Source organism: Lithobates pipiens, unplaced genomic scaffold, assembly GCF_037356315.1.
Source record: "Lithobates pipiens isolate NorthernLeopardFrog02 unplaced genomic scaffold, aLitPip1_a1.2 Scaffold_8, whole genome shotgun sequence".
In the NCBI taxonomy this organism is placed as follows: Eukaryota; Metazoa; Chordata; class Amphibia; order Anura; family Ranidae; genus Lithobates; species Lithobates pipiens.
In genome coordinates, this window is record NW_027507903.1 from 351819423 (window position 1) to 351891511 (window position 72089).

The following is a 72089-nucleotide window of genomic DNA, read 5'->3' on the forward strand; positions in this document are numbered from 1 at the left end:
ATGGGAGGGTGGATACCGCGCACAGGAAACCGAGAAAGACCACAGGCGAGCGGGCTGGTTAAATACCCCCCGGGCTCCTTCCACAAATTCAGGCCACCATACTGGCCTTTCTACTTATGGTCGAAGCCCTATGGCCGATACAGATATGAACAAATAGACTTACCATAAGACTTACAACATGAAATAGACCTGAAGTGTGCCCTGGTCTGATAGTCGGTATACCAAAATAAGGGGGCAAAAACATTCAGGTAGGGGTGTAGTTTTATTAGTTTTAGCTGAATTTATTGAGCAAGTTTGGTGAATGCTTGTGCCATTTCCATCCGAAGATTGGGAATGTACCGGGCGAGGTAGGCAGAGTTCCAACTGCTTAGTCTCTTAATGACATGACCTGGGACCCATGCCCAGATGCTGCCAAGGCTGCTCCAATACTAAAGAGTGACCATGGTACGGACTTGGGTCGAAGTGTAAGCTGCGTAGAAGAACCCCATGTGTTTGTAAAACTGGCAGGCACTCAAATGTTAGCACGAAAAGGCAACAGGGGACTAGAGTTTGAGCGTTCTGGTAGGAGTGACAGTAGGTGGTCGAGTATGGTTACTGGACACCAGAGCATTGTTTGTTCTATAGAAATGGATGTCTATCCTGGAGCCAGATTGCTGGGTTTTAGACACTGCAAGGTGGAGGATGAAATGGTGTTGGTAGCGAGCCAAGTGACGACTACGCAGAACTTGGCCCGCGGGATTGCTGAAGGTGAACTTGCTAGGCCATCAGAACCCGTAGTAGGCTAAGTAAATGGCTGTTTGTATGAGCAGGCTGGGGAGAAGGCCAAATGGTGAACTAGTAAAGATAGTAGACCTGTCCCAGAAGATGGCAGCCTGGAATGAACATCCAGTGGACATTAAACTGGTGCTGCCAAGATAACCACAGCAGTCTGCGCAGGAAGGACATAACTGAGAGCAATCCAGACCTGGCTTCATCAACAAGATCAACCTCGGCCCAGTTGTCGGTGGTGAAAGCCACGGCCTGTCCTGTCCTGATATGACCCCAGTGTCGAGAGGCTGTCATGACTGGGTATAGCTTGAAGAGGGAGGAAGTCCAGGTAAACGCAGGGTTTAGGAGTATCCCTGAGGCCATGGTCCTGTAAACCAATGGTGGCCAAAAATTGCAGCGAAGCCTGTAGAGGCTGCGACATCTGTCACTACCAGGGGTGACAGGGGCATCGTAGATGGTATAAGCAAACATCGCTATACCAATCCATGCAGAACAGAACCTTCCAACATTGATAGGTCTGCTATTGCCGCGGCATCTAAATTAAGGATCTGAGAGGGGTCCTGTGTCCGTTAGAGGAAGATCAGGAGGTGTGACATAAAGATCGACCCTGGGGAATGGCCCATATTGCAGAATTGAGCATTCTCAAGAGAGACTGGAGCCGCTTCTCGGTACACCCCAGTGTATGTGTGAAGTCTAGGAGTGGAGACCATAAGCTGAAGGAAATAATGGTCTTTAAAAGTCAGGTGGTGTCTGTATAGTACCTGGCTGCCAGTGCTACTAACGATAAAATGGCTAGGCCGTAGAAAACCATAAAGGGCCAGGTAGATGGCCACTTGTATGACTAGACTGGGGAATGTGCGAGGATTTTATATGTCCCTAAAGATGGCAGTTGTGATGGGCGAGCGTTTGCCGTTGGCTATGGGCTGATGCCTCTGGATGTCTCGTAGAGGGGATCTTACTGTATGGGCCATAAAGACAGGTGGCTCTCCGGGTCCTGTAAGGATAAGAAATGCTGGACGCTGGCTAGGTATAGCCTGATAGTGTTACAAGAAGAAGCCAGTTGTGTCAACACGATACCTGGTGCAGGACGGAAGCTGAACTCAACTGTCCTAAGGCAGAGATAACAGACAGGAAACGGTGAGTGGCTTGTAAGAAAAAGCCACTGGAGACAAGTGCCCAATTAAGTGCCACTGAAAATTATGTGTAGCGAGTTTGTGTGCCACTGAGAATGTGTTTGCAAAAGAACGATTGCAAGAAGTTATGCTAAGTTGCGTGCCTTGGCATGATTGCAAAAGTTGTGCTTAAACGTGTGCTTGCGACAATTGCACGGGAGTTTGTCACTGGAGATGTGTTCGTAGTGACTGTGAGAAATTCGTATTACCGCATGTGCTTGCGAAGACTGCAGGAGTTGTGCTTGAATGTGTTTTTGGATGCGTGCTTGCAATGATTGCAAGATGTTATGCCAAGATGCGTGCTTGCAATGATTGTAAGATGTTATGCTAGGATGCGTGCCTGCAACGATTGCAAGGAGTTATGCCAGGATGCGTGCTTGCAATGATTGCAAGGAGTTATGGTAGGATGCGTGCTTGCAATGATTGTAAGGAGTTATGCCAGGATGCGTGCTTGCAATGATTGCAAGAAGTTATGCCAGGATGCATGCTTGCAACGATTGCAAGGAGTTATGGTAGGATACATGGTTAGCTAGGTCGAAAAAGACAGAAGTCCATCCATTCCAACCACAAATTAAATAAATAAAGTATCGCACAACCCAACATACCCAATTCTACACCCACAGCTGATCCAGAGGAAGGCAAAAAACCCCAGCAGAGCATAATCCAATTTGCTACAGCAGGGGAAAAAATTTCTTCCTGATCCCACGAGAGGCAATTGGATTTTTCCCTGGATCAACTTTACCTATAAATATAAGTACCCCATTATATTATGTACATTTAGGAAAGTATCCAGGCCTTTTTCCTAAAGCAATCTATTGAGCTAGCCAGAACTGCCTGCTAGCAATGATTGCAATAAGTTTGTGCCTGGACATCTGCTTGCAACGATTGCAAGAAGTCTATGCTCGAATGCGTGCTTGCAACGATTGCAAGAGGTCTATGCTTGGATGCGTGCTTGCAACAATTGCAAGAAGTCTATGCTTGGATGCGTGCTTGCAATGATTGCAAGAAGTCTATGCTTGGATGCGTGCTTGCAACAATTGCAAGAAGTTTGTGCCTGGAAATGTGTTTGCAATGATTGCAGGGAGTGTATGCTTGGGTGCGTGCTAGCAGCGATTTGCAAGAAGTTGTTCTTGGGTGTGTATGGAATGAATCCGATATGAATCGGCGTAAGTATGAAACGAATCCTATACGAATCGATCGCATGAAATTAATCTGATAAGAACCGGTTGTAGAGTGTATGAAATTAATCTAATATAAATCAGACCGTGGAGAGTACGAAATGAACCCGGTACAAATCGATGGGCGACTGGAATTGAAACGGGCTGTAGCGTGTATGAAATTAAACTGAGACGAATCTTTGTAACTGTATGTAACAAATCCTGATAGGAACCGGCCCTAAAGTGTATGAAAGGAAACCAACATGCACTGGATTGTGCGACTATCAGGGGGAGTAGCAGTGAGGCGAAGGTTTTAACGAACGAATCGCGACCCTTGGCTGAAATTCGAAGCATGAAGGATTCGATCTGTAGTGACTTTCGGACTTGGAGGAATGACAGGCAACATGCGAATGATTCCTGTAATGCTGAAATGACGGGTGCGAATCAATGCATTGTTAGTATGAGTGGATTTGACTCAAGTGACAAGTGTGTGAAGTGAATGAGTGAAATGTTTGCCGTGACATAGGCTGACTGCGATAAACGATGTTTCAGACGACAAGTGACGAGTCGAACTGTGGAGCATGTAATGAAATAAGACCGAGCCAATTGGGGACAAAACAACTGGGGCACACCGGAGCGAATCGGTGCATCACGGATGCGACCGATTTGAAACGGGGCACGGTATATGACAGTCAAGTTAATTAAATATATGTCATGGCAGAGGCATAAGTCGGTCGTGCCACGACTGCAACTGATGATGAACCGGACTCTGGAGTATGCACTGAAATTAGGCTAAAGCACTGGGGCACACCATAACGAATCGGTGCATCACGGATGCAACTGGATTCGAAACGGAGCACGGTATGTGGCGGTGAAATTATTTTGATTGCCATGACAGAGGCATGAATCGATCATGCCGCTGTTGCGACTGACCGTTAATCGTGCATGCTCTGGAGCATGTACTGAAATGTGGCTGAAATACCTGGGGCGCGCCGAGACAAATTAGTGCATGATGCGACTGGATTCGTATCGGAGCGTGATACATGACAGTGAAATGATTTCCCATGACAGAGACATGAATCAGAGAACCGAAACCTGCGACCGACAATTAATCCTGACTCTGGAGCATGTACTGAAATGACGCCGTAAAAAACTGGGGCACATCGGAACGAATCGGTGCATCATGGATGCGACTGGATTTGAATCGGAGCGCGGTAAGTGACAGTGAAATGAGTGAAAAAGTTTGCCATGACAGAGGCACGAATCGGTCACGCCGTGATTGCGACTGACAACGAACGGGGCTCTGGAGCATGTACTGAAATGAGGCCGAAAAATATCTGGGGCACGCCTGAACGAATTGGTACATCGTAGATGCGACTGGATTCGTATCGGAACGTGATACGTGACAGTGAAATGATTTACCATGACAGAGGCATGAGTCGGTGATTCAACAAATGGGACTCTGGAGCATGTACTGAAATGAGGCCGAAAAAAGAGTGAAATTATTTGAAATGATCTGAAATGGTTTGAAATGGTTTGAAATGGTTGAAATGGTTCGGCCTTGACATGGCACTGACCGGTGTCCATCAAATCCATGAGAAACATCGATTAGTCTGTGGAGCATAAAACAGTGAGACACGCCTAAACGAAGCTGTGTCTTTGCTTCGGTGTGAGGTACACAAAACGCAGAAATGTTTGGTATGATAACGTTACGAGTAATAGACAGACGTCGCGGCTGTGTGTAGGGTGGGTTTTACAAATGACTCGTAAGTTTGATATCGAGGTTTAGTGACGAGACATTTAACAATGTATGAAATGACAAGTCAACCGAAAAAACCCTACCTGCGACAGCCGAATCGATGCATTGTACGTGAATTGCGAACGGAAATGAGAACCTCGAAAGACTACGAAGCGGTAACTCACGGACTCTAATGAGTTTCGAAGAGTTGGCCTAGTGACGTCGTACCGTGCACAGGAAACCGACAAAGACCACAGGTGAGCGGGCTGGTTAAATACCCCCCGGGCTCCTCCCATAAATTCAGGCCACCATACTGGCCTTCCTACATTTATATATATATATATATATATATATATATATATATATATATATATATATACATATATATATATATATATATATATATATATATATATATATATATATATATATGCAGGATATATATACACTGAGCAAAATTATAAACGTAACACTTTTGTGTTTGCCCCTATTTATCATGAACTAAACTTAAAGACCTATGACTTTTTCTATCTTCACAAAAGGCCTATTTCTCTCAAATATTGATCATAAATCTCTCTAAATCTGTGTAAGTGAGCTCTTATCTTTTGCTGAGATAATCCATCCACCTCACGGGTGTGGCATATCAAGATGCTGATTAGACAGCATGATTATTGCACAGGTGTGCCTTAGGCTGGCCACATTAAAAGGCCACTCTAAAATGTGCAGTTCTTACTGTATTGGGGGGGGGTCCAGGGGGTCAAAAAACCAGTCAGTATCTGGTGTGACCACCATTTGCCTCACGCAGTGCAGCACATCTCTTTCACATAGAGTTTATCAGGTTGTTGATTATGGCCTGTGGAATGTTGGTCCATTCCTCTTCAATGGCTGTGCGAAGTTGCTGGATATTAGGAATTATTGGAACACGGTGTCATATATGCTGATCCAGATCACCCCCTGCTCAATGGGTGACATGTCCAGTGACTATGCTGACCATGCAAGAACTGGGATGTTTTCAGCTTCCAGGAATTGTGTACAGATCCTTGCAACATGGGGCCACATTATCATGCTTCAACGTGAGGTGATGGTCATGAATGAATGGCACAACAATGGGTCTTAGGATCTCATCACGGTATCTCTGTGTATTCAAAATGCCATCAATAAAATGCACCTGTGTTCATTGCCCATACCATAACTCCACTGTCACCATGGGCCACTCTATCTACAAAGTCGACTTCAGCAAACTGCTCACCAAAACAACACACATGCTGTCTGCCATCTGCCCTGTACAGTGAAAAACCAGGATTCATCCATGAAGAGAACACCTCTCCAAAGTGCCAGACGCCATCAAATGTGAGCAACTGCCTACTTAAGTTGGTTACGACATTCAACTGCAGTCAGGATGAGACCATGATGAGGACGACGAGCATGCGGATGAGCTTCCCTGATACGGTTTCTGACAGTTTGTGCAGAAATTCTTTGATTATGCAAAACGATTGTTGCAGCAGATGTCCGGTTGGCTGGTCTCGGATGATCCTGGAGGTGAAGATGCTGGATGTGGAGGTCCTGGGCTGTTATGGTTACACGTGGTCTGCGGTTGTGAGGCAGGTTGGATGTCCCCATGTTGATGGGGACAAGGGCCTCTTTCCCACAACCCCTTGCCCGGTGGTTGTGGGGGTATGTGAGTGGGGGCTTATCGGAATCTGGAAGCCCCCTTACATATTTAGAAAATAAACAAAAGAGCTGCGCCAAATAATATAAATTAAAAAAAAACAGACAATTATAAAGAAAAGTCCATGGAAACTTTATGTTATCCAAAAAAGGAAGAAAATCACACCACAGTGATTCCACACTTCCTTATCACTATAGTGTCCCACCACCGACAAAACAGTGCGCTTACCAGATGGTAGAAGCACAAGGAGCGTTTAGAGTACCAAGCCACCGACAGCTCCTCGCCTCCACCGGACACTTTATCCTTAATCCCTCAGGAACGAACAATCCATACACTGTAGCCACTCCACATTCTCATAAGTAACCCAGTTACACGTTCGTAATATAAAAAGAAAAAAAGCCTCCCATAGTGTAAAAAACTTCAATGCTTTTTTAATTAGTAGAAATACACTTACATAAAAACGAACGTTTTCCGCATGTAAAATATTACATATTTACATGTTGCTTCGGTGTTCATTCACTATCAGTTATTGGATGCTTTATATTCAGAGTATGCCCAGATCCATTCTATTCATATACATACACTCCCTAAGAGGTCCTTGTCCCCATCAACATGGGGACAAGGTGTTTTGGGGGGAACCACAAATGTCCTCACTATGTTGAGGGCATGTGGCCCAGGATAGTTCAGGAGGGGGAGCGTTCTCTCATCCCCCCCTTTTCTTGTGGCCTACCAGATTGCATGTTCGGAAAAGGGTCTGGTATGGATTTTGGGGGGGCCCCCACCCCATTTTTTTATTTTGGTGCTGGGTTCCCCTTAATATCCACACCAGACCCAAAGAACCTAGTAATGGACTGGGGAGAAATCTATGCCGTTTTTTTCAATGATTTTTATGTATATTGCCGGGATCCGGCAATCAAACATTGGACTCTTCCCGAATCTTCACTCGGGCTTCCTTCCGGGTTTATGGGCTCTTGCTATTTGAATGACTGAGCTTCGATGATGTCACTCCCACATACATACCACGATTACAGCACAAAGTCTAACACAAGACTAAGGCCGCGTACACACGCGGGGACTGTTCGCTCAACTTTGTCCGCTGAACAGTGTTTCAGCGGACAGTCCGCTCGTGTGTGGGCTTTCAGCGGACAGTTTCAGCGAACAGTCTGCTGAACAAAGTTTTTCGGAATTTCCGAAAAACTGTCCGCTGAAACTTTGTTTCAGCGAACAGTCCCCTCGTGTGTAGGCTTGTTCGTCAAACTAAGTTCCGCGCATGCTCAGAAAGGATTTACACACCGAAGGTTGCATTGCAGTGTATAGGACGTCGTTTTCTAGTCCCGTCGTACGTGCCGTTCACGTCATCGCGCACGGTTTCAGCGGACTGTTCGTTCATCGTGTGTGGGCAAGTCCGTCCATGCTAAGTTTGAGCGGACTGTCCGCTGAAACTGTTTGACAAACAAAGTTGAGCGAACAGTCCCCGCGTGTGTACGCGGCCTAAGTGATACAATAATATAATGGTATTGAGCATAAGTGGGCTAGATATGTCATATGACTCATGGTAGTTGAAAGGAAAATAGTTCTAAAAATAGTTCTTTACTTAGGCAGTCCACCCCAAACCTGATATTTACACTTTTTTAAGCAAAAGATGGAAAGTTAAATCACATGACTATTTATTATATATCTCTCAAATGACTAACATGAGATAACTTTTCTTAAATTCTTAATTCAAACATGTTATTGTCATTATTAGGGATTCCCTCTCTCGTTTGCAAATTTTATATTGTTCAATATTATGAATAATGCAACACAATGTATGTAAAGGTAGGCAGGGTCACCCTAAATTCCCAGGTGGACAGAAAGATGGTGTGGAACTATTGCAATGGACCTCGCTGTTTGAGAATCTAAGGCCGCGTACACACGGGCGGACTATCCATCCAACTAAGTCCGTCAGACAATCCGACAGACAGTCCGTCCTACTTTTGAATGAACGGACTTGACCACACACGACGAACAGACAGTCCGCTGAAAGCTTGCGCGATGACGTGTACGGCACGTACGACTGGACTAGAAATTCGACGTCCAATACACTGCAATGCAACCTTCGGCAGTGTAAATCCTTTCTGAGCATGCACCATACTTAGTCCGTCGAACTAGCCTACTCACGAGCGGACTGTCCGCTGAAACCAAGTTTGGACGGACAATATTATGGACTTAGTCCGCCAGACTGTCCGCTGAAAAAGTCCACTGAAGCCCACACACGAGCGGATTGTCCGCTGAAACACGTTTCAGCGGACCAAGTCCGTCAGACAGTCCGCCCGTGTGTACGTGGCCTAAGACATATAACAAACCATGGGCTAACTTGGTTCATGGCTTACTATATTTTATAGCAGCCTTTTTCAACCTTTTTCAACCTGGGGGGGCCCAGGCACCCTGGGGTGCCTTGTGGTTTCTTCAGGGGTGCCTTGGCATAGTGTCTAAAAATTTCCCAAAAAATGTATATAAGCCAGCAGATGGCTCAAGCCTGCCTTTTAGTTACACAAAGCTGCAGGTTTTTTTTTTATTGTGCACAATTTCAAACTTCCTGCCACTGGTGTCCTAACAACCAGTGATGTCATCAGTGCTAAAAAGACGTGTGTGGATCGCCTGCACAGCATCCTTGTTTGACCCTGCCCTGCACTGAACAGTCAGCACTGGAGTTACATTAGCTGAGTGATGGAGAGAAACTGAGGGAGAGGAGAAACACTGGAATATTAGTCGGTACTAGTGTGCAAAAGCGTATTTGCTTTAGAAGAATAAATCACCTCTAATGTTGGGTGACCTACGTGTGTCAATGCTGCTGCATTATGTAAAACTATTCAAATATTTTTTTTACATTTTAGAATGGGGTGCCTGGAGACTGTCCAGAATTTTAAAGGTTGCCTTGAGATTGTCCATAATTTTAATGGACACTGTTTTATAGTATCAACACATATATCATACTTTTGGATGGACTGATCCTTTCATGACATTTTAAGTAGGCTTACTTATTTTACAAGCTTTAAAGTAGACAGATACCATATTTATATCCGAAGCCCCTCCTTGCTCCTTATTACCTCTAGCTGGAGGCATCTCAAAGACTTGAAATAGTTCAATGTTGTATCATGTAGTCTGGGAGGCAGAATAATTATACAATGCTTTATTAACAAGTTTAGTCTATTATAACAGAAACAGAAAAAAAGGTAACGGACTTAGGCAGAGTATGAAAAGTATTATGAATGCAACAACTGTGACATCTGCAAGCAAGAGGTATGAACAGCACAGGCATTTCTTTGCTCATCCTACTGCCTTAATCCCTCCAATCTTTTGCCCCTTTACTGGGATGCTTTAATGGATTGAAACACTTGAAAGACGATGTGCTTATTCTATTTGACTTTCCATGCAATCACTACCGAAAACAGCATCTCCCATGGCAATGTGAGCTGGAAAAAATTAATAGGCATAACAGGAGATCGGAGATTCGCTGTCCAAGGGCCTCGGCTATGGAATGCTCTACCAATCAACATCCGCCTGGAAGAAAATCACCTGGCTTTTAGGAAAAAACTCAAGACCTTCCTCTTTTAGCAGATGATCAAAGCTCGCCACAGCGCCTAGAGGCAATTCAGTTTGCATTGTGCGCTTTACAAGTATTTCATTAATTCATTCATTCATTCAGGAGAGGTAATGGATAAAATGTCTCAAAGACAGGTTTGTTTTTTTAGCAGATTAGGTACTAGTAAGAAACAATAGGACAAAAGCCCCACTCTATGAGTTTACATAATCCCATGCAAACCACCTTTTGGAGGTCTTTCAAGAGCTACTTTTTGACTTTTAGTGAAGTCTCTGTATAAAGAACAAGATATGATACCAATATAAACGTGGAACTAGACAAATGCACACAGCAAGTAGTCAATAGCAACCTATAGCCGAAAAAAAAAAAATTAAAAGAAGAAGCTACATAAGCACAAGGGACATTACTTACCTTCATTGCTAGTCATCCCTTGTGCATCTGTCTTCCAGTCCTAGTTCAGTCAGATCTTCCTCCTCCAACCCCCCCCCCCCCCCCCCCACACACACACACACACACACACACCTCTGCTGCCATAATCTTTTAGAAGGGTGGGGGTTAATGGAATTTTAACTTCAGCTTCTATGAATGAAACAGGATCTATAAATGGAGGATAGGTGGATGATTGAAAGTTCCCCTTCCCCCAAATTGTTTAATTTATAGAAGCTGTAACATGAATCTTTTGAACAGCGGAGCTGGGCAGAAAGGACAAGCATAATTGGGTACTCCTGATGATGACCTGACAGTGACACAACTCCTCAGTTTTATTAACCACTGCCACATGGGAAGATTATAGCTTCGGGGTTGGAGGGGAATTCAGAGGACAGAAGAGTTCTACTGAGCTAGAAGACAGAAGCACAAGTGACAGTTTATACAGTATATATATATATATTGTAAGGGATCTTCCCGGGGTAGGGTGAGTTTGGACACAGTTCACAGCAGACTTGGAATTTATAAAACAGACCTTGGCGTTTATTCGTGGTACAAACAGTCCAACAAACAAAAATATACGGCAACACCGTGCTTTTTAAGTACAACAGAAAAAAAATAAGAAAACAACCTAGCCCGGCTGGGCGCTTACTAACAGGTTCTTCTCACCTATCTGACACTTATAAACACAGCGTCTTTCGCCTGGATATCGCAGGGTGGGTTTTAGCTCCAGCAGTGGCTGCGCTCGCAGCTTCCTCCAACACAGAGACTGTTAATTTCCCTGGCTGAGAGCGAGCACCTGCAGGCCCCGCAGAGCCTTTACCTTCCCAGGCTAATTAGGATCAAAGCTCACCTGATCCAAATCCCAGAACTGGATCGGGGGGGGTGTGTGGAATGACAGGTCCCTCTACCAAACCTACCTGCCATTCCATATAAACCCAGGCCCGGCAGGATTAAATAACCACTCAGCAGCATATTGCTGCTGAGAACCTGATCCATCCTGGACTTACCATCTCACACTGTGTAGCAACCTAGGTGAGATGTACACCCCCTCGACCACTTCTCCAGTGACATGTCTACATATCCCCCCCCTCTTTTTCAGACCGGAGGGCTGAGCCTTTTGTCCCCACAGACAACTTACCCTCGACAATGCGTCAGCATTTGCCTGTAATTTCCCTGGCCTGTGTTCCACAGTGAAATTAAAGTTTTGTAAGGACAGAAACCATCTAGTCACTCTTGCATTTCTCTCCTTGTTTAACTTCATCCATGTTAGGGGGGCATGGTCTGTCACCAACTTGAATTTCCTGCCTAGCAAGTAATACTTTAAAGATTCTAGGGCCCACTTCACTGCCAAACATTCTCGCTCCACAATGGCATAATTTTTCTCGGCCGGGGTTAGTTTTCTACTCAAGTACGTCACCGGATGCTCCTCACCATTCACTACTTGTGAGAGTACTGCACCTAAGCCTGTGTTAGAGGCATCTGTCTGGACCAGAAATTCTCGCCTGAAATCGGGGGTAACTAACACAGGTGGTTGGCACAAGGCAGACTTAAGGCTTTGGAAAGCCTTCTCGGCCTCTGGGGTCCACGTGACCATTGCTGTCTTTCCGCCCTTTGTCAAGTCAGTTAGTGGAGCAGCAACTGAGGCAAAGTTCGGCACAAATCTACGGTAATAACCCGTAATACCCAGGAAAGCTCTAACCTGTTTCCTTGTCAGGGGTCTAGGCCAATTCTGTATTGCCTCAATTTTATTTAGCTGTGGCTTAATCAATCCTCTCCCAACAATGTAGCCCAGATATTTGGCCTCTTCTAGGGCTAGAGCACACTTCTCGGCATTTATGGTCAACCCTGCATCACTTATGGTATCCAACACGGCCTGTACCTTACAGAGGTGACTTTCCCAATCAGGGCTAAAAATGACCACATCATCGAGGTAGGCGGCTGAGTAATCCCGATGTGGTCGCAGAATCAAGTCTATCAACCTCTGGAAAGTTGCAGGCGCTCCATGTAACCCGAATGGCATCACTACATACTGGAATAACCCATCAGGGGTGGAGAATGCAGTTTTCTCTTTAGCCTCACCAGAAAGTGGAATCTGCCAGTAGCCCTTTGTGAGATCGAGGGTGGTTATGTACCTGGCGTTACCTAACTTCTCAATCAACTCATCTACCCTGGGCATAGGATAAGCATCGAACTTGGAGATCTCATTCAACTTTCTGAAATCGTTACAGAACCTCCAAGTTCCATTGGGCTTTGGGATTAGCACAATCGGGCTGGACCATTCACTCTGTGACACCTCAATTACCCCCAGATCAAGCATACGTTTTACCTCGGCAGATACGGCTTTCCTACGTGCCTCCGGTATCCTATAGGGCTTTAGGTTTACTCTGCTTCTAGGCTCAGTTTCAATGTGATGATGGATGAGGTGGGTACGCCCTGGGAGGTCAGAGAACTTGTTTTTGTTTTTCTGTAAAAATTCCTGAGCCTCCTGTTTCTGTGACACTGATAGAGTATCACCTACCTTGACTGGAGGGATTGGTGGTGACAAATTATTAACAGTATTTGTCACCACCAAGGATTCCCTGTCTTTCCAGGGCTTGATCAAGTTTATGTGATAAACTTGGAAAGGCTTCCTTCTACCTGGTTGGTGCACCTTGTAGTTCACCTCACTGATCTTTTCAACAATTTCATAAGGACCTTGCCACTTCGCCAAGAATTTACTCTCAACAGTGGGGACTAGTATAAGGACCCTATCGCCTGGGTTGAATGTCCTGATTCTTGCGGACCGGTTGTAAATTCTACTTTGGGCCTCTTGAGCTCTCTGGAGGTGTTCCCTTACCAGGGGCATTACAGTGGCTATACGGTCCTGCATTTGTGCTACATGCTCAATAACACTCTTGTATGGGGTGGACTCATTCTCCCATGTCTCTTTTGCAATGTCCAGTAGACCCCTAGGGTGACGACCATAGACCAACTCGAATGGTGAGAACCCTGTGGACGCTTGGGGCACTTCCCTAATAGCAAACATGAGGTAGGGTAATAAATGATCCCAGTCACGACCATCTTTTCCCACCACTTTCTTCAACATATGTTTCAAAGTTTTATTAAATCTCTCCACCAATCCGTCCGTCTGGGGGTGGTATACAGAGGTACGGATGTGTGAGACTTTAAATAGTTTGCATAATTCCTTCATCAGTTTTGACATAAATGGCGTACCTTGGTCAGTTAGGATTTCTTTGGGGATCCCAGTCCTAGAGAACATATAAAACAACTCACGTGCAATTGTTTTAGATGCAGTGTTTCTTAAGGGTACAGCCTCAGGATAGCGGGTCGCATAATCTATGACTACCAAAATATACTGGTGTCCTCTAGCTGACTTTACAACGGGACCCACTAAATCCATGGCAATACGCTCAAAAGGCACCTCTATAATAGGGAGCGAAACCAAAGGACTGCGAAAATGTGACACTGGGGCACTAACCTGACATGTGGGGCACGACTCGCAGTATTTTTTAATGTCATCATATATCGCCGGCCAAAAAAACCTCTGGAGAACCCTCTCTCGCGTTTTGTCAGTCCCCAAGTGTCCCCCAAGAACATGGTTATGTGCCATGTCAAGCACCTGATGCCGGTACGGCTTAGGTACCAGAAGCTGTTCCACAATCTCATCCTTAATCTTATTGACTCTATAGAAAAGATCATTAGTCACCGAAAAATGTGGAAATCTTTTTTCAGCATCTGGTTCCTGAGGTACCCCATTCATAACAGCAACCTGCTCTCTCGCATTTTTGAGAGTGGGGTCCTGTAATTGTGCAGCGCCAAAATTATCCCTAGACACCTCTAAGTCTAGTATATTTTGCTCAGTGGGAGGAGCCTCCTCCTCCCCAGCCAGGACCTGCAAAGGAGAACAATCATTTTCATCCTGCACACTTCTATCATTCACAGGGGACAAGGCAACCCCCTTAGAGGTATCCTCACTCCTTTTGGGGATTTTTCTTTTTTCCCAGAGAGCCCAGAATAATGGAAAATCGCGCCCCAATATTACATTATGCATGAGGTTTTTAACCACACCCACTTCATATTGTACGGTGCCTTGTTCAGTCCCGACTTTAGCCAGCACTATAGGGTACACTTTTGTATCACCATGTATGCACACAACACTCATATGCTTTTTAGACTCTAAGTCCCCAGCCACCAGGCTAGCATGCACCAAGGTTACGAGGCTTCCCGAGTCCATTAACGCCTTAACGGGAAGGTCATTGATTGTAATATTGCAGATTTGCGGTTCAGTCTCTAGTCCAGGAACTGCAGCACAAGATGGTTCCGCAAATAGCGACTGACGCCGGCTAGCGTCACACTCCATGGGTTCAGTGGTAAGAGGGCAATGGGCAGACACGTGTCCCGCCTCATGGCATCTCCAACATTGGATAGGGCCTGGTCTCTTTGGCAAGGAGTCCTTTTTAGAGCCCCTTAGCCACCCGGGACCATCACCAGTCTTTTGTCCCTGAGACACCACTTGAGCCCTTTTCCCTCCATCAGCACCCCTCCACACTCCCCCAATAGATGGAAGTCTCTTACCAGCTGACGGCACAGATCTGGCGCTCCGGGGAGGTGAAGATGCTGCAGGAACATCACGGAGGTAGTCCTCAGTCGCCTGGAACCTCTCCACAAGGTTGACAAGTTCGTTTGCATTCTTAGGATCACCTTGTCCCACCCAGCGTTGCAGGTCAGTAGGAAGCGCTCGGAGGTAGCGATCCATCACGACCTTCTCTAGGATTTGTGCAGGAGTAGAAGTGTCTGGCTCCAACCACTTTCTTGCCAAATGGATTAGGTCATACATCTGGGACCTCGCTGATTTGTCCAGACTGTAGCTCCAGTTGCGTACCCTCCGGGCACGGACTGCAGTAGTAACTCCTAGTCGGGCAAGTACCTCCTCTTTTAGCCGAGTATAGTCCTTAACCTCTTGCTCACTGAGGTCATAGTAGGCCTTTTGAGGTTCACCTGTTAAATAGGGCGCAATTACCTCTGCCCACTCAGCGGCTGGTAACTTCTCTCGCTCAGCCACGCGCTCAAATACTGTTAGATAGGCCTCAACATCGTCCTCAGCAGTCATCTTTTGCAGCGCTTGCTGCACAGTCCTTCTCCCAAAAAAAATCTCTGGAGCGGCTCCCTCCACTGTGGGTGGATTAGCAACCACAGGCGCCTCTCGATTTACTATCAGGTGCTCGAAAAGTTGTTGTTGGCTTTGGCGCAAAGCTTGCAACTCTTCCTTATGCATCTGCTGTTGTGCAGCCATGGACTGTTCATGTCGTCTATTGGCCTCTGTCTGAGCCTGCTGTTGTTGCAAACTCACTTGCATAAACTGCTTCAGCATCTCCTCCATGTTGCTGGACTGTTCTTGGAGTGTAGTTGCAGCTTTCACCCAGGACATAAGCAGCTGTAGCCAAGTCTGTCCACACCGTTGCCCCTAGCAACCGTGTTGCCCGCTTTCTCCACCAATTGTAAGGGATCTTCCCGGGGTAGGGTGAGTTTGGACACAGTTCACAGCAGACTTGGAATTTATAAAACAGACCTTGGCGTTTATTCGTGGTACAAACAGTCCAACAAACAAAAATATACGGCAACACCGTGCTTTTTAAGTACAACAGAAAAAAAATAAGAAAACAACCTAGCCCGGCTGGGCGCTTACTAACAGGTTCTTCTCACCTATCTGACACTTATAAACACAGCGTCTTTCGCCTGGATATCGCAGGGTGGGTTTTAGCTCCAGCAGTGGCTGCGCTCGCAGCTTCCTCCAACACACAGACTGTTCATTTCCCTGGCTGAGAGCGAGCACCTGCAGGCCCCGCAGAGCCTTTACCTTCCCAGGCTAATTAGGATCAAAGCTCACCTGATCCAAATCCCAGAACTGGATCGGGGGGGGGTGTGTGGAATGACAGGTCCCTCTACCAAACCTACCTGCCATTCCATATAAACCCAGGCCCGGCAGGATTAAATAACCACTCAGCAGCATATTGCTGCTGAGAACCTGATCCATCCTGGACTTACCATCTCACACTGTGTAGCAACCTAGGTGAGATGTACACCCCCTCGACCACTTCTCCAGTGACATGTCTACAATATATATATATATATATATATTGTATACACATACTATATATATATATATATATATATATATATATATATGACCATAATTTGTCTTAGATGTTTATTCTGTAATTTCCTTTAGGGCTATGATGGTATTCCTTCAAGACCTGGACATTGAAACTTCATAAACCTTTGCGCTCAATGTTTTAAAAGGTGGGTACCAACCCACTTGGCCAGCTGCATTTCAGATGCAGACATGGTTCTATGTGTGGGTAAGTGCAGCGTGATGCAGTGGGCAGAATGCACTCAGAGTCCAGATTTAATGTACTAAAGTAAAAATGGTTATATGCAATGCACAGAGAAATTCTTGTGTTGGACATAGCAGTTAAAGCTTATTATCCTCTATTACATGGAATCTTTATAAATTTGAGTTTCAGTTACAAATTTGCACAGCACTTATAATTCATACATGTTGATTTTTAATAAAAAAGCTGCTGGATATTCTAGCAAAATAATAGCCTGAAAGGCCTAAGAATTGCCAGTGAAATTGCTTTGTTTTGATACTAACACAGAAGAATTATTTACAGAGAATTTTCTTTATATAAATTGTCTATTCCTATTAATACACAGTTAGCAAACATTTTATTGCCTGTAAACAATGTTGAAGTTCTAGTTATAAGAAAACAACAACACAATCTTAACAAATGTTTCCTGTAAGCTGTTTATCTTCAGGTTCACAGCATGTAACTCTGTTAAAACACTTTCTTTTCATCTTTAATGTGTGTCCTCATTCTTGAGTCACAGTATGATATTGGCAGGTTATCGGCTGCATATAGCTTGAAGTGCCTCAGTTCATTGGCTTCATTTGCCTGCAGCAAATTAGTAAATTTTTAAGCTGTTAGGAATCACGTTTCTCTCCTGAGGGAACCTTGAATGTTGGATGAATGTATAACCTTCCTCAATCAATTAATTTCAGAAAGGGGTAAGTGGTGTTACATCCGTAAGCCTAGCTATAGGTGCATAAAATCAAATGTGTGGACTGAATTTCATACTGATTCTCAAAGCTTCTTATTTTATTTGTTATTCATTTATCTTTTTATTTTAATATTTTTTTACATTTAGGAATTGAGTTATGTATATATTCATAAAAACACATTATGTTAAAAGAGTGCATATATTTATGGATATTTTACTACCAGATACATACTGTATCTGCATTAGGAAAAAGCATTAAAAAGTCACAACAAAATAACAAAATTTTCATTTTTACAATCATAACTGAAGACTGCTAAGGCCTCATGCACACGAGACGCAGTTAAACGCGTGTTCAGATGCAGTTGGACACTTTTTTCAACTGCCCCTGAACTCATTCAATGTTATCCTATGTGTCCATGCACACAGTCTCGTTTTTTGTCGTTTTTATGCAGTTGCGTTTAACCTCGTTTTTCCAGAAGCAAAAAAATGGGTTCAGACGCAAAAATTTCCACGTTTCAGACGCAAAACGCAGCAAAACACAGCTAAACGCGGCACCCGCGTTTAGCCGCGTTTGAGTTTATATGCCTTTTTAAAGGAACCCAGTTTTTTGGACCTGAAAACTCAGAAATATGATCTGAGAATGACATTTTGTGACCCGACTTTGGGGGCCCATATCTTGGAATCCCATTTTTGTGTGCAGACACTGTGGATCTAGAACTACAACATATCCAAATTTGGGGTTCCTATCACCAAGTGACCCCGAGATAGGGGGCCCCAAAGTCGGGTCTGAAAATGTCATGCACTTTTCTGCATCAGAGAATGACATTTTGTGACCCGAACTTGGGGGCCCATATCTTGGGGCCAATTATTGCCAGGAACCCCAAATTTAGTATGTTGACACTGTGGATCTAGCACTATAACATATCTAAATTTGGGGTTCCTATCACTAAGTGACCCCGAGATAGGGGGCCCCAAAGTCGGGTCGCAAAATGTCATGCACTTTTCTGCATCAGAGAATGACATTTTGTGACCCGACTTTGGGGGCCCATATCTTGGGGCCAATTATTGCCAGGAACCCCAATGTCATGTCATGCACTTTTCTGCATCAGAGATATATGGCCTCAAAGTCAACTGTGACCATCTGCGGCAATGTAATTTGGTCATTAGGGTTGGGTGTTATGGTAAGTGGTTATCCGTTAGGGTTAGGGTTATTGTTTAGGATTAAGGGTTGGATTAGGGTTAGGGTTGTTTAGGGTTAGTGTAAGGGATAGGGTTAGCTGTTAGGGGTAAAATTGCCACAAGAAAATTTTAGATATTTTAAAAAATTGGATAGTTTTCTATAAATAGACATTATTTTTTTTTAAATAAAGGACAGAGAAAAAAATTCATCTGTACATCTATAGATAAATATATTTTATAAATATATACACATACCTGATCGTTACCAACAGACGTTCCTCTGGTGACACACTGTTTCTCATATTGGTGTCCACGAATGTCAGACCAGGTCGTACTTTTTCTAAGAGCAGATCAAATGTGACAATGGACATCCGGCTAAAATTAAAAAACTTGTCGGGGTAGGTACGCAGCTGCACATACATGTTTGTGAAATATTCAACGGACATTCGCTGTCCCATCAACGGATGGGTCCAATATCGATGAGCTCTGACTCTGGACCTCTCACGAAATTTGCGACGATGTTGCTGTCTCATCAAGAGCAACATCAGGAGCATTTCCTGACATATATTCAATATGGGATCCATTTCAAAATATATTCCACAGAAAGAGAGGCAAATGCAAGTGTACAACTGCTCTCTATGCTGCTGCTGCTCACTCTAAACAAAATAGCAGAAATAGTTATAAAACATGCTTTGAGAGCTTGGGGAGGGTCTACATGATGTTATCTTTATAAACGCTTATAAACGCAAACGCAGCTAAACATGGCTAAACGAGGCGAAACGCGTCTAAACGCGGCAAAACGCGCATTTCTAAACGCGCGTTTCAGCTTTTTTTGAGCAGAGTTTTCACCTGCGTCTCGTGTGCATGAGGCCTTGCTGTTTTCTTACTTTTAATGTTTGTCTTCTTTTCTTAGTTTATATTTAATTTAAAGCTGAACTCCAGGACCACCAGGCCACTTTCTAAAATGTGGTATATATATATATATATATATATATATATATATATATATATATATATATATATATATATATATATATACTCTGCATCCAGTGTAGCATATACTGTATCTACAGTGCATTCCATGGTATATATTAGTGGTATAGTGGGAAGCACTCTCGCCTATCAGTAAAAAGGGTTGCTGGTTCCAATCCCAACCACAACACTACCTGTCTGGAGTTTGCATGTTCTCCCTGTACCTGCGTGGGTTTTCTTCGGGTACTCCAGTTTCCTCCCACATGCCAAAGAAATGCTGGTAGGTTAATTGGCTTCTGTCTAAATTGGCCCAAGTATATGAATGTGACTAAGGGACCTTAGATTGTAAGCTCCTTTAGAGTAGGTACTGATGTGAATGTACAATGTATACATAAAGCACTGTGTAAATTGACAGTGCTATATAAGTACCTCAAATAAATAAAAATAATACACCACCTGAAGTGTATTTAAACATTACACCACATAATGCACTGTAGATATAGGCTACACTGGATGCATAGTGTATGTATATATATATATATATATATATATATATATATATATATATATATATGTATATATACAGTATCTCTCAAAAGCGAGTATGCACTCACATTATTGTAAATATTTTATTATACCTTTTAATGTGACAACAGAAATGACACTTTGCTACAATGTAAAGTAGTGAGTGTATAACAGTGTAAATTTGCTGTCCCCTCAAAATAACTCAACACAGCCATTAATGTCTAAACCACTGGAAATAAAAGTGAGTATAGCCCTAAGTGAAAATGTCCAAATTTTGCCAAATTATCTCTTTTCCCTCCCCAGCGTCATGTGACTCATTAGTGTTACAAGGTCTCAGCTGTGATTGGGGAGCAGGTGTGTTAAATTTAGTGTTATCCCGCTCACTCTCTCTTATTAGTCACTGGAAGTTCAACATGGCACCTCATGGCAAAGAACTCTCTGAAGATCTGAAAAAAAGAATTGTTGCTCTACATAAAGGTGGCCTAGGCTATAGGAAACTTGCCAAGATCCTGAAACTGATCTGAAGCACAGTGGCTAAAACCATACAGCCATTTAACAGCACAGATTCCACTCAGAACAGGCCTTGCCATGGTCAACCAAAGAAGTTGAGTGCACATGCTCAGCGTCATATCCAGAGGTTGTTGTCCCAGAAGGAAGCCTCTTCTAAAGATGATGCGCACAAAAGCCTGCAAACAGTTTGCTGAAGACAAGCAGGCTAAAGACATGGATTACTGGAACCATGTTCTGTGGTCTTATGAGACCAAGATACATTTATTTGATTCAGATGGTGTCTAAAGTCAAGCATGGTGGTGGGAGTATCAAGATCTGGGGCTGCATGAGTGCTGCCAGTACTGGGGAGTTACAGTTTATTTAGGGAACCGTGAATGCCAACATGTACTGGGACATACTGAAGTGGAGCATGATCCCCCTCCCTTCGGAAACTGGGCCACAGGGCAGTATTCCAACATGATAATGACCCCAAACACACCTCTAAGATGACCACTGCTTTGCTAAAGAAGTTGAGGGTAAAGGTGATGGACTGGTCAAGCATGTCTCCAGATCTAAACCCTTTAGCACATCTGCGGGGCATCCTCAAATGGAAGATGGAGGAGTGCAAGGTCTCTAACATCCACCAGGTCTGTGATGCCCTCATGGAGGAGTGGAAGAGGACTCCAGTGGCAACCTGTGAAGCTCTGGTGAACTCCATGCCCAAGAGGGGATGTACTCACTTTTGTTGCCAGCTGTTTAGACATTAATGGCTGTGTGTTTGGCTATTTTGAGGGGACAGCAAATTTACACTGTTATACAAGCTGTACACTCACTACTTTACATTGTAGAAGAGTGTCATTTCTTCAGTATCATCACATGAAAAGATATAATAAAATGTATATACTTTACTTTATATACACCAGACTGTGCATATATATATATATATATATATATATATATATATATATAATATATATATATATATACCGCCTGAAGTGTATTAGAAACAGTACACCACGGAATGACAGAATGCACTGTAGATATAGGATATAATGGATACAGAGTATATATAACCTGCCTGCTTAATCTAAATCAAGCTATCTCGCTGTCCACACCAACAACACTACACATGGTTGCTGTGTAAGCAGCCTTATATAGTGTGGGGCTTGGGCTTAGTCCCCCTGAGCCATCGTTGGCCAAAGCATCCTGCCTTTGGCCAATCATGGCTCTTTTAGCAGAGGGCACTGTGATTGACCAAAGCATGCAGGTCAGGTGCATGCTTTGGCTAATCATCATACAGCAATGCACTGCGATCTCGCAGTGCATTATGGGACATTCCGCCTCACTCAAATTTGCTGCAAATGCCCCATAATGTTTGCTCTTCAGACAAACTTATGTTTGACCCGAACGGCAAGGTCAACCCTAATGATAAGAAAAGAGCTTTTAAAAAAATATAAAAATGAAGAAACACGATCATCATTTAAATGTTACAAGGAATATAACAGAATATGTAGAAAGGAAATCAAGGCCGCAAAATTAAAAACTAACAACAGATTGTAGAAGAGTGTAAGACAAACCAAAAGAAATTATTGAAATATACAGTGATAATAGTAAACAGATCAGGTCTGAAAGTGTAGGCCCTTTACAAAATAGTGGGTGACTGGGGACAAAGAGGAGGCAAATTTATTAAATACATTCTTCAGCTCTGTGTATAAAAAGGAGCATGGGGAAGCTCATGTCTATAATGGGGATGATATTGACAAAGCCCCAAATGATCCACAGTGGCTTAAAATTAATATGGTCCAGAAATATTTAGACAGAATAAAGGCAAATAAAGCATCTGGACCAAATGGCATACACCTCGGGTCCTAAAAGAATTGAGCTCTGTCATTTTAAAGCCATTGTTTCACTATTTATTGACTGGCAGATTAACACAGGATTGGTGTAAGACTAATGTGGTGCCTGTATTTAAAAGGGGGGCAAGTTCTTTACCAAGAAACTACTGTAATGGAAATGTGTAGGTTCTGTATATAATTGTATTCTATTTTATATGTATTGCACGATGCCCTCACTGTGCACACGGCACTAACAATGTTTTCAGTACATGTTTTGCATTCTTTCAATCCTGATTAGAATTAGCCTGCCTATGTAACGCCCCTTGTTACCATAAACGTACAATTGTAATATTAATGTGATACCTACGTAATCATGTGTATAAAAACCTTCACATGCGTCATAATAAAGGAGAACGGTTATTTGGAAATATGCTGAGCGTATCTTTTGTGTCCGTTCCCTACTGCAGTAGTTATTAATTTGGAACCACTAATCAATATGAGGATAGGAGTTGCCTATCATCAAAATATCCATTTCACTACAGACCTGTTATTTTAACCACTTCAGCCCCGGAAGGATTTACCCACATCCTGACTAGGCTATTTTTCGCAATACGGCACTGCGTTTCTTTAACTGACTGATGCGCGGTCATGCGACGTTGTATTCTAATAAAATTGGTGTACTTTTTTTCCCACAAATAGAGCTTTCTTTTGGTGGTATTTGATCAGCTCTGTGGTTTTAATTTTTTGTGCGATAAACAAAAAAACAGCAACAATTTTGAAAAAGCAAACTTTTTCTTTTTCTTTCTGCTATAAAACATTTCCAAAAAAATAAATAAATCCTGTATAATAATAATAAAAATATGCAATGTTATTGAACTAATAATGACAGTGAAGGGGTTAACATCAGGGGTGATCCAGGGGTTAAATGTGTTCCCTGTTTGTGTTTTCTAACTGTATGGGGGATAGACATGGGCGCCATCAATAAATTAGTTTAGTTCTGTTCCGTTTCGATTCGTAATAAAATTAATTCGTACTTCGTATTTCGTGTCCGAAATTCCATTCTGTTTCGTACGAAATACGAATTGTCGTTAACGTGTACGAACGCTCTTTACGATGAATTTAAAGGCAAAAACATTGCTCATTATGCTTATTATGACTTGCAGAAGACTTCTGTGATAGAAGTCAATGTAAATTGCCTGAAGACATCAGTGAAGGACTTTCATCCTCTCTGGGCAGGCTGCCAAGAAAAGAACAAAATGATACAATGTTTCTTCTTCAATGGGCTGTGTAGAATTTCTTAGTTTAATCATTTAAAGACTAAATCTTTTCTGACACTTGTTGCTTACAAGTAAAAATCCAGTATTTTCTGCTAGAAAATCACTCAGAAGCCCCAAAAATTATATATATATTTTTTAACAGAGACCCTAGGGAATAAAATAGCGGTTGTTGCAATATTTTATGTGACGCGGTATTTACGCAGCGGTCTTTCAAACGCAAGTTAGCCCTTTTTTTTTCCGGTGGACCTCTAGGGAGCAGTGACATTAGCAGCGTGACATACAGCAATGACACCTGCACCGTGATAGAGAGCACTGACATCAGCAGCGTGACATACAGCAATGACACCAGCACCGTGATAAAGGGCTAACTTGCGTTTGAAAGACCTCTGCGCGAATACCGCGTCACATAAAATATTACAACAACCGCTATTTTATTCCCTAGGGTCTCTGCTAAAAAATATATATATATCATTTTTGGGGCTTCTGAGTGATTTTCTAGCAGAAAATACTGGATTTTTACTTGTAAGCAACAAGTGTCAGAAATGGTTAAACTGAAAACTTCTACACACGGAGTTCAGCCCATTGAAGAAGAAACATTGTATCATTTTGTTCTTTTCTTGGCAGCCTGCCCAGAGAGGATGAAAGTCCTTCACTGATGTCTTCAGGCAATTTACATTGACTTCTATCACAGAAGTCTTCTGCAAGTCATAATAAGCATAATGACTGAGATCCGAAATTCGTAAGCAAAAGTTCATATTCCGTACAGAATTCAGACGCACGGCAATTTGTATTTCGGATGCTCCCGAACATACGAATTTTGAGAAATTCGTACGAATTTGAGATTCATACGAAACGAATCGCACACGTCTAATGGGGGACTGTATGACTGGGGAAGCACACAGATCCATCTTCCTGTATAGCAGAAAGACAGGATCTGTGTGATCTCCCCTGTCAGAATGGAGATTTGCCTTGTTTACACAGGGAGATCCCTGTTCTGTTACTGTGGGGAATGATCGTGGGTTGTCGGCGGACATCAAATCTGCCAAACCCACTGATTGGCTCCCCCGTGCGCCCACAAATCACTGTGTATGACCCGACGTACACCTATGGTGGTTTGCAGGGTTGAGCCACATAACCGCAGTATAATGATGGCGGCTGGTCCTTAAGTGGCTGTAAAGCCGGAAGTTTTTTTATCTTAATGCATTCTATGCATTAAGATATAAAACACTCAGTGTGCAGCTCCCTCAGCCCCCTTAATACTTACCTGAGCCTGATCCAGTATTGTTGCAGGACAGTCTCGGCAGCCCGGAACTCTCCCCCCTCACTGGCTAAGATGGCAGCTCTTTATACTCTGGTCTAAGGTTATTTCTGGTGTACTCCAAGGTTCAGTGTTTGGACCCTTACTTTCTAATATATTTATAAATATATTTATAAATGATATATGGTATGGGATTAAAAGTATATTTTTCATCTTTGCGGATGACATCAAGTTTTGCAAGGAAATAACCTTACCAAATGTCTCCAACTTACAAGCCAACCTCAATGCACTGTTTAATTTAGCAACGGTGTGGGAAATGAGGTTCAATGTTGATAAATGTAAACGTATGCACTTGGGGCTAAAAATATGCACGCATCATACATAGGGGGAGTACAACTGAGAGAATCAGTGGTGGAGAAGGATCTGGTGTCTATAAGTGAAAGGGGAGTATAATGATTATATAACAGATCCATGAACTGGTGGAAAGGGTTGTAAGGACTATCTTGTTACAATTATTTTGAAGGTATGGCGTTAATATGTCCATAAGAGGAAGGACAGTAGTGTTATCCATATAGTACTTTAGTAAGGAATAGATACAGCTCCCAGTAGTATTGCGGCATGTATATTTATGCCGCATACACACGATCGGACAATCCGCCCGTGTGTGGGCTCCGGCTGACTTTTTGTTCCCAAAAGTACAGCGGACTGAAACCGCGTACACACGGGCGGACTGTCTGTCCAACTTAGTCCGCTGAAACACATTTCAGCGGACAGTCCGCTCATGTGTGGGCTTCAGCGGACTTTTTCAGCGGACAGTCTGGCGGACTAAGTCTTTCGGAATTTCCGTAATATTGTCCGTCCAACTTTGGTTTCAGCGGACAGTCCGCTCGTGAGTAGGCAAGTTGGACGGACTAAGTATGGCGCATGCTCAGAAAGGATTTACACGGCCGAAGGTTGCATTGCAGTGTATTGGACGTCGTATTTCTAGTCCCGTCGTACGTGCTGTACACGTCATCGCGCAAGCTTTCAACGGACTGTCTGTTCATCGTGTGTGGTCAAGTCCGTTCATTCAAAAGTAGGACGGACTGTCCGTCGGATTGTCTGACGGACTTAGTTGGCCAGACAGTCCGCCCGTGTGTACGCAGCTTTAGAAAGAAGTTTTGGCTCAAAATTGTCCGCCGGACAATCCGCCCGTCTGTGTGCAATCCGCCCGTCTGTGTGCTAGTCCGCCGGACTTTTGAAATGAACGGACTCAAGTCCCAGAGGATGCTGGGGCTGTGACATCATAAGGGACGGGGTGTGACATCACCCGGTGACCCTGCCCCTTGTCCCTATATAAGTTATCGCGCAACGTGTCCCCAGCATTACGGCCGGAGAGAGCTTTGTGTCAACATCGGAAGAAGAAAGAAGAAGAAGAAGCAGAAAACTGCGACAGCGACAGAAGACCGGGCCAACGCTAGTAAAAGAGCTGGAAGAAGAAAGAGGAGGCCCGGCAAGAAGAACCGAAGAGCGGGACAAGACCCCCGAAGAGTGGGACAAGACTCTCGAAGTCGGAAGAAGACCCCACGGACAGCTTTGGCAACGAAGGAGAAATCCGGACTCCTCCGCTAGTAAAAGAGCTAGTAGAAAGTAGCGGAGGAGTCCGACGAGAAGACCCCCGAAGACGGAAGAAGAGAAGACCCCTGGAGCTGTCTAATAAAGTATTTTAAAAACTTGTGTTGTGTGTTTTTTATTTATACTTTTTCCCCCCAGGTGAATGGGTAGGGGTACCATGTACCCCATACTCATTCACATAGAGTAGGGGGCCGGAATCTGAGGGCCCCTTATTAAAGGGGGCTCCCAGATTCTGATAAGCCCCCCTCCCACAGACCCCGACAACCAACGGCCAGGGTGGTCAGGAAGAGGCCCTTGTCCATATCAACATGGGGACAAGGTGCTTTGGGGTGGGGGGGCTGCAGAGCCCCCCTTCCCCAAAGCACCCCCCCATGTTGAGGGCACACGGCCTAGTACGGCCCAGGAGGGGGGCCTCGCTCATCCCCACCCCCTTTCCTGGCCGGCCGGGCTGCATGCTCGGATAAGGGTCTGCTATGGCCTTTGGGGGGGACTCCCATACTGTTTTTTCGGCGTAGGGCTTCCCCTTTAAATCCATACCAGCCGACGGGGCTAGCAAGCTGTCAATCTCGCCGATGGTGGGAGAGCTAGTACATCCTTCCTGAGGACCGGTGCCCAGTACTGGGTATGCTACTCTAGGTGCGGCCAGACCAGAGTTTTGTAGAGCTGGAGAATCATCATTTTATCTCTGGAGTTGCTTCTATTTTTAATGCATGCCAATATTCTGTTTTCTTTGTTAGCAGCAGCTTGGATGCCGTTGCTAAACCTATCATCTACTAGGACCCCCAGGTCCTTTTCCATTCTAGATTCCCCCAGAGGTTCTCTCCCAGTGTATAGATTGCATTGATATTTTTGCCACCCAAATGCATTATTTTACATTTTTAATTTTTCTACATTGAACCTCATTTGCCATGTAGTTGCCCACCCCATCAATTTGTTCAGATCTTTTTGCAAGGTTTCCATATCCTGCGGAGAAGTTATTGCCCTGCTTTACTTAGTATTGTCCACGAATACAGAGATTGAACTGTTTAGCCCATGCTTCAGGTCTTTTATGAACAAATTAAATAGGATTGGTCCCAGCACAGAACCCTGGGGGACCCTGCTACCCACCCCTGACCATCCTGAGTACTCCCCATTTATCACAACCCCCTGAACTCATCCTTGTAGCCAGTTTTCAATCCATGTACTCACCCTATGGTCCATGCCAACAAACCTTATTTTGTATAGTAAACATTTATGGGGAAATGTGTCAAATGCTTTTGCAAAATCCAGATACACCACGTCCACGGGCCTTCCTTTATCTAGATGGCAACTCACCTCCTCATAGAAGGTTAATAGATTGTTTTGGCAAGAACGATTCTTCATGAATCCATGCTGATTACTGCTAATGATACCATTCTCATTACTAAAATATTTTATATAGTCCCTTATCATCCCCTCCAAGAGTTTACATACTATTGATGTTAGGCTAACTAGTGTGTAATTCCCAGGGATGTATTTTGGGCCCTTTTTAAATATTGGTGCTACATTGGCTTTTCTCCAATCAGCTGGTACCATTCCAGTCAGTAGACTGTCAGTAAAAATTAGGAGCAATGGTCTGGCAATTAATTGACTGAGTTCCCTAAGTACCCTCAGGTGCAAGCCATCTGGTCCCAGTGATTTATTAATGTTTCCAAAGCCTAATTTTTATTCTGTCCTCTGTTAACCATGGAGGTGCTTCCTGTGATGATATACAAAAAGGAAAACTGTTAGCGCAGAGATATATGTACCTCATATACATGCAACAGTCACAGTTCATAAGTCCATATGATAAGCTAAAGAATGGCAGATCCTAAAAAGGAGATGATGGTGGGCGGCAGCTATCCTTAGAGAGAAGCCAGCTCTATAACAGGAAGACAAGGGAACAAAAAGGAAGCGCCACCTACATCCCAGATTTCCCCCCAACACTCTGATTCCTCTACACCCCAGATATCCCCCCAGCACTCTGACCCATCTATAACCCAGATATACCCCAGCACTCTAGGGAACAAAAAGGTAGCGCCACCTAAGTGCAATAAGTTAAGTAAGATTTTAATGACACAGCAATAAATGCACTTACAGGAAGGTGAATAAAATAAGGCTTATCTGTGCTGTGGGTACAAGGTGCAGTCCAGTGGCTGGTCCATCCTAATCCACAGGGAGGTCGTTGTGGGAGACAAGATGTGCAGTCTTTTCCTGTGGCCAGCCAGGTCCGACGTGGAACGCAGGTGGAATGCAGGTGGAACACAGGCAATGATGTCACAGGAAGCAGGGGAAGCAACAAGGGAGGAAGTTCTGGAGAGAACAAATTGGCTATGAGCTTGGAGTCTACTGCTCTGTAAAAGGAGCAGTGAACTCAGAGTGCATAGCCTATTTGTTCTCTCCAAAACTTCCTCCCTTGTTGCTTTCCCTAGTTCTGCTTCCTGTGACATCATCTCCTGTGTTCCACCTGCGTTCCAGGTCGGACCTGGCTGTCTTCCTGGTGGCCACAGGAAAAGACTGCACATCTTGTCTCCCACAAACACCTCCCTGTGGATTAGGATGGACTAGCTACTGGACTGCACCTTGTGCCCACAGCACAGATGAGACTAATTTTAATCACCTTCCTGTAAGTGCATTTATTGCTGTGTCATTAAAATCTTACTTAACTTATTGCTCTTAGGTGGTGCTTCCTTTTTGTTCCTTTGTGCTACCTGTGATGTGTCATGAGGATAAACACTGCAGTTTTGGTTACGGAAGCCCCCCGATTCCCTTGTGAAGACTGAGGAGAAGAATAAATTCAATACCTTCGCCATCTCCCCATCCTTTGTAACCAGATGTCCTTCCTCATTCTTTATGGGGCCAATGTGGTCTTTCCTCCCTGTTTACATACTTAAAGAATTTCTTGGGATTTTTTTGCTCTCCTCCGCTATGTGTCTTTCATGTTCTATCTTAGCCGTCCTTATTGTACCCTTACATTTCTTGTTGCATTCTTTATAAAGTCTGAATGCTGATGATGATCCCTCAACCTTGTATATTTTGAAGGCCTTCTCCTTTGCTTTTATATGCATTTTTACATTGGAGTTAAGCCATCCAGGACATTTGTTCGCTCTTTTAAATTTATTACCCAATGGGATGCATTGGCTAATGCCCTCATTTAATATGCTCTTAAAGCAAACCCATCTATCCTCCGTGTTCTTTGTTCCTAAGGTAGTGAGTAAACCTGCTTACATATTAAGCTCACATCCCCTGAGATAAAGCCTTGTAAAAAGGGCTTGAAGTTAGCCAGGCTACATCAGATGATGACTGACTGCATGATATGGCTGCTGAGGGGCACCCGCTGCTGGACACCAGAACTGCAGCCTATAGATCTGGGAGCCACAGTGCCACCAGCAGGTGAACCCTTTCCATGACAGTACCCCCCTCTATTGAGTGACCTCTGGATGCTCCAACCAGCCATAGCTGAAGAAGTCCATAAAAGATATTCAGTTGCTGCATGAGTGCAGAAGGAAAATGTCTTATAGGCCAAAGAAGTGCTGGGTTACAAATATGATGCCTTGTTGCTAGGATACAATAATTAGCTAGGCGTCCCACCACCTGGGTCTGTTGATTGGCTAGGTACACCACTGCTGGGGTTAGGTAACTGGCTAGGTATCCTGTTGGCCAGATTCTCAGAGACATATGAAATTTGATCCCTCAAGACTAGGGATGAGCTTCGTGTTCGAGTCGAACATATGTTCGACTCGAACATCGGCTGTTCGCCCGTTCGGCGAATTCCGAACGTTATGGGCCGTTCGCGCCAAATTCGTGTGGCGCTCACGGCCCACAATGCACTGCGTCATCACAGTGCATTGCTGGCTCATGATTGGCCAAGCATGCACTGTGACCCCGCATGCTTGGCCAATCACAGCGCCAGCAGCGAGGAGAGCCATGATTGGCCACAGGCAGGATGCCTGTGGCCAATCATAGCTCAGGCTATGTAGTACATGCCCCACACTATATAAGGCCGCCAGCGCCTAGTGTAGTGTGTTGGCATCTGAAGCAATTAGTGGGTGTTCTGTGTACCTTCAACACAGTACACACCGATCGTTATTGGCCGATTTTCGATCTTGCTCTTCTGCAGTGGTTGTTGTCTGCTTGCCTTGACCGCAGTATACACCGCTATATTCACCTCACCTATATAGCTAGTGATCTATCTTTTATAATAGAGCTTGCAGTCAGTAGTGTTAGGAGCTTGTGCGTGCTGTCTGCGTGCTCTGTACCCAGTACACACCGCTATATCCACCTACATAGCTCTTCTCTATTTGAGCCCACTTGCCATCTGCAGGAGTTATTGGAAGTTGTGTGTGCCTCCAGCACAGCACAGTATACATCTGTATACACCCCTTTATCTCTGGTGTTCTATAATAAAGGCATCTGCAGGAGTTAGTGGGTTTTTTGTGCCTCCAGCAAAATATACACCTGTATCTACCCTTTATTGCTGTTCTCTAATAGAGCCATCTGCAGGGCTTAGTGGGTGTTGTGTTTTAATTACAGTATACCCCTTGATCTCTGGTGTTCTATAATAAAGGCATCTGCAGGAGTTAGTGGGTGTTGTGTGACTCCAGCACAATATACACCTGTATCTACCGTTTATTGCTGTTCTCTAATAGAGCCATCTGCAGGGCTTAGTGGGTGTTGTGTGCCTCCAGCTCCCTTCAGGCCATTACCATGTCTGGAAGGCCAGCAAGGAGAGGCAGACAGGCGCGAGCCGATAAAAGAGGGCAAGCAGGCTCTGTGTCTAGAGACAACAGTGCTGGTCGTGGACGCGGTGCATTGTCATCAGCACGTGGCCATGGGACACGCTTGTCCTTCTTTTCGGCAGCTGGACAGGTTGAACCGCAACATGCCAATGACTTGGTAGAGTGGATGACCAAGCCCTCTTCATCCTCCTCATCCTTTCTCACCCAGTCTCAGGGTACTAGCAAAGCAGCTGCCAATGCATCGTCTTCCCTCCTCTCAATGTCATCATCAGTGACTCCTTCCCTAGATCCACCACGTCCTCCTGAGGAGTCTCCTGAACTCTTTGAGCACAGTGTTGGGTACATGCTCCAGGAGGATGCCCAGTGTTTTGTAGGCTCTGATGATGACACTCAGCTAGAGGAAGGCAGTAGCGTGAGCGCAGTGAGAGGGGATGCTCAAGAAGGACAGCAATCTGGCAGTCATGTTCCACAAGCTGCAGCATACTGCCAGGTTTGCTACAGCGATGAAGAGGGAGGGGATGATGAGGGCACTGACTCCACGTGGGTGCCTGGTAGGAGAGAGGAGGAGGAGGAGGAGGAGGCACATGTCCAACGAGGCAGGATGCCCTCCGGGGGCCAGCTTAGGGGCAGCACACCGACTGAATCACACCGCAGAGCTCCGCCTGTGCAGGGTGCTGCCTCTGCACGTTATTCTAAAAGTTCTTTGGTGTGGGCCTTTTTTGAGACGAGTGCATCAGATCGCACTGCTGCTATTTGCAACATATGTCTCAAGTGTATCTCGCGTGGCCAAAACATCAGCCGCTTGGGCACCACATGCTTGACCAGACATATGTTGACCTGCCATGCAGCTCATTGGCAAGTGTACCTCAAAGACCCATACCAAAGAACAAAGCGGCCCTCTCCTTGCTCCTCATCAGCTGGCATCTCCAACCCCACTAGACCTTCAGTCCTCTCTGAAACCTGCTCTGAGAGGAATGAAGGTGTAGAATTAGGTGTGTCACAGCCAAGTGCTTCCGGGCACTCTGCTAGCAGTACACCCACGTCCGATTATAGCGGGCAAATGTCCCTGCCCCAGCTGCTGGACCGGCGAAAGAAGTTCACTCCCAGCCATCCACATGCCCAGCGGTTGAATGCTAGCTTGGCTAAATTGCTAGCACTTCAACTGCTGCCTTTTCAGTTGGTAGACTCGGCCCACTTCCGTGAGTTTGTACAATGTGCGGTTCCTCAGTGGCAGTTCCCCAAACGCCACTTTTTCTCACGGAAGGCGATTCCGGCTCTCTACCGGCATGTGGAAGGCAATGTCCTTGCCTCGCTGGACAGGGCGGTCAGCGGTAAGGTGCATATTACCGCTGACTCATGGTCCAGCAGGCATGGACAGGGACGTTACCTGTCTTTCACGGCCCATTGGGTCACTCTTCTGGCAGCTGGGAAGGATGCAGGACAAGGTGCAGTAGTGTTGGAGGTTGTTCCGCCACCACGCCTCCAAAATGCTACTATTGGTTGTGACACACCTCTCTCCTCCACCCCCTCCTCTTCTTCTTCCTCCATGGCCTCTTCCAGTGCTCTGTCCTCAGAACCAGCGGTGCTCTGTAGGCGTTCCAGGGGCTACGCAAGTACGCAGGCAAAACGATGCCATGCCGTGCTTGCGCTGGTTTGTTTGGGGGACAGGAGCCACACTGTGGCGGATGTTTTGTCAGCTCTGCAGGGGCAGGCCGAGAGGTGGTTGACGCCACGCCAGCTTAAGCCAGGAAGGGTGGTTTGTGACAATGGCACCAACCTCCTCTCCGCCCTCCGACAGGGACAACTGACCCATGTGCCCTGTGTAGCTCACGTCCTAACCTGGTGGTGTAGCGGTTCTTGGGCAGGTACCCGGGCTTACAGGATGTCCTGAAGCAGGCCAGGAAAGTCTGTGTGCATTTCCGCCGATCATTTAATGCCTGTGCTCGGCTGGCTGAGCTCCAAAAGGAGTTGAACCTGCCCAAGAGCCGCCTTATATGTGACATGCCCACCAGGTGGAACTCAACGTTGGCCTTAGTGACCCAGAGGACTCTGGACCGAATGCCTCAGCTAACCTACGCTGCATGGCCTCCCTGATCCTGCAAAGCCTGCGGAAGGATCCTTGTATTCTTCGGATCAAGGAGAGGGACCATTACTGGCTGGCCACTCTCCTTGATCCACGGTACAAGGGTAAGGTTGCCGACCTTATCTTGCCATCGCAGAGGGAGCAGAGGATGAGACATCTCCGGGAGGCCTTGCAGGAAGGTCTGTGCAACACGTTCCCAGAGACTGGGAGGTTACAAACTCCTGGTCCTGGACAACGTGTTGCTGAGGCATCGGTCAGAAGGAGCGGTGGAGAAGGTGGCCGTCTGACTGATGCTTTCAGACAATTTTTTAGTCCGCAGCCCCAAGGTATGATCGGTTCCAGCAACCATCGCCAGCGTCTGATTTACATGGTGCAGGAATACCTAGGGGCAAGGTCAGACTTGGACACCTTTCCCAACGAAAATCCTCTGGCTTACTGGGTCTTGAGGATGGATCACTGGCCAGAGCTTGCACAGTATGCAATTGAGCTACTGGCCTGTCCTGCATCCAGCGTTCTTTCGGAACGCACCTTCAGTGCTGCTGGTGGCTTTGTTATCGATCACAGGGTGCGCCTGTCCACCTAATCAGTTGATCGACTGACCTTCATCAAGATGAATCAGTCTTGGATCACCCACAGCTAGCAAGCACCTGAAGCTGGTGTAACCGAATAATTTTTTTTGAAATATCACATCCCTTCAAGACTGCCTATGCTGATGCTGAGTGACTGTCCTGTTATGTTGATTGTCTATCCTCTTCCTCCTCCGCTGATATGTTGGAAGAACATTTCTGGTTCTGGGTGATGCCATCAGCCCAATTTTTCTGCCCCTGTTTAACAGGGGCGTTTAATTACAATTTATGATGCAATGCTTTTCAGCAGGGCTAATTCCTGCAATAAAACTAGAGTATGTGGGAGAGGTTGCAGTGTGGTGGCACCAGCACCAGTGCCTAAGGCCCAATTTTTCTGCCCCTGTTTAACAGGGGCATTTAATTACAATTTTTGATGCAATGCTTTGCAGCAGGGCTAATTCCTGCAATAAAACTAGAGTATATGGGAGAGGTTGCAGTGTCGTGGCACCAGCACCAGTGCCTAAGGCCCAATTTTTCTGCCCCTGTTTAACAGGGACATGTAATTACAATTTTTGATATAATATTTCACAGGAGGGCCCGTTCCTGTGCCCACCCAGAGTAACGGTGAGGACTTATAGTGTTGTGGCGCCAGCACCACAACCACCAAAGGTCAAATTTTCTACCACTGTTCAACAATGGCATGTAATTACAATTCTTGATATAATCGTTCACAGCAGGGCGCTCCAGCGCCCACCAAGAGTCACTTTGAGGGCTTACAATGTTGTGGCAAAACCAACACCTTGTTCCCCCATTTCTGCAGAGCATATAGGGCAGGCCCCTACTTTCAAACATCCAACTTACAAACATCTCCTACTTGCTAACGGAAGGAGACAACAGCAAGTGAGATGAAAAAAGATTGATGACAAAACAAATTATACAGGGGTGATAACCCTTCCCTATGTTTTCCAAAAAGCTTAAAAATAGTTTTTTTGACTGGAGCTACACTTTAAAAATGTACCAGTTGAAAATTACAAACAGATTCAACTTAACACAACAAACCTACACAGTTCCTGTCTTTTTTGCACCGCCTGTATACTTCTGTTCTGAGTATATAGGGCCTGGGGGCCACACGCATTTCCTTTTTTTAATATGGGTACGGGGTTCCCCTTAATATGCGTACAAGACCCAAAGGGGCTGGTAATGGGCAGGGAGGGCTACCCATGCCATTTTTCTCAATGATTTTCAACCATATTGCAGGAACCAGATATAACATTAAAACCGCAAGCAGTTTTCAATGATGTTATTTCTGTTTAATGTCATTTTGTGCAGGGACTGTTCTAAACACGGGAAACACGTGGCACTTCACAGGCATACTATAGACACCCCCCAGGCACCATATTTAAAGGAATATTTCACTTTTTTTTTCACTTTAATCGTCATTAAAATCAGTGCTCCCGCCAAAACGGCCATTTTTAAAAACATTTTAGGCATTGACCCATGTCCCCTGGGGCAGGAGCCAGGTCCCCAAACCCTTTTTAGGACAGTATCTTGCATATTAGCCGCTAAAATTAGCACTTTTAATTTCGAACGTTCGAGTCCCATAGACTTCAATGGGGTTCTAAAGTTCGTTCGAATTTGGGGTCCGTTCGAAAGTTCTGGTGCGAACCGAACCGGGGGGTGTTCGGCTCATCTCTACTCAAGACAGTAGGCATCCCAACGCTGGGTAACCATGGGGCATCCACAAACTTAGCCCTGGGGTCTTCTGACAACACCAGAACTCTGACAACAGAATGTCTTGTTACAACCATGTAGCTTGCCTGTTTTCCAGGACTTGTTCCACACATCCATGGCCATCAAGATTTCCCCAAGGTACTAATTACCTGACCCCGGTTTCCCTAATGCACCTGAAGTTGTGGCAATCGCGTCCGGGTCATGGCAAGGCACAAATGGTACTCCCCTGGAGCTCACCACTACCAAGGTCAAGAAGGAAAACATAGCTACCAGTTATGAAGGGTATGTATGGACCACCAATTCCCATGACTTCCATTTGGTATAATTTATTTTCAGGTTCAATAAAGCTTTGTAAAGATCCTCCAAAAGGTTAGACAGAAAAATATGCAGGTTAGAAGGGGAGAAGAGAAGATCATGTGCATAAGCAGAGACTTCATAGTTGAGATTCCTACTTGCAAACCCAAAATACCGAGGCTTAACCAAACTCTATTCAGAAAGGGCTCCAACGAGAAGGCAAATAGCAAAGGTGAGATGGGACAACCATGAATATAGAGAGTGGCTCCAAAAACACTCCATTTGCCTTGACAGAGGCCTGTGGGGCAGAGTACACACTAGAGATCCACTAAAGCATCTGATCACCAAAACACATATGTCTCAAGACCACAAACATGAAGGCCCAGTTCACCCTCTTGAAGGCCTTCTCTGCATCGGTACTTAGAAAAACGGAGGGAGAACCAGTTTGGTTGGAGAAATAGACCAGGGTGAGAATTTTAATGATATTGTCTCTCACTTTTAGAGAGAGAATTAACCCCACCTGGTCCAGGTGCACCAGCTGGGGTAGCTGTGATTGAAGACGGGAGGGAAGAAGCTTGTTAAAAAACTTCAGGTCCACACTGAGCAGTGAGATTGTTCTGTAACCTTCACAAACAGATGGGTCTTTTCCTTCAGAATGACTGAAATGAAGATATTTTCTATGTAACTAATGATTGTCATATGTCTACTTTTAGAAGCAAATATACCCATTATTAGGGATGAGCCGAACCCCCCCCCCCCTCGGTTTGGTTCGCACCAGAACTTTCGAACGGACCCCAAATTCGTACGAACGTTAGAACCCCATTGAAGTCTATGGGACTCGAACGTTTGAAATTAAAAGTGCTAATTTTAATGGCTAATATGCAAGATACTGTCCTAAAAAGGGTTTGGGGACCTGGCTCCTGCCCCAGGGGACATGGGTCAATGCAAAAAAAAGTTTTAAAAACGTCCGTTTTGGCGGGAGCACTGATTTTAATGACGATTAAAGTGGAAAAAAAAGTGAAATATTCCTTTAAATATGGTGCCTGGGGGGTGTCTGTAGTATGCCTGTGAAGTGCCACGTGTTTCCCGTGTTTAGAACAGTCCCTGCACAAAATGACATTTAACGGAAATAACGTCATTTAAAGCTGCTTGTGGTTTTAATGTTATATCTGGTTCCTGCAATATGGTTGAAAATCATTGAGAAGGAAATAGCAGAAGTTTTTAGAGAATATTATGGGCAGTTATATTCCGTGAGAAAAAAAGAGACAGAAAAACAAGAGATGAAGAGAAGGGGAAAAATCAAAGACTATATATTTCAAGCAAATATCCCTAAAATACCGGGGGAATTGGCGCAGGAATTGGAGAATCCAATCTCAGTCCAAGAAGTAATACAGGCAATAAAAGAGACCAAAGGAGGAAAGAGTCCAGGGCCTGATGGCTATATAATAGAATATCTAAAAAAGTTTGGAGACATACTAGCCCCAATTTTATGTGCATATTATAATGGACTAGGTACAAATTATGGACTGAGCGAGGAGGCCTCCACTGCGACAATCTCCACGATATTGAAAGAGGGAAAAGAGAATACAATATGCTCAAACTATAGACCGATCTCACTACTCAATACGGACGTTAAATTGTTCGCAAAAATATTGGCCGCTAGAATAAAGAAGTTAATGCCTAGCTTAGTCCATGCAGATCAGGTGGGATTCATTGAGGGGTGAGAAGGTAAAGATAATGGAGTAAGGTCAATATTACTGCTTCAGAGGATGAAGGAGAGTAGAATCCCCAGTCTACTCCTATCAATAGATGCTGAGAAAGCTTTTGATCGAGTAGACTGGGGATTCATGATGGGTACCCTAAGGGGAATGGGGTTTGGACCCAAAATTTTGAAGTGGATAAAGGCACTATATAACAGCCCCAAGGCAGTGGTAAGAGTTAATGGGGTACTATCAACAGCCTTCAGAATGAACAATGGGACTAGACAGGGGTGTCCGCTGTCCCCCCTATTGTTCATTCTGGCATTGGAGCCACTCCTGGAGACGATAAGGAGAAACCCAGATATAAAGGGGGTTGAGATAGAGGGGGAAATACATAAGACAGCCGCATTCGCAGATGATATTCTGTTTTATGTATCTAGCCCACGAATCTCCATGCCAAACTTGTTAAAGGCTTTACAGGAATACGGGGAATTATCTAACTTTAAAATTAACCCAAGCAAGTCAGAAATCTTAAACGTAAATATAAATTTGAGAGAAGAACTTGACATTAAGAGAGAATTCCCATTTCTATGGCAAAAAGAAATTAAATATTTAGGGATTAAACTGACTGCATCAATAGAAAAAATATACCAAATAAACTATATCCCCCTTCTAGAAGAATTGAGAGAAGAAATAAGGAGAATGAGAACAAAGCCCCTGTCATGGTTAGGAAGAATTAATGCCTTAAAAATGATTATTCAACCTAAAATCCTTTATAAATTTCAGCTATTACCAATATATATCCCCCCCCCCCTATATTTTAAAATGATAAATTCTTTAATTTCTAAATTTATCTGGAACAACAAGAAACCTAGAACCCCACTGAAGACTTTGCAAAAGGGAAAAGATGAGGGGGGTCTGAATGTCCCAGACTTTAGAAAATATTACGAAGCAGCAGTGTTAACACGGGTGGTGGAATGGGCAAAATTAGAAAGTAAAAAAAGATGGGGAAAAATAGAACACAGTTTATCAGGCACAAATCTAGGTAGAGAAATCTGGACTCCTTTAAAATATAGATCACTAGGGAAGACAACACCTTTGGTCACAAAAAATGTGTTTAGAGTATGGGAGGGAATACACAAACATAACAAGTGGAAATATAATTCCCCTTTAATTTATTTAAAAGATAATGATTTTTTTTGCGCCTGGTAAAAGTACAATAGGAGGGAAATGGATAAAACAAGATAATATGCAATTACGACACATAATTAAAGAGGGGAAATTGAAAACACTAGCAATATTACAGAAAGAAAATGATTGGATGGATTTGAATGAGTGGCGATACCTGCAGCTTAGACATTTCGTCTCAAGACTACCACAACCGCTTAGAGATGGAGAAAATTTGACTGCCTTGGAGCGGATATGTGAGGGGAAATCCCCAAGGGCAGGTATTGCCCAGTTTTATAAGGTCTTGAGACGGGAATGTGAAGCGGAGGTACCAACTTTCATAAAAAAATGGGAAGAAGAGATAGGAGCACGGGGTGAAAACCAAAATATAGAAAAAATATTGAAGATGGTGCACAGATCCACGGAAAATAGTAAGATGATAGAAACAAATTATAAAATTTTAGTAAGATGGTATAGGACCCCAGATATAATGGCAAAGTACCAGGAGGGACAATCTGGGAAATGTTGGAGGAATTGTGGACAAACGGGAAGTTTGGCCCATATATGGTGGGACTGTCCCAAGATTAAAGAATATTGGAGAGAAATAATAAGATATATAGAAGTAATAGCTAAAATACAGTTACCTGAGAACCCATGGTTATGCCTATTCCATGCAGTAGATACCCCAATTAAGGAGTATAGGAATTCCCTTACAAGCTCATTAATAAACGTGGCAAAAAGTCTGATTCCGAAAAAATTGAAAGAAATAGAAGCACCCAAAGTAAAGGAATGGTTAGGAAAAGTTGAGGAAATGTATAGTATTGAAGGGCTGGGAATGGAGGAAGAAAGAGAAAGAAAGAGATTCCATGTGAAATGGAAATACTGGAAAATCTTTAGACAATCTATGATTTTTAACGAGGTAATGGGTCGGTAGGGGTGGGGAGAGGGGTGGGAGGGAGATATTTTAGAAGAACTCGAGAAGTAAAGAAAGAAAACCAGGATAATCTGAAAAATTGAAGGGCATGAATGTATTTTGGTCCTATGGTGTTCTCTTAATACTTGATTATGTTTTGTACGCAACTTAAAAGAAAAATTGAAATAAAGAATAAAAAAAAAAAAGAAAATCATTGAGAAAAATGACATGGGTAGCCCTCCCTGCCCATTACCAGCCCCTTTGGGTCTTGTACGCATATTAAGGGGAACCTCGTACCCATATTAAAAAAAGGAAATGCGTGTGGCCCCCAGGCCCTATATACTCAGAATAGCAGTATACAGGCGGTGCAAACAAGACAGGGACTGTGTAGGTTTGTTGTGTTAAGTTGAATCTGTTTGTAATTTATAACTGGTACATTTTTAAAGTGTAGCTCCAGTCAAAAAAAAATTTTTTAAGCTTTTTGGAAAACATAGGGAAGGGTTATCACCCCTGTATAATTTGTTTTGTCGTCCATCTTTTTTCATCTCACTTGCTGTTGTCTCCTTCCGTTTGCAAGTAGGAGATGTTTGTAAGTTGGATGTTTGAAAGTAGGGGCCTGCCCTATATGCTCTGCAGAAATGGCGGAACAAGGTGTTGGTTTTGCCACAACATTGTAAGCCCTGAAAGTGACTCTTGGTGGGCGCTGGAGCGCCCTGCTGTGAACGATTGTATCAAGAATTGTAATTACATGCCATTGTTGAACAGTGGTAGAAAAATTGACCTTTGGTTGTTGTGGTGCTGGTGCCACAACACTATAAGTCCTCACAGTTACTCTGGGTGGGCACAGGAACGGGCCCTCCTGTGAAATATTATATCAAGAATTGTAATTACATGTCCCTGTTAAACAGGGGCAGAAAAATTGGGCCTTAGGCACTGGTGCTGGTGCCACGACACTGCAACCTCTCCCATATACTCTAGTTTTATTGCAGGAATTAGCCCTGCTGCAAAGCATTGCATCAAAAATTGTAATTAAACGCCCCTGTTAAACAGGGGCAGAAAAATTGGGCTTTAGGCACTGGTGCTGGTGCCACGACACTGCAACCTCTCCCATATACTCTAGTTTTATTGCAGGAATTAGCCCTGCTGCAAAGCATTGCATCAAAAATTTTAATTAAACGCCCCTGTTAAACAGGGGCAGAAAAATTGGGCCTTAGGCACTGGTGCTGGTGCCACAACACTGCAACCTCTCCCATATACTCTTGTTTTATTGCAGGAATTAGCCCTGCTGCAAAGCATTGCATCAAAAATTGTACTTAAACGCCCCTGTTAAACAGGGGCAGAAAAATTGGGCCTTAGGCACTGGTGAGGGTGCCACGACACTGCAACCTCTCCCATATACTCTTGTTTTATTGCAGGAATTAGCCCTGCTGCAAAGCATTGCATCAAAAATTGTACTTAAACGCCCCTGTTAAACAGGGGCAGAAAAATTGGGCCTTAGGCACTGGTGCTGGTGCCACGACACTGCAACCTCTCCCATATACTCTTGTTTTATTGCAGGAATTAGCCCTGCTGCAAAGCATTGCATCAAAAATTGTACTTAAACGCCCCTGTTAAACAGGGGCAGAAAAATTGGGCTGATGGCATCACCCAGAACCAGAAATGTTCTTCCAACATATCATCGGAGGAGGAAGAGGATAGACAATCAACATAACAGGACAGACACTCAGCATCAGCATAGGCAGTCTTGAAGGGATGTGATATTTCCCAAAAAATTATTCGTTACATCAGCTTCAGGTGCTTGGTAGCTGTGGGTGATCCAACACTGATTCATCTTGATGAAGGTCAGTCGATCAACTGATTCGGTAGACATCCGCACCCTGTGATCGGTAACAAAGCCACCAGCAGCACTGAAGGTGCGTTCCGAAAGAACGCTGGATGCAGGACAGGCCAGTAGCACAATTGCATACTGTGCAAGCTCTGGCCAGTGATCCATCCTCAAGACCCTGTAAGCCAGAGGATTTTCGGTGGGAAAGTTGTCCAAGTCTGACCTTGCCCCTAGGTATTCCTGCACCATGTAAATCAGACGCTGGCGATGGTTGCTGGAACCGATCATACCTTGGGGCTGCGGACTAAAAAATTGTCTGAAAGCATCAGTCAGACGGCCACCTTCTCCACCGCTCTTTCTGACCGATGCCTCAGCAACACGTTGTCCAGGACCAGGAGTTTGTAACCTCTCAGTCTCTGGGAACGCGTTGCACAGACCTTTCTGCAAGGCCTCCCGGAGATGTCTCATCCTCTGCTCCCTCTGCAATGGCAAGATAAGGTCGGCAACCTTACCCTTGTACCATGGATCAAGGAGAGTGGCCAGCCAGTAATGGTCCCTCTCCTTGATCCGAAGAATACGAGGATCCTTCCACAGGCTTTGCAGGATCAGGGAGGCCAGGCAGCGTAGGTTAGTTGAGGCATTCGGTCCGGAGTCCTCTGGGTCACTAAGGACAACATGATCTGCAGCTACCTCCTCCCAGCCACGTACAAGTCCACGTGTTTCTTGGGACTGTAAATCACCCCTACAAGACTGCTGCTGCTGCTGCTGCTGATGCTGAGTGCCAGCCTCCACCTCCATGCTGACACAATCATCCTCCTCCTCCTCTTCCTCCTCCTCATCCTCTTCCTGTGTGATGGGTGGCACAGCAGGAACACTGTCTGGATAAAGGGGGCCTTGAGAGGCAAGGAAGTCCTCCTCTTCCTGCCTCTGTTCTGCCTCAAGTGCCCTGTCCATTATTCCACGCAGCGTATGCTCCAAGAGGTGGACAAGAGGTACAGTGTCACTGATGCATGCACTGTCACTGCTCACCATCCTTGTGGCCTCCTCAAACGGTGACAGGACAGTGCATGCATCCCTGATCATGCGCCACTGGCGTGGTGAGAAAAAACCGAGCTCCCCTGACCCTGTCCTATTGCCGTAGTCGCACAGGTACTCATTGATGGCCCTCTGCTGCGTGTGCAGCCGCTGCAGCATGGCCAACGTTGAGTTCCACCTGGTGGGCATGTCACATATAAGGCGGTTCTTGGGCAGGTTCAACTCCTTTTGGAGCTCAGCCAGCCGAGCACAGGCATTAAATGATCGGCGGAAATGCACACAGACTTTCCTGGCCTGCTTCAGGACATCCTGTAAGCTGGGGTACCTGCCCAAGAACCGCTGCACCACCAGGTTATGGACGTGAGCTACACAGGGCACATGGGTCAGTTGTCCCTGTCGGAGGGCGGAGAGGAGGTTGGTGCCATTGTCGCAAACCACCATTCCTGGCTTAAGCTTGCGTGGCGTGAACCACCTCTCGGCCTGCCCCTGCAGAGCTGACAAAACATCCACCCCAGTGTGGCTCCTGTCCCCCAAACAAACCAGCGCAAGCACGGCATGGCATCGTTTTGCCTGCGTACTTGCATAGCCCTTGGAACGCCTACGGAGCACCGCTGGTTCTGAGGACAGAGCACTGGAAGAGGCCATGGAGGAAGAAGAAGAGGAGGGGGTGGAGGAGAGAGGTGTGTCACAACCAATAGTAGCATTTAGGAGGCGTGGTGGCGGAACAACCTCCAACACTACTGCACCTTGTCCTGCATCCTTTCCAGCTGCCAGAAGAGTGACCCAATGGGCCGTGAAAGACAGGTAACGTCCCTGTCCATGCCTGCTGGACCATGAGTCAGCGGTAATATGCACCTTACAGCTGACCGCCCTGTCCAGCGAAGCAAGGACATTGCCTTCCACATGCCGGTAGAGAGCCGGAATCGCCTTCTGTGAGAAAAAGTGGCATTTGGGGACCTGCCACTGAGGAACCGCACATTGTACAAACTCACGGAAGGGGGCCGAGTCTACCAACTGAAAAGGCAGCAGTTGAAGTGCTAGCAATTTAGCCAAGCTAGCATTCAACCGCTGGGCATGTGGATGGCTGGGAGTGAATTTCTTTCGCCGGTCCAGCAGCTGGGGCAGGGACATTTGCCTGCTATAATCGGACGTGGGTGTACTGCTAGCAGAGTGCCCGGAAGCACTTGACTGTGACACACCTAATTCTACACCTTCATTCCTCTCAGAGCAGGTTTCAGAGAGGACTGAAGGTCTAGTGGGGTTGGAGATGCCAGCTGATGAGGAGCAAGGAGAGGGCCGCTTTGTTCTTTGGTATGGGTCTTTGAGGTACGCTTGCCAACGAGCTGCATGGCAGGTCAACATATGTCTGGTCAAGCATGTGGTGCCCAAGCGGCTGATGTTTTGGCCACGCGAGATACGCTTGAGACATATGTTGCAAATAGCAGCGGTGCGATCTGATGCACTCGTCTCAAAAAAGGCCCACACCAAAGAACTTTTAGAATAACGTGCAGAGGCAGCGCCCTGCACAGGCGGAGCTCTGCGGTGTGATTCAGTCGGTGTGCTGCCCCTAAGCTGGCCCCCGGAGGGCATCCTGCCTCGTTGGACATGTGCCTCCTCCTCCTCCTCCTCCTCTCTCCTACCAGGCACCCACGTGGAGTCAGTGTCCTCATCATCCCCTCCCTCTTCATCGCTGTAGCAAACCTGGCAGTATGCTGCAGCTTGTGGAACATGACTGCCAGATTGCTGTCCTTCTTGAGCATCCCCTCTCTCTGCATTCACGCTACTGCCTTCCTCTAGCTGAGTGTCATCATCAGAGGCTACAAAACACTGGGCATCCTCCTGGAGCATGTACCCAACACTGTGCTCAAAGAGTTCAGGAGACTCCTCAGGAGGACGTGGTGGGTCTAGGGAAGGAGTCACTGATGATGACATTGAGAGGAGGGAAGACAATGCGTTGGCAGCTGCTTTGCTAGTACCCTGAGACTGGGTGAGAGAGGATGAGGAGGATGAAGAGGGCTTGGTCATCCACTCTACCAAGTCGTTGGCATGTTGCGGCTCAACATGTCCAGCTGCCGAAAAGAAGGACAAGCTTGTCCCATGGCCACGTGCTGATGACAATGCACTGCGTCCACGACCAGCACTGTTGTCTCTAGACACAGAGCCTGCTTGCCCTCATTTATCGGCTCGCGCCTGTCTGCCTCTCCTTGCTGGCCTTCCAGACATGGTAATGGCCTGAAGGGAGTTGGGTAAAAAAGCAGTTGGGTAGTGTATATTGTGCTAGAGGCACACAAAACCCACTAACTCCTGCAGATGCCTTTATTATAGAACACCAGAGATAAAGGGGTATATACAGATGTATACTGTGCTGTGCTGGAGGCACACACAACTTCCAATAACTCCTGCAGATGGCAAGGGGGCTCAAATAGAGAACAGCTATGTAGGTGGATATAGCTGTATGTACTGGGTATAGAGCACGCAGACAGCATGCACAAGCTCCTAACACTACTGACTGCAAGCTCTATTATAAAAGATAGATCACTAGCTATATAGGTGAGGTGAATATAGCGGTGTATACTGCGGTCAGGGCACGCAGACAACAACCACTACACAACAGCAAGATTGAAAATCGGCCGAAAACGATCGGTGTGTACTGTGTTGAAGGTATACAGAACACCCACTGCTTCAGACGCCAACACACTACACAAGGCCGCCGCGCTGGCGGCCTTATTTAGTGTGGGGCGTGCACTACACAGCCTGAGCTATGATTGGCCACCGGCATCCTGCCGGTGGCCAATCATGGCTCTCCTCGCTGCTGGCGCTGCGATTGGCCAAGCATGCGGGGTCACAGTGCATGCTTGGCCAATCACGAGCCAGCAATGCACTGCGCCATTGCAGTGCATTGTGGGCCGTGAGCGCCACACGAATTTGGCGCGAACGGACCAAAACGTTCGGACTTCGCCGAACGGGCGAACAGCCGATGTTCGAGTCGAACGTACGAAGCTCATCCCTACCCATTATCCCTTGAGGAAGGACAATAAGTCTGAAATATGTCAGGTTTCACAATAAAAATTCATCTGGGCTGACCTATAGTTGAACATGGGTGGCTCTTTGGATGGATTAGATGGTTAGAGGATATTCAGTTCCATTGACTTATGTGAAGTCAATGTATGCATGTTTATTCATTGCTGTGTTATTTTATTAGTACATTTGTCCTTTTTATGTAAGGTTATATAATACAATGTATACTTTTTATATGAGCATACTTTTCAGTCTCCCTCCAAAGTCCATGAGGGGTTTCTTGGTGCACTATGTGCACATACAATTATTGATGCTTTATAATCTTTTGGGGCATTCTACCACCTCAGCTCCTGGGTTTGGACCACTCTTGTGGCCCACGTTCTGATCATGCTGCATGCTGTCATTATCTGTTGCCACGTAAGTACTTAGGGCCAACAATCATGGTCTGTCCTGCTGTATCTACCTCAACATCAGGACTAACCTTCATGTCACATGTTTTTACAGATACTTTACAATATCCATCCCTGAAGAAGTATTTATACACAGAAACCTGTCAGGCCTTAAAAATATAGTTATGTGCCCCACCAGGTTACACATTTGGACATGTCCTATTCCCTTTTTTTTATTCATTACTAAGGCTGCCAATTGCTATGTGAATCAACCTTGCTAGTTTTTTTACTAATTCACTGTTGTTATGTGCTGACCATGTATATATCTGTAAATACGATGGTATTATTGTCGTACACATGCACTGAGGTGTCGACATATACATTGATCCTTTTACATGAATTATATCATTGTTATGTATTAATATACTTTGTATTATAACAATAAAATTAGATTACATTCTACATGAGTCAACCACCTCATTTAAAGTCCCAACTTCCTGCTTGATTTCATTTGAATGCGGGATGGAGGCACATCTTACGAGGTGCCTCATCTAAAGTGCCAACTCCCCACTTTATTGTATAATCTTAATCATGACATGCAATGCCAAGCAATCAAAATCGTTTCTTGTATTAACCACTTCATGACAGGGCATTTTTTGTGATAAGGCACTGTGTCACTTTAACTGCCAATTGCGCAGTCATGCGACACTATACCCAAACAACATGTCCCTTTTCCCCACAAATAGAGCTTTCTTTTGGTGGTTATTGATTACCTCTGCAGTTTTTATTTTTTGTGCTATAAAAAAAGAGCATACATTTTGTTAACACAATATTTTTTAGTTTTTGCTATAATAAATATCCCTAATTTAAAAAAAAAATAAAAAATTTTCCTCATTTTAGGCTGATATGTATTCTCCTACATAATTTTGGTAAAAAAATATCACAATAAGCATATATTGATTGGTTTGCGCAAAAGTTATAGCATTTACAAAATAGGCTATAGATTTTTGTCATTTTTTTTTATTATTATTTTTTACTAGTAATAGTGGCGATCTGCAGCTTTTAACAGGACTGCAACATTGCGGTGGACAGATCGGACACTTTTGACACTATTATGGGACCATTGACATTTATAGAGCGATCAGAGCTAAAAATAGCCATTGATTACTGTATAAATTACACTGGCAGGGAAGGGGTTAACACTAGGGGCGATCAAGGGGTTAAGTGTGTTCCCTGGGTGTTTTCTAACTGTAGGGGGGATGGGACTGACTAGAGGAGGAGAGAGATCGGTGTATGAACACACAATCTCTCTCCTCTCCTCTGATAGAAGGGGATTTGTGTGTTTACACACACACATCACGGTTCTCGCTCCGTCACAAACGATCAAGGGTACCCAACAGTCATCGCACCCGCCGGGCACACACATCCAGGGACATGTGGTGGGCACATGCACGCACTTCCTTCAGCATACGCGCATCTGTGGTGATGTCTTACAGGAGAGACGTACAGCTATGGCGATTAGCCCATCCAAGCCAACCTGCCACATTATAACTGTGGAAGCTGGCTGGTCGGCTAGTGGTTAAAAGAGGTATTGACTGCAGAGAGAGATATCATTTTGCCCATATACAGTACAAATCATTAGACCTCATTTGGAATATGCAGTTCAGTTTTGGGCACCAGCTCACAAAAAGGAAACCGGAGAACTAGAGAAAGTGCAGAGAAGGGCAACCAAACTGATAAGAGGCAAGGAGGAGCTCAGTTATGAGAAAAGATTAGCTGAACGGAATGTATTCTCTCTTGAGAAGAGATTTCTCAAAATGGATGATCTTCTCAACATGTATATATATATATATATATATAAGTGATCCATATAGTGAACGTGGAGTAGAGTTATTCACCTTATGGTCATTACAGAGGACAAGGGGGCACTCTTCATGTCTGGAGGAAAAGAGATTTAATCTCCAAATATGGAAAAGCTTCTTCACAGTAAGAGCTGTGAAAATGTGGCATAGTCTCTCTCAAGAGATGGTTCTGGCCAACTCATTAAATTGTTTGTTTTAAAGAGGCCTGGATTCTTTCCTAAATACGCATAATATAACTGGATATTAATATATTAGGTAAAGTAGATCCAGGGAATACCTGATTGCCTCTAGGGGGATCAGGAAGCAAATTGGATCATGCTTTATTGTTTTTTTATTTTGCCTTACTGTGGATACTCTGTGGATATAGGATAGTATATATAGAGGTTTTTGTATTTATTTAATTTTTTAATTGGTTGATTTGGGTGGACTTGTGTCTTTTTTCAACCATATTAAAATGTAACTATGTAACACTGCCACTTATAACCAAATTCCCTTGACTTTTCTTTACGGGGCCAATATTTTAATTAATAATACAGTATATTTAAACATTTTTGGGGATTCTTTTTACCTTCTTCCACTATGTGTTTCTCATGGTCTATTTTTGCTGCCTTAATCAATCTCTTACATTTCTCATTGCATTCTTTGTAGTGTTAGAATGCTGACAGTATATTCATATTTTTAAAGGATTTCGTTTTTCTCTTTAATATGTACTTTAACTTAGCCCTCCAGGTTTAACATTCGATTATTATTTTTTTGCGTTGCCCATTAAAATACACTGGGTGATGCCATTAATTAAAATGTTCTTAAACCACTCCCACTTTTCCTCTGTCGTTTTGTTGTGAAGTATTGAGTGCAGATTAGTAAAGTTGGCTCTCTTGAAATGAAATGTTCTTGTCCTACCCTCATGTCTCCTTTGCCCATGATTTACTGTAAATGCAACTGTCCTATTATCTTTATTTTTCAAGTTATCCCTTACTTTCACATCTTCAATCAGCTGTGTTGTTTGTAGTTAGTAGGTCAAACAAAGCCTTTTTTCTAGTTAGGACATTTACTAATTGACACATGAAATTGTACTGCAAGACATTCAAGAAATGACAAGCCTTAGCCCTTGTACACACGGTCGGACATTTCGATGGACAATGTCCGATAGGACCGTGTTGTCAGATAATCCGACAGTGTGTGGGATCCATCGGACTGTTTCCGTCGGAGTATCCGACGGACCAAGTTTTCCAGCTGGGCTATAAAATTTTCCGACAACATGATCCGATCGGACTTTGTCCGATCATGTGCAGAGAATTCTGATCGAACAAAGTGCCACGCATGCTCAGATCAAATTCCTAGACCAAAGCTATTGGCTACTAGCCTGAACGTAGTCCCGTCCTAACGTAATAACGTCATCACGTTAAGTGCGATCGGATTTTCTGACAACTTTGTCCGACTGTGTGTATGCAACAGTTTCGGACAAAATCCGACGGATTTGGTTGTCGGAATGTCCGACCGTGTGTACAAGGGCTTAGGTGACTGAGCAGTTCCATCTGCCCAGTCAGTATCTGGATATTTGAAGTTCCCTATGATAATAACACGGCCATGCCTTGTTACTATTTCTACCTGTGAGTGGAGATCAGTCTCCTCTTCACCCTTCTACATAGGGGTCCTGTAGCATATACCCACTATTAATTTCCCTTTTTTTTCCCTTGAAGCTCCAGCTACAATGATTTAATGTTCACCCTTGCCTTGTTAGTAATGTCATCAACTCACCCTTGGCATACATGCACAACCCTCCCCCTCTACCCTGCTTCTTTGATACAGGGAGTACCCCTGGACAGTCGGAAGAGAGTCATGTGAGCTGTCAAACCAGGTTTCTGATACTCTCACAAAGTCAAACTCCACCTCATGTATCGGTAGTTCTAGTTCTTCCATTTTATTCACCAAAGTCTTAGCATATGTGTGTATGTCTTTAGATTATGTGCAGGTGCATATTATTTTCTCCTTGTGTGTACTGATGCTACAATAGGATTCTGTCAGCATATGCGCATTAATTTTAGGCACTTTAGCTACATTGTTAAAACTGACCACAGTAGCACCCTTTATAGCTTCCATTCATGCCACCCACCCACCACCTAGTTTAAAAGTTCCTCTAATTTTTTGGCCATCTTCTCCCCCAACAGGGCTGTGCTCTCCCCATTCAGGTGCAATTTGTCTCTGCTATAGAGATGCTAACCGACCAAAAGTCAGCCCAGTTCTCAAGGAACCAAACACTGTCCTTCCTGCACCAATTCTTTAGCCACTTGTTAGGTTCCTTAAGCTCCTGCTGCCTGTCTGGTGTGGTTCTGAAAATACTGTCTTGGAGGTCCCTTTCTTTAATATAGTTCCTAAGTCACTGAAATTAGTTTTTAGGATGCTCCATCTTCCTCTACATTTGTCATTGGTACCAATATGTACCATGACAGCTGTTCTCTTAAACCCCAGCCAATAATCTGTTCACCCGATCCATGATCTGCCAGTCATGGTAAACAACATACTGTTTGGCGATCCCAGACTTTGCCCTATCTGTCCTTCTAATAACCCTTACTACCAGTATCTGTCTATCCTTTTCATGGCTAGCCTCTCTAATGCTTTTCCCTCTGCCTATCTTCAAACAGTCACCCAACTACCTTTTAAACTACCCTGGCTGCACCTCCACCCACCTCTGTACTGACCACTGCCAGCACCTAAAGGGTAAGGTCCAAACTCCCTTTTAGGTTGGCAATGCTTCACAGTGTTGCCAGTTGATTCCTTCAATTCAGGATCTGAGTTTCCAAGGAAACAATTTGCCCACATTTTCCACAGCAGTATTCACTCCCAAATAACTGTTTAAGGAACGCATGCATGGTGCAGGATGTGTACCAAGTCACATCACCACTCCTGTTGGACATGTTCCCCTCTAACTTAATGGGGATAATCTAGAAACAATTAGGAACTGTATTTTATATAAATTATTGTTAGTCTTCCTAACTTTATTTAGTTCTGAGCACTAATTGTTTCCCTACTGTCTTCTGCTCAATGATCACACTGATCACATGGCCCCTTGTGTTCATTTTTCCTGATCCAGACCACTGATCACGCGGTCCCCCAACGATTTCTTCTCCTGTTTTTACTCACTGATCACATGGCCCCCAGTGTCCTCTCCTCCTGCTTCTACTCACTGAGAACACAGCCCTGGACGTACTCTTCTCCTGCTCATTTTTCACACAGTGCCCAGAGTCCAGCCCGCTCCCTCAATGTGTCCATCAAGGTACATCTCACCTCAGGGACCTATATCTTTTATTTACAATTACATTTAATCACTATACTACAGGCACTCTGACTGGATAGACACTGTTTTTTTCATGCAGCAGCAGCTTTACCTGCCCCTCTCCTCTGCTGTCCATTTACATTAGGCTTTGTATTAGGTAGGTAGCCTCTCGTTGTGACACGGCTGTTTCAACTGTGGTAATATATCTCACTGATCACATTATATGTAAATGGGCTGATTTACCAAAGGAGTTGAGAATCTGTACTCAATAAATTATGTAAATATTTACTTTAATTGTCCAATCATGTGCAGTCAAAATAAATAACGTGAATTTGCTGTTTATATCATCAGATAATTAAAGTGCCTATTTATATAATTGTTTTAATGAAGAATTTAATTGCTTTAGTAAAGTAGCCCCAATCTATGCCCAAATCAAGAACAAGTATCTGGACAGTTATTCTTAGAATTATGATTTAGTAGCAGTAATAACAATCACAGTACTATTTTATGTTATGTTATAATGGTTAGCAGTTCTTCATACGATACTTCATACGATAGCTTTTAGTACTGCAGTGTGTTAAGACATATTAGGATGCTTTGTACAGCTTCAGGAAGACTACGTTAGGCATACAGGCCTGTAGAAGGAGCTGAACTCCAAGCGCATAGCCTGCCTGCCCATCCCCTGGAATGGTAATGCCCTGTACACACGGTGGGAAATTCCGATGGAAAAAGTCTGATAGGATTATGTTGTTGGAAAATCCGATCGTGTGTGGTCTCTATCGGACTTTTTCTGTCGGATTTTCCGACGCACAAAGTTTGGAGACATCTTTGGGCAGCAGCATTTTCAACCCAGGGAGAGAGTAGTGTTAGATGGATTAAAAGATTTAGATGGACTTGCCTAAACAGATTTGTAAATGAGGTTGAAAAATAAAGGAAAAAGAGGTCGTAAAAAAGAAAAATAATTCAGCCACCACATCTAAGAATTAGTAATTGCAATATAATAGATTTTTGGTTTGGCATTTAATGCCACTTTAAATGGTTTTGAGTCAACTCCCTTAAACATGCATGTTTTAAATTAGTGTCGGAAAAGTGTCAGAATTTCTTCTCTCTTTACAGTACTTGTTCTTGATCAGAGATTCAGACAACACAAAAACCAAATAAATTGTGAGACAGCCAGGGAACTAGTATTTTCAAAAGAGGAACTTATCAGTGCCAGCTGTCATTATGCTCTCTTTACAGATTCCCTTTATAGACAAAATGCCAATAATGTCTATAACATATTGTTCCCACTGATGATTGAATACTGTTTATCTCCCTTTTTCAGCACTAGTTTTTCTACTTTAAATTATTCCTGCGTGTGTTTATATTTAATGCATTCATGTGAAACTTGAATTATAGATTAAAATGTAATTGAACTGGAGATGCTTTGTATTTTAAACCTAGGGAGAGAGTAGTGTTAGATGGATTAAAAGATTTAGAGGGACTTGACTAAACAAGTTTGTAAATGAAGTTGAAAAATAAAGGCCTTAAAAAATAAAAAATAATTCCGCCACCACATCTAAGAATTAGTAATTGCTATATAATAGATTTTTGTTTTGGCATTTAATGCCACTTTAAATGGTTTTGAGCCAATGCCCTTAAACATGCATGTTCTAAATGGGTGTCAGAAAAGTGTCAGAATTCCTTCTCTCCTTACAATACTTGTTCTGGATCAGGGATCCAGACAACACAAAAAACAAATAAACTGTGAGACAGCCAGGGAACTAGTATTTTCAAAAGAGGAACTTATCAGTGCCAGCCTCCATTATTCTCTCATTACAGATTCCCTTTATAGACAAAATGCCAATAACATCTATAAAATATGGTATCTTTCAACAATCCCACTGATGATTAAATACTGTTTATCTCTTTTTTTTCAGCACTAGTTTTTCTACTTTAAATTATTCCTGCTTGTGTTTATATTTAATGCATTCATGTGAAACATGAATTATAGATTAAAATGTAATTGAACTGGAGACTGAGTATATTTTTACCACCAGAAAAAAAACTGATAATCTTCAGACAGCCAGATATAGCACTTAGTTAAATGTGTAAAGTTTTAATAATGCTTTATGTGTATTGTGTGCTCATATTGTATATGTGAGTGCTAATTATGTTCCTCATATTTCAAAACGACATTCTTCATTGTGAAAACAAAATACATTAGACTATTAATGAAGGTAAGTGTTGCCACAGCATGAAGCATAAAGTAATTATGATCCAGTGTAACAACAAGCACTGTTAACTTGAGAACCTCAAGTGGATTTGCAGTACATTTTTTAGTTGATGTATGTAAATTACAGACATTTTAGCATTTACATAATTTATCATTCTGCACAGGGTTTGCTTTCAAGCTTCCCTTCAGACTGATTTTATAATTAATTATAAAAATGACTACTGTACATACATGCATTTAGAAACCTGGTATAGAAACCTGTTATTTACAAATATGGAAAGACAGAAAAAAGACATTATATTTTCCTGTAAGGGCCCATTCACAACTATGCATTTTTTCTACTGATATGTTTTTTTTTCATCAATCAGTGCAAACACATCAAAACACATGTCAGCATGTGTTATATGATGTTATGCATTTGTTTTCAATGTTAAGGCCCAAGACATGCATTAGTGCATATTGAGATGTGCTGTTGTGCTCTATGAACAGTGTTGCCAACCTACTAGATTGAAATTCAGTGACATGATACTCAAAATTTACTGGCACAGCCAAATTTTTACTGGAAGTTACAAAATTACAGTTTTAAGTGCAAATTCCAGTATTTAGGCTATAAATTAGTACAATATGCAATTAGCAATGTGATTTAGGGTAGCTATTAAGGCAAAAAGCATATTTCTTATTTTATTTTTAACCACTTCCCACCTGGCCAATGCACATATACGGCCGGGTGGGAGCCGTCTACTTCTGATAGGACGTTCAGGAACGTCCATCAGAAGGAGCGGGATCGCGCGCGTGCGTGCCCGCGCAGCGGCGCCATCCCGATGCGCCCGTGTCACCCGGACACGGCGCATCTCAGATCGGCAGGAGGGCTCTCTGATTGGCCCTCCTGATCACATGACGGCCGTGTCCAATCACGGCCGTCATGTGATGTAAACAAACAGCCGGTTGCTAGGCAATCGGCTCCTCCTCTCCTCACACAGAAGTCATCGCTGAGGAGAGGAGAGCAGATCGCTGCAGCCGGCTGATGATCAGTGAGTATGAGCTGTTTTTTACAGCTTTTTACTCACTGATCACCAGTCTAGTGTAATACACAACACAACACACAATATAAACACAGTCCCCACATATGTCCCCAAAACATACATGTCCCCAAAACATACATGTCCCCAAATAATAAAAACACATGTCCCTAATAATAAAAACATGTCCCCCACATATGTCCCACTAAAATCACATGTTCCAATGATTATCTGCACACATATATACGTGATCACCTGCACACATATGTACATGATAATTTGCGTACATATGTCCGTGATCACACAAACCAATTATTATACACTTAACGGAATTTTTTTTACCAAAAACATGTAGCAGAATACATTTTGGCTTAAATTTATGATAAAATTAGATTTTATTGGATTTCTTTTAAAATAGAAAAAAGAAAATATTGTTTTTTTTCCAAATTTCCGCTTTTTTGCGCTTATATCGCAAAAAATAAAAAACGGAGTCGTGAAGAAACACCACCAAAACAAAGCTCTATTTGTGCGAGCAAAATGATAAAAAATTTCATTTGGGTACAGTGTAGCATGACCGCGCAATTGTCACTGAAAGCGCTAGAGCGATGAAAGCTAAAAATTGGGCTGGGAAGGAAGGGGGCGAAAGTGCCCTGTATTGAAGTGGTTAATATAGTAAGTAGCTCAGGGACATGATTCAGGAGGGCAATACATTAGAATGGGTGATGCACACATGAAATTGACTCTCACAGTGATACTGGCAGCAGTGTGCAGCAGCACAGATCACCGACAGGACACACCCCCTCCTGAGTCACAGTGATATTCTGTCTTAATGCCAGGTGGTCCCTTCAATCCCCCGCAGTCCAAACAGCAGTGAAAATCCCGCTCCTGACTTGCCTTAATCCCATCCTGCAGACCCACACACGAGGCTCCGGCCACGCCGCTTGGCTCCCTTGCACCATGAAATCACATGACTCACTCAGACACCACCTCCACCTGACCTGCCCCCCCGCCAACACTGCCCCAAACACACTGTAGCAGGCACTTGGATAGTCTCGGCCAGCTCCAGTCCTGAGTTGTGCATGCACAGTTCTGAGCCAAGCATCACAACCATATTTTTTACTGCCAACTTTTTCCTCTTACTGGGATTTACTGGCAGGATAAAAGTGCCCATTTTTTACTGTCTGACAGTAAAAATACTGACGGTTGGCAATACTGTCTGTGAAGCACTGACATGCATCATAACGTTTGTTGATGTACATCTTAATACAGGTGTTTCCATTGATTTCAATAGAAAATACACGCAGCAAAAATAAGTGAACATAACATTAAAACAATGTATTACCTTGGAGCTGTGGGTCTCATTTCAAATAGAACACATTTTGCTTAAAAGTAATTATGGGAAAAATTAGATAGGTAGTCTGACAATAGCATTGACGCAGTCATTTTGCTTGTCTGGACCCCTCTGTTGCATTTTTTTTTATTATCTTTTGATCTTGCCAGCAGGTAATTTTTCAACTTCTGGAAACAGGCCCAGCTGTTAGTTAAAACCCCAAAACATTATATATTTTCTGAAAGCAAAGACTGTAAGAAATAAAAGATGGTAGTCACATTTTTTTTGTTTGCATTGATATGTAACATTTGTAGTGCAAACATCATATCCATAAGTAGGTGCACCTGCCACATGCATTTATGTTCTTATGCATATATACATAGGGGAAGGGAATTTTAAACTTGTGTGTGTTTTTATTATACATGTAGTGCTTACCCCCAGCTTCTCCAAAAGTAGTATAGAGGCAGGGCTCGAGTCCTGCGGGAACGGCGTCCCTGCACTTTTTTCACAGCAGGAAAGCCGTTCCCTTTGCAAGACAAGAGCCGCCCGAGCCGAATGCCGAGATGCATGCAGAGTAGCGCAGGAAGCGTCTGTCTGTAGTAAGTTTTCCCTCACGTCACGCAGCGCTGTTTGCTCCCTGGTGGCCCCTCCTCTCTCCTCGTCTATCCCAGATGATGTCACAAGCCAGTGGGGATAGACAAGAAGAGAGGAGGAGCCGCTGGGGAGAGGGCAGCGCTGCGTAACATGAGAGAAAAATTACTACAGACAAACGCTTCCTGCGCTACTCTGCATGTTGGCTAGTAAGATCTCCTGATGTGCCCTATAATGTGCCCCCTGATGTGTCCTGTGCTCTGATGTGCTATGTGCCCCATGCCCTGTGCCCTAATGTGCTCCATGCCCTGATGTGCTATGTGCCCCATGCCCTGATGTGCTATGTGCCCCTATGTGCCCCATACTGTGCCCTGATGTGCTATGTGCCCCAATGTGCCCTGATGTGCCCCGTAATGTGCCCTGATGTGCCCTGAGCCCTGAAGTGCTATGTGCCCTGATGTGCTATGTGCCCTGTGCCTTGATGTGCCATGTGGCCTGATGTGCCCCATGCCTTTATGTGCTATGTGCCCTGATGTGCTATGTGCTCCATAATGTGCCCTGATGTGCCCCATAATGTGCCCTGATGTGCCATAATGTGCCCCGATTTGCCATGTGCCCCGTACCCTGATGTGCCATGTGCCATGTGGCCGGATGAAACCCATGACCTGAGGTGCCCTGTGCCCTGATGTGCCCCGATGTCCTATTTATTTATTTTTTGGTGGGGGAGTGGATCTTGGGTGGGAGTTGCCACACTTTTTTCCCCAGGACTAACATAAGGAGCAATATACACATATTGCATATTAAAGAGGAGTATCTGGAGAGGGGCATCAGGGAATAGGAGAAGAAAGAGATGCCAATATAAAGAAAAGAGAATACAAGTTATCGTTATAAGGCCTAATTGATATGTGGCTAAGGTGAGAGTTCTGCGAGCCTTGAACATGTGGTGTGGTGACATGTTTTTGGAACCAGAGGTTATTGGTGACAGATGAAGGGCTCAACACAGAGTATTTCAACACAGAAAATAATTGTTGATCATTTTTGGACTTTTAATTATTTCATGAACTAATAGCATCTTATTGCCTTATTGAAGTATAAGAGAGATCACTACATAAAAAAAGAAGCACTGTTCTGAGCACTTTAATAGTTATCATGGCACACACATATGTTTGTTTGAACATTATTTAGATATGTATACTTTTGGATGAATTTACTTGTTATAGAAAGGAGCGCAGCACTTTATTTTAATTATCATCAAAAAGTTCTTGCTCCCAAGAGCAGCATATCCTGATATAACAGGAGGATAGGGAAGGGCATTCCACATAAAAGATCTTTTGAGTTTTGCAAAAATAGTTCACATTAAGCAATTTAAACTGTCACCAGGCGCTCTGCCATCATGTGACAGACATGCTTATAAACACACATAATAAATAGCCTAGCTGGCTAGAGCCCTACCACCAGCTAATAGAAGTCAAGTCAAAAGTCAATGTACAACAGAGCAATATATATATCATATCACAATATGAATTGGAGCATTATGTCTACAGAGATAACCCTCCAGTGAATCAATAACACACAACCACCACATAGTTCTGAGGTATAGAGTATTAAAGTCCATGTATTATTCCCTATAATACTCTGCTGCCACCTAGTAAGGCAGACATGGGTGCAAGCATGGCTCAATATAAGTAATATATTAAATGTGAATTCCTTGACACATTTAATAGATTTCACATTTGGGTGTACCTGAATATTGTGTGTACCTGAGTATTGTGAGTACCTGAGTGTTGGGAGTACCTTATTATTGGGAATACCTGAGTGTTGGGAGTGTTGGGAGTACCTGAGTATTGGGAATACCTGAGTGTCAGGAGTACCTGAGTATTGGGTGTACCTGAGTATTGTGAGTACATAAGTATTGGGTGTACCTGAGTATTGGGAGTACCTGAGTGTTGGGAGTGTTGGAAGTACCTGATTATTGTGAGTTTTGGGAGTACCTGTGTATTGTGAGTACCTGAGTGTTGTCTGAGTAGTATGTGCGTGGATCGTTAGTACCTATGTATTGCGAGTACCTGTGTTTTGTGAGCGCATGTAGTACACAAGTTCTGCAAGTGCACGTGGGCTGTGAGTGCAGATGGCCTGTGAGTGCATGTTGTCTGCGAGTGCACATGGACTGTGAGTGCAAGTGGTCTGAGAGTGTACGTAACCTGTGAGTGCACATGGGGTGTGAGTGCACTTAGGCTGTGAGTGCACTTGGTCTGCAAGTGCACATGGACTGCGAGTGCACGTGGTCTGCAAGTGCACATGGACTACGAGTGCACGTGGTCTGTGAGTGCATGTGGACTGCAAGTGCATGTGGTCTGCAAGTGCACGTGGACGGTGAGTACCTGTGTATTGTCTTGAGTACCTGTGTATTGTATTGTTGAGTATTATGCCGTGGACACACGATCACACATTCCGGCAACAAAATCCATGGGATTTTTTTGGACGAATGTTGGCTCAAACTTGTCTTGCATACACACACGGTTTGGGCTCCTTCTGCTAATCTCGTGTTACTAGAAGTTTGGTGACAGCCGATTTACGCTTTTCAGACTTGTACTTTTCCGATCATTACAGCTCTTCAGTTTGTGCTTGTGGGTTCGTATCTGGTTTTCAGTACTTGTAGTCAGTTCGTATTTGTTTTTCAGTGCGTATTTTATAGTACATATTTGAATTTGCAGTGCATTCTTGTCCACTCATTTCTAATTTTCAGCTTGCTCTTCTCAGGCCTTTCTTTTTTCGCAGTGCATTCTGTTAGTTCGTTCTGACCAGCCGATCATTTTGAAGCCATGTTTTGGCTACATACTCGTCATAGAGTTCATGCTGTGCGGGGGCTTGGTGTTGGGGTTCTTACTTTGATCCAAGCCCAGTCCGTGAACAGGGCAGGGAGGAGTTCATGGACCAAGAATTGGTTGCGCCAACGTGCCTTTGTTGCGGGAGATCCAGGAGAATAATCCTGATGATTTCAGGAATTATCTCCACATGACGGACCCCGTTTTTCACTATCTGTTGGCTTTGCTGTCCCCTTATATTATCAGGCAGGACACCTGCATGCGGCAAGCCATCACTTCTGAACAGAGGCTAGTTGCCACGCTGTGGTACTTGGCAACGGGGAGAAGTCTGCAGGACACCAAGTTCTCAACAGGCATCTCCCCCCAGGCTCTGGGGATTATTATTCCAGAGACCTGTTCTGCCATCATTCAGGTCCTGCAGAAGGACTTATCCTTTAACATTACATTCTATGTATTTAATGTTTGCTAATGTAGTGTATTAATTTCATCATTCCCTAATTACCATGATTGTAATATGCTGTGAATGTCCTCCTTATCCTCATGCATGCTGTCATTTTTTAAACTTCTTTTTTGTCCTTTATGCCTATTTTCCTTCACTAACCCCCCCCCCCCCCCTCTCCAACATGCTATCCTGGGCCCATACACACCTAGCCTAGTCACTTAACGATGTATTTGGTCAGCTCCATAGTACTGCTTTAAAACACCCTCTAAAATGTGTTTAAAAGGTATTTGTGTGCTTAAATTCATGCAGCGTGTCAGAGGCTTTTTTTGGGGGGTCCCAAAATCATTTGGAACCCTCCCTCCCCCAACCGCTAATCTGCTGACTTTGCCCAGCCCATACACACTATACCTACCTCTTTTGTGGTCAGATTTATGGATGAATTCACCAAAGCATGTAGTGAAAGGGCCTGCCTGAATACCTTCAAATGGTACTGTTTAAAGTATTGTTCTCCAATTATGTTGATGGGTAATTGCAGAATGTAAAAAAGTGCTTCAATTAGGACAGTGTGTTTTTGTATTTTTTATTATGACACTTCTTACATGTCCAGTGGGCTGCCAATAGTGTAAGTAAGGAGGGGCTGGCCAAAGTAACACACATTATATATGCATTCAGCTCTCAATGAAATGGAGACGGTTACCCGTCCAAAACATCCCCCCTCCCTAAAATTTTTACAATGGGCCTTCAGAGGGGGTGAGTAATCTGATAAGTGGACCTTAGATTTTTGTCTTTAACCACTTTGCGACCGGCGCACGACGATGTAGTTCATTTTTTGAAGAGGAATATCTCGGTAACGGCAGCAGCTGCTGCCACAAGCGAAATATCCATCTCTTCAGGCACCAGTCATATGTACAATAATGGTGGTCTCCACGGCGGATTCACCACAAGATCACTGTTATCAGCAGTGGGAGAGGTACCACCCCTGTCTCGCCGCTCTCCCACGCCCTCTGCCATTTACTGGAGCCATTGGTAGTGACGGAGGAAATCGGGTCCTGTCTATGCCTGGGTATAGAGACGAGTGAGGCTATTATGGCCCCCACTCGTCTCTATACCATAGGAGGGCGGAAGCAATGTCAAAACGTCACTTCCGCCCATACCTCTTAAAGGCACATTTTTTCAATGTAATTTTTCCAAATTACTTTTTTTTTTTTTTTATTATTGCATTTAAGTCCAAATTTGACCCCCGATCTCATATTTAAGAGGACCTATCATGCTTTTTTCTATTACAAGGGATGTTTACATTCCTTGTAATAGGAATAAAAGTGAGCCATTTTTTTAAAACAGTGTAAAAATAAATAAAATCAATTAAAATAAATAATAAAAAAACTTTTAACGCAGAAGCGAACGCATACGTGAGTAGCGCCCGCATATGAAAACGGTAGTCAAACCACACATGTGAAGTATCGCCGCGATCGGTAGAGTGAGAGCAATAATTTTACCCCTATACCTCCTCTGTAACGTAAAACATGCAATCTGTAGAATTTTTTAAATGCCGCTTATGGAGATTTTTGAGGGGAAAAGTTTGACGCCATTCCACACAATTGGGCACAATTTTGACATGTTGGGTATTAATTTACTTGGTGTAACATTATCTTTCATAATATAAAAAAATTGGGCTAATTTTACTGTTGTCTTATTTTTTTATTCAAAAAAAGTGATTTTTGTAAGACTTTGTAAGACTGCTGCGCAAATACGGTGTGAAAAAAGTATTGCAATGACCGCTATTTTATTCTCTATGGTGTTAGAAAAAAACAATATATAATGTTTGGGGGTTATAAGTAATTTTCTAGCAAAAACCTTTAACTTTAGTAGTTAAGTACTGCTTAAAATAAATGTTATACTGATATTGGCCAAGAATGTTTGTGTCTAATATGTTTGCAATGTTATGTGCAAAAATGATAATTATTTTTTTATTGTTTGACTCCACAGTTTCCTTCAACGCCACAGGAATGGCAGACTTTGGCTTCCCAATTTGCCCAGCAGTGGGACTTTCCCAACTGTGGAGGGGCAATAGATGGGAAGCACGTCCTCATCGTCCCACCCCCCAACTCGGGGTCATACTATTATAATTACAAGGGGTTTAATAGTATAGTGATGTTGGCAGTGGTGTTTGTCTACTGTATGTGAACATGGGGAAAAATGGCTGGATGTCGGATGGTGGAGACCGAGTTTTACAGACGCTCCAGAATGGCAGCTTGGCCATCTCCGGAAGACAATGTAGAAGGACTCACGTTCATCTTCATCGCGGATAAAGCATTTGCACAGGGGGGTCATCTCATGCAGCCATTCCCTATGAGGAACCTCATCCTGGACCAGAGGGTTTTTAATTACCGGGTGGCCAGAGCCAGAAGAGTGGTGGAGAATGCTTTTGGGATAATGGTCAGCTGGTTCTGTCTATCTCTGACATCAATCTACATGGTGGAATATAAACTCAACCATATTGTGCTTGCCTGCTGCCTTCTGCACAATTTTCTAAGAAAGAAAAAATGCAACAAACTATGTGGCCTCAGCTGGGACTGAGGCTGGCTTTGCAGATCCTTTAACCCTGATGGCACTTGAAGCTGGCCATCCTGGCTTGCCCCCCCCCCCCCAAAGCGCCCGTGAAGTGAGACAAAAATATCTGGAGTACTTTGTGGGTAGGGGGCCATTGATATGCCACAGAATCTCTAAACATTTTAAATCTAATATTTTTTGGGATAAACTGAAACATGGGAGTTATTTACTAAAGGAAAATAAACTTTGCACGCCAAATGCACTGCAAAAGTGCACTTGAAAGTGCACTTGTAGTGAAAAGTGGATTTGCCTTTATTAAATAATTCCCATTGTCACTGTAAACACCAACTTAGTACCAAAACTGCTATTGAGCATTGAAAGAAGAAGCCACACATTGTTGTTTTTCTAAATTTTTACTCTGTGCACATTCACATGTGCGTTAGAGAAGGGTTTTTGAACAAACCAACTTATTTTTTAAATAACATTTTTGCATTTGACAGTACTAAATAGCCTTTTTTTTGTGGTAAACAGGCAGGTTTAAAAGCATAAAATAATACACAACGCAGGAACTTACAACGTTCAACTTTGATAAATTGAAGGCAATAACAGACATTAGTATGTCCAAACTGTGTTCATATTGCCTTCATCAGCTGGGGTGATGTCACCCCTATGAAAGGCAAATTTTGAAGATGCACACAAATTGACAGTCAAATGGGGATTTCCCTCCTGTTAACATGCCTAATGTCAACATGTGCTAGCTCCTATCATAGGGGATCAATGGACGTGGTTAGGGGGTGCAACCACTTCCTGTCAACTAAAATGTGTACATTGATATCCCGTGATGGCAGATAGCACATGTTGTCACTCTGTGTGCATCTTCAAAATTTGGCTTTCATTAGACTTCAAAAAAGTGAACAAAAGATTTAAAATACCAAGAAATGTAAAAATTCTCTTGTGTTTTAGATTCTGCCTAAAACATCAATGATGTTTTTGAGTCTTTTTTCAACATCATTGATGTCTTCCTTGATCTTCTGTAAATCATGATTGCACACCATGATCTCCCCACTGAGGACGTGTGCACTTGCACTTGTGAAATGTATTTCTTCTTCCACAACATCAACATCACCTAAAATTATTTAAAAAAACATCATATATTATAAATATGCAGGCATACATCTAGTATCTGAAGCTGTGGTCTCAGACACTCACCTGTTGTAATCACTATTTCACCCACTTCATAAAACTTTCCTTCGTCCACATCCTGAAGTTGTGATGTGGTGACTTCCCCTTCTTTAGGAGGTTGGGGGTCCCTGGTGTCCTCTGACATCCTGATTCTTTTCTCCCCTATGTGAATGAAAAAAGGTATAGTTAGTGAAAGGTTATGTTAAGCATCCATCTTGTTTCTGTCAGCCATCTTAATATTCACAAACTTCCATTTTACAATATGTACAGTTTGAACACCCCTTTAACTTCTCAGATAACTGTCTCAACATGAGATTCTTCTAACTCATGTGTTCTCTCACACTTATCTATAACCTTCACACTGTTTCTCAGCATTCTTTTAGCTACAGAAGGAATTATGCATCTTTTTCTTATATTAATTCAGCTAGCTTAGAACAAAGAACAATAGAGTTTTGTCTTGACCAGCTGTAATCGTCTTGATGTCTACTGCGCATGTCTTATTCTGTATGACGTGAAAATTTACTATATCAATCGCTTTGTAATAACTCAATACAATTAGTTCTTGAAGGACGCCATGGTGTGTGTGTGGTTTTATTTGTCCTTCGAGAATTGATTCCAGATATATCTGAATTTATACAATACATTGGATCTAAGGTCTGAGAGGTTGAAGGGACCACCCTAAACACAGGATTAACCCTTTCAGAACTGGGGGCTCGTCCGGGATGGATGTTTATTTACCCTTAAAGGACTTGGAAAGCTACTTTTAACGGCTCGGTAAGTGAATTCTATTCTTATTGAGTGAAATTGACTTGCCGGGGTCCGGGTGTCAGGTGTGTGACTTGGCTTCCATCCCACAGAGATTGCTGTTGGGTTATAGAACCTCTCATAAGTATACATAAGTTGACCGGTCATGACCTTGGGGGTCATATAGTGTTTTGGGGACACTTGTAAAGATCTTGGCGATCTTAGAAGAATAGGTTTTGGGGACCTTGGAAAAATTTACAGAGTACTCTAGAGTTTTAGTTCTGTTTGGGACAGAACTGGTGACTGATGATCAATGTATTGTGTAAACTTTGTGTATGATTGTATAACTGCTTTTTCTTTAAAAGTATCACGCTGAATGAATTGCGCTGAGTGTGTATATGTGAACTGCTATTTTGTTTCCAGAACCAAAAGGCATACTTGGTGAGTAGTATTCCTGGAGGTTATAAAGTTACAATTTGGGTAAAGCTACTTTGGGAAAGGTAAACAGATTAATGTACATTGCAAGTTAATTTCATAGGTGATTTAAATTTGTCTGAAACAAAACAGCAGCTCCATGAGCAAGATTGTGCGTTTATTGTATCTGAAATACTCTTGAACTTGTTCCAAATTTATTCTGTTACAGTCTTGAAGTGATTGTAGCTGTATTAGTATAAAAAAGTATCACGGACAGTACTGATATTTTTTGGTAAAGGAATCTAAGTTGAGGTATTAATTGTCTAATTGTCTGATTCACACCGTTGTCTGATTGTCTGCACCGCTAGGTGGCAGTCAACCATGATAAATTGTTTTGTTTTCATAGGAAAATTAAATGTACGGAGCAATACCTAGTTAACCCTTAGGTGGATCATATGGCAGGATGGACAGAAAGCCGGTTTAGGTATTCTGACAATTTTGGATCCATTATTGATCCAGACTTTCCTGAGTAATCTCAAACCTCATTTAGTGGTCCCAGTCAAACAAATGATTACTGAATGGTCAACACTTTCTAGAACTGACTTTGGCAAAGCTCTTTCACAGAAAGATGCAGCAGGTTGTTTTGATAAACCAAAGCCGTCGTCTGTCTCCACACCATTTCCAAGGGAATATGAAAGGAAATTTTAGAGGCAGATTTAAAGGCAGAAATGGAAGAGGGATGAGTCGCTCTAGAAACAATGGATGTTTCAATTGCGGTGCTGAGGATCACTGGGTGAGTCAGTGTCCTCACCCCACCCCTTCTCAGACTCCCGATTCCAGCTCTGTCCCTAACCAGACACAACAACCACAGGCATCCATCCAACAAGGTCCAACATTTCCAATCAAATGGGGAAATCAACAACAATGATGGGGCCCGGAGGGTAGTGTCCCAGCTTTTCCTTTTGTCTCAGATGATTTCACTGACAGTCCAATGGTTGCTATTTCAATAAATGGGAGACTCCTCCCCTATCTCGTTGATAGCGGGGCCACTAGGAGTACTATTTGTGAAGATCATTTCAGAGGCAAATGGGAACCAGCGGAACCCTCTTTGGGAATTAATGGGATACTGACAAATACATATAGGACTCCACCCCTACCAATAGAAGATGATGAAGGGTACACCATATGCACACATTCTTTTAGGATAATACCAAGGTGTCCTGTAAATTTGTTGGGAAGAGACTTGTTTGGGCCACTAGGAATCACAATTAGAACCAACTCAGAAGGAGGTCTAGACATTTCCTCAGATAAAATCACTATAGTAGCATGCAAACCAGGTTTATTGATGCTGTCACAACAAAATAGTGAAGAAGATTTTGAGGATATAGACCCCCAGGTCTGGTCTACATCAGATCTGGATGTAGGACTTGTTTCATGCACACCATACAAGGCCACTCTCATAGAAGGTGCATTTCCTATCTATCACAAGCAGTATCCACTCTCTAAAGAAAAGATGGATGGCATAGTGCCAATGGTGAAAAAGTTTCCGCAGGATGGAATCCTGGAAGAAATTATTTCTCCATACAACACACCTGTTAACCCTGTAAAGAAGCCGGATGGCTCCTTCAGATTTGTACAGGACTTGAGGGCCATAAATGACCTCATAGTCCCAATAGCACCCATTGTACCTGATGTTCTATCTCTACTGTCCTCCATTCCAGCAACAGCCAAATGTTTTACTGTAATTGATTTAAAGAATGCTTTTTTCTCTGTCCTTGTAGACAAGGAGACAAGGCCACTCTTTGCTTTTACTGTGTCGATTGACCAACACAATCGCCAGTTTACCTGGTGTAGAATGCCCCAGGGATATATAGACTCACCTGTGGTCTATTCTATAGTACTCCAAGCCACCCTCAGGCCTTGGACTGCCCCTCATGGTTCTGTACTGTTGCAATATGTTGATGATCTTTTGATTTGTAGTTCTTCAGAGGAGGACTGCCGAGCTGATAGCCTATCCTTATTGAAATGGTTACATACGTGTGGTCACAAAGTGTCTAAGAAAAAATTACAATGGTGTAAACAGGAGGTTGAGTACCTAGGGTTTGTGCTGTCTCCGGGAGTTAGGAAAGTCAGTCACAAAATAACTGTTGCTATAGTGGGTCTGCCCCGCCCACTTACCAAGAAAGACCTGCTAACCTTTCTTGGAATGATTGGTTACTGCCGCCAATGGATACCTGACTGTTCTTTCTATGACAATATATTGAGACAAGCAACACTCTCTGAAATGTCTGATATTGTAAAATGGTCTGATGAAATGTTAAATGCTTTTACCATGTTGAAAAGTGGAATGGTTACCAGCCCGAGCCTCGGCCTCCCTGATTTTAGCAAAATGTTTCACTTGTTTGCTAGGGAAAATTGCAGAACCATGGCAGGAGTACTGGCCCAGGAACATGGTGGGAGACTGCGCCCTGTAGCTTTTTTCTCAAAGGTGGTTCCAGTACAGGTGCAAGGCATGCCTGCTTGTCTCGTTGAAGCTTGAAGCGTTGGCTTCTTGTTCTATGGTTGCAGAGTTGGCAGCACCATTTACCTTGGGCCATAACACTACTTTACACACCTCACACAACGTTACCACACTCCTCAAAACTTTACATACTCAGCATATGTCAGCACAAAGATTGAGTGGGTATGAAGTCATCCTCCTGTCCAATCCAAACCTGAAAATAAAAAGTTCAAACATAAACTCTGGCCCAGCTCCAATTTTGAATGCCTTACTAGGTCTTAAAGGAGAACAGGATGACTTACCACCACCTCATGACTGTACACAATCAATACATCAGGACACTTCACCTAGAGCGGATATGCTTTCAGTACCAATTCCTACTGCACAAACGGTTTTTGTTGATGGCTCTTGCAGCAGACCAAGTGATAATGTCTATCATGCAGGATATGCTGTTGTCCAACTGCCGGATACTGTCCTCGAGGCCAATCCAATACCCTATCAGTCTGCACAAGCTGCTGAATTGATGGCATTAACCCGTGCATGCCAGCTGTTTGCAGGAAAAGAGGTAAACATTTACACTGATTCCAGGTATGCTCATGGTGTGGTTTGGGACCATGGTGTAATATGGCTTCGCAGAGGATATGTGGCAGCAGATGGAAGGAGCATCTCACACTCTGACCTAGTCACAGCATTACTAGATGCAATTCAGTTGCCTTCAAAACTAGCTATCATGCACTGTAAGGCACATACAGGCCTAATGACTGATATAGCCAAAGGTAATGCACTAGCTGACAGAATAGCTAAAGAAGCTGCATCTACACAAAAGTCAGACATTCAAATGCCCATGCTAACACCTCAGCCATGTTCCCTGAAAGAGACACATTGGCTCACGGAACTACAGGCTTTTGCCACCCCTGATGATATTGCACAATGGAACTGTGATGGGATGGTACAAAAGGATCCTAAAACAGGATTAATCTGCAAAGAGGGGAAGCCGTGTATTCCTGTTGCTAGCGCCCCCCTGTTCATTGCACAATACCATGGATTGGGTCACAAGGGATGGCAGGCCACATGTGAACTTCTAGATGCAGATTTTTTCATTGCAGGATTACCTAATCTAGTCAAAGCTTTTGTAAGGAGATGTGTCACTTGCATTAGGAACAATCCAACAAACCCAAAGAAATCAAAGCATGAACATCTTGAGTACCCAACAACACCGTTTACCCATTTACAGATAGACTTTACACATATGCCCAAAGAAGGAAAGAAACAACAATATCTTTTGGTCATAGTGATCATGATGTCACGCTGGCCAGAAATTTTTGTCACCAACAATGAAAACGCACAAACTGTAGTGAAGATCCTCACACAGGAAATTATTCCTAGATGGGGATGTCCATTGCAAATAAATTCAGACAATGGCCCAGCTTTCACAGCTAAAATCTGCCAAGATCTTGTAAAAGTACTAAAAATAGACTGGAAATTTCACCTCCCTACCATCCACAGAGTTCAGGAATTGTAGAGAGAATGAATAGAACAATTGAAGACAGGATAAGGAAAGCTACAGGTGGGAATTTTGGCAAGTGGAAAAAAGTTCTCCCAGCTGTATTAGCTGAAATCAGAATGACCCCTCACAGTGTGACGGGTTATTCCCCCTTTGAGGTACTCATGGGTAGGCCATTCCCCACACCGTGGGCTAATCATCCCTTGATGGTAGAGAAAGGTGATTTGGAACAAATACAGGAGGAATATGAAAAAAAATTGATTGAAACTCTTGATATTGTTGAAAGAAGCACCTCTCCTTCTTCTTCACAGGTACCAACCCACCCGTTCCAGGTCGGTGATCAAGTTGTGGTCCAGAGGCTTCAGAAAGGTCGAAAGCCGCAAGAGGTTCCATTCGGACCAGTGACCAAAGTGGTAGCCGTCACCAGGACCGCCATCCTTACAGAGGAAAGTCCTACTTGGATCCATGCCAGCAGAGTAAAGAAGGTTGATCTAAGCCCAGGAATTCAAGAAAGGCTGAAAAGAGGTGAAGCAGGTGTTTTAAGTCCTCAAAAGACAAGCACAGACATAAAGGACAGTGATGTCACTCATTTCACCACAGACTTCTGGGAAGGCCTTTTGCCTTCTGGTGATGTTTCTACTTCTGATCTTTGTCCCAGTGGGGATAATAACTAACTGTATCTTTCATCCTGAAGACTTAGGTGCCTTGAAACTCATATGTGGTAAAAGCAAATGTACTACACCAGACCAACCTTCTCATGCATATACACAATATCTGCAGCTTTATGTAAATGAATATAACAAACGTAGCAAGAACCGTAGATTTCAGGAGGCTGCGGATCTGTAGAAGTCATTCCATGACTTAAGAGGGGGTTGAAAGGTTATGTTAAGCATCCATCTTGTTTCTGTCAGCCATCTTAATATTCACAAACTTCCATTTTACAATATGTACAGTTTGAACACCCCTTTAACTTCTCAGATAACTGTCTCAACATGAGATTCTTCTAACTCATGTGTTCTCTCACACTTATCTATAACCTTCACACTGTTTCTCAGCATTCTTTTAGCTACAGAAGGAATTATGTATCTTTTTCTTATATTAATTCAGCTAGCTTAGAACAAAGAACAATAGCGTTTTGTCTTGACCAGCTGTAATCGTCTTGATGTCTACTGTGCATGTCTTATTCTGTATGACGTGAAATTTACTATATCAATCGCTTTGTAATAACTCAATACAATTAGTTCTTGAAGGACGCCATGGTGTGTGTGTGGTTTTATTTGTCCTTCGAGAATTGATTCCAGATATATCTGAATTTATACAATACATTGGATCTAAGGTCTGAGAGGTTGAAGGGACCACCCTAGACACAGGATTAACCCTTTCAGTTAGCACACGGATATTGGAGGGCAGAACAAGGAATCTGAAACATTGCTTGGAAGTGTCATACAATTGTCTGTTTTGGCAGAGTTGCAAGCCGAAGACATGATTTGTTTCCTTTTTAAAGCTGGAATACCTACCTTTTTTGTCCAATTTTTACACATGGAGACACCCCTAGTATCCACTGGAGCACCTGTGTGGGACACCCTAAAAAGTTTGTTCTGGTGTCCCACACTAGTGCTCCTGCATCCAGATATAGACAACAATGTAATAAACTTCTTGGAACACAAATAGGTCTGAACAAATGTAGTTAACCTGCATTTGCCAAATACATTGTAATGATGTTTACTACGCACACTTACTGTGCCCACGAACCTGAAAGTTGCCATTTTAAACTGTACAACAGTATAAAGAAAAGCACATGGAGCAGCATGAAAGTAATAATAAGAATAGGAACACATGACAACTACTTACTTTTTTGAAGAACTCTCTTGATTCTTTTGTACTGATCCTGCTTCCTGAATTTGAGGTCTGACCATTGTTTCCTCAGTTAATCCTTGGATCGCCATACCCCGAAATTTTGGGGCAGACTCTTCATAACTTTAATCATGATCTTGGCCTTTCTCACATTTGGGTTGCTGTACGGGTCATACTTCCCATCATAGTCGGCCCTCTTTTCAATATGTCCACCATCTCACCAAAGGACATATTAGAGGCCTTAAATCTCCTCTGGGATTGGAATGTTTGTGGCTCCGGGGCTTTCGTCACCCTCCTCATTGCTGCTCTCCTCTGCATGCACTTTCTCTGTTTCCGCCATGTGCACTTTCACTACGACGAAAGACAAGGGGTGGGGAATAGACTAGAAAGAACGCAGGCAGTGCTGGAGAAACTGCTGGAGTTGGTGAAGCTGGTGGTCCCCACGGAAACCATCCCCTATTTGAAGACAAAAATTGGTAGCCTGAGGAGCACTTATAATAGTGAGCGCAATAAGGTCCAGGATTCCATGAGATCAGGAATATCAGCAGATTATATTTATGTCCCCAGGCTGTGGTACTACGACAGACTGTGGTTTCTGTCAGACCAGGCTGAAGTCAGGCAATCACTCTCCACTCTTCCTTCCACTCTTCCTTCCATACTTTCTTCCACCCCAGCTGAGGCTTCTGACGTCCAACCTGGGCCTTCCAGCCAGGAAGAAGTGGGGGAGCCCAGCTTGAGTCAGGTTTGTTCAACATATTTCTTGTCATAAAATTAGTTATGTTAACTAGATGTTATTATTGATCACTAATTGCTGATTTAATAAAGTATTTTACATATCAATAGACAGTAGTGGCCAAAAATGTTTGGGACAAGAATGAAAAATGCTGGGGTCAGAATGATAGTCTTTTCTATTTGTTAACATTCAATTTGCAACAATCATGAGCTGAAAATTGTGTGTGATTGATGAACAAAATACTAAAATTATGTCCCTTTTTCATAAACGGGAAAGTCTCAGCTAGGAGGAGGGCATGGAATGTGGCAGCCAGGAGGTGACGGGGTAAGTGGCAGCCAGGAGGTGGCCGTGCCCAGTTGCCTGACAGATTCCCAGCTGTCTCTCTGCCGCCTTCCAACCAAAAGGCCCAGGGAGGGGAGCAATGTGCATGAGGAAACGCTTGGGCTGATTCGGGATGCTAAGGCGGCCCTCAGAGCCACCCCCACTCCTCAAAAGGACTTTGGCTGCATGACTACCAGCAAAATGCAGCAAATGGAGGAGAGCCAATGTTTCCTCTGTGAGGAAATTATGTATACGACCCTAAATAAGGGGTTGAGGGGCTAACTCACAACCAAATCACACCTGTGTGAGTTGGACCATCCTCCTCCTTCACCTCCTTCCACAACTCCAAAAACACAGCCTGGAAGCAAGCGTGTAAGGAAGAGTGGAAGTAAGACAAGAAAGTGATGGCCTGGTTTCAGTCTGGTCTGACAAAAGACGTAGGCTGTTGTATGACCACAGCCTGGGGACATATATGTAATCTGCTGCTGTTCCTGATATCTTGTAGTCTGGGATCGGATTGTGCTGCCTATTATATGGACTCCTCA